At 43.1% G+C, this 71,715-nt stretch overlaps 2 protein-coding genes across 2 annotated transcripts; both read right to left on the bottom strand.

Annotated features, from left to right (window-relative positions):
- Positions 1 to 5,462: 5,462 nt before the first annotated feature.
- GCM1 (glial cells missing transcription factor 1) lies at positions 5,463 to 12,826 on the bottom strand. The gene is made up of 5 exons (XM_061460613.1): positions 12,707 to 12,826; positions 10,678 to 10,930; positions 9,626 to 9,738; positions 7,883 to 8,011; positions 5,463 to 6,146 (listed from the first exon to the last, which is right to left on the bottom strand). Exons 1-5 carry the CDS (start codon positions 12,806 to 12,808, stop codon positions 5,544 to 5,546), a joined length of 1,200 nt encoding a protein of 399 aa, XP_061316597.1. The 5' UTR covers positions 12,809 to 12,826; the 3' UTR covers positions 5,463 to 5,543.
- Positions 12,827 to 32,239: 19,413 nt separating this feature from the next.
- Positions 32,240 to 71,332, bottom strand: ELOVL5 (ELOVL fatty acid elongase 5). The gene is made up of 8 exons (XM_061460612.1): positions 71,231 to 71,332; positions 48,743 to 48,808; positions 46,665 to 46,852; positions 39,977 to 40,054; positions 39,205 to 39,376; positions 37,622 to 37,746; positions 35,604 to 35,738; positions 32,240 to 34,154 (listed from the first exon to the last, which is right to left on the bottom strand). Exons 2-8 carry the CDS (start codon positions 48,798 to 48,800, stop codon positions 34,023 to 34,025), a joined length of 888 nt encoding a protein of 295 aa, XP_061316596.1. The 5' UTR covers positions 48,801 to 48,808; positions 71,231 to 71,332; the 3' UTR covers positions 32,240 to 34,022.
- Between the last annotated feature and the right edge of the window lie 383 nt (positions 71,333 to 71,715).

Genomic DNA, 71,715 nt, shown 5'->3' with positions numbered 1-71,715 from the left:
TCAGTTCTAAGTAATGTTAAGTTTGATGGGTTTGTAGTGGAAAATAACTGCGGTGCTTGAAGGTAATTGACATAGTTTCAGACTGTCGTGGTTTAAACCAAACCAGACAACTTGTTCACTCACTTCCCCCCCTTCTTGCACTCCCCCTACTCCTGGGGGGACGGAGAAGAGAATCGAAAAGAATGCAACTCCCACGGGTTGAGATAAGAACAGTTTCGTAACTAAGGTATAACACAAATCACTACTGCTACCACCAATGATAACAATGATAAAGGAAATAACAAGGGAACAGAATACAACACCTCACCACCAGCTGACCGATAACTTGCCACCCCAGCCTGACCAAGCACTGACCGATACCTCCTCCAACCCTGCAGTCTCCCAGCCCTTCCGGCTAACTCCCAGTTACATCCTGGGCATGACGTGCTGTGGTATGGAATACCTCTTTGGTCAGTTTGGGTCAGGTGTCCTGTCTCTGCTTCCTCCCAGCTTCCCCTCCTCCCTGGCAGAGCATGAGGCTCACAGAGTCCTTGGCCAAACCAAAACATCGTTGTTATCAGCTCTGTTCCCGAGCTGAAAGTCAAAACACTGCACTGCACCAGCTACCAAGGAGGAGAAAATTGACTGCTACTGCTGAACCCAGGACACAGGCCCTCAGGACCTCAGTACAAAAGGTGTGAGAAAAGCAGAATAGAAGGACAGGACCTGGGGAAGGGGAGTAGCTGGGACTAGCAGATGTCCAGGGTGGGCACAGATAAACTAACTGATAAGTAAAAGGACAGGATGATTGCTATGTCTGTAATGTTAATTAAGCTTGTTGGGAAAAGTAAACGACCCTTAAAGATGACCATATTTTTGTATGCATGCCAGAAACTTTTTGGAAAATGATGTAATATGCTCAGTGACCATAAAAGGATGATCTGTGTAGCAATTCAGGGACACACGTTTGGAGGAGCTATCCCCCGTGTCTCCTGGCGCCGCAATAAAGAATACCTGCTTCTCAACTTGAAACTCTGTTGGCGAGTTTGTTCTGGAGTTTTCTCCAAATCAGTCCCCACGCCAGTCACTACCCTGCCACATAAGGCCTGTTCCTGTCACAGATGGGCCATGTATCTGCTGAGATTCACCACAGGGACCACATCTACATTTTGTTTGCAATAAAGTAGAACACATTAGATAGTCCCTTTCAAACTCCTTGGCCATAATTACTTAGAAAGGGCCAAATTATTACACTGAGGGGAAGCAGAGCAAAACTTCTCGGAGTACCAGCCAAATGGATTAGTAAACCTCCCAAAGGCTGTGAGAAAGAAAAAACTTTATACAGTTACTTAGGAGTATACCTCCTAAAGCTTCCTCAGCTGGAGTCCTTCCTGCCGCCAGCAGTTTGACACACTTGTTTTGTCTAAAAATATAGAGAATGCATTTAAAACCGTATTTTAGAAAATAGTCTGTAACTTTGCAGTTCATATAAAGCAGTTATAGCTTCAGTCTACCAAAGGGCAGGAGCTTTGTACAAGGGGTTGAAAGTGAAAACATCTGGCTGTGCTCAGTCTGACCTGCAACTCTTTCCACATGCAAAGGTAGAGGCCCTGAGGAATGGAAGGCCTGAAGAAATGCAGGGTATGTGTGCCCAAGGCTGGAGAGGTGTGGGTCCCATCCCTGTTCTGCCTTCTCATCTCCCCATTGGTATGACTTATACAAAAGCATTTCCCTTTCTCACAATGATAATCTGAGGGTAAATTTGCCAAAAAAATGGAGGTGTCCAGCTGCTGCCTTTTATTTATTAAGATAGCTTCTTCTGATTATATGTCTAGATTTCATCTTTAAATGCTGTATGAGTCATAAAAGCACCCATACTGTTTCTGTAAGATACAGTCTGGCTAATGTATCGTTCTGAGCAACATTGCTGTGCTTCTCTGATGGCCTCAGAAGAGCCCTTGTAGCTAAAAATACTTGTTTCAGAAAAGTGCAGAGATTACTCCTAAAGAATTACCCCTTAAGTATTAAGGCTAGTGCTTTCAGAGGTAAGACCTTGGGAAAGCATCAAGTGTGGAATCAATGCCATGTAGGGATATTTTTGTAAACGTTAGCATTAGCTAGAGCCATCTGAAACAATGATAAGCCAGAACAAAACATTTTGCTGGTGTAATTATCCGTATCCTGGCCTCCTTGCACCTCTACTGCCTTCCTGATAGTTTACTGCAGCTGTGCCTCGCAAAAAAAACATTTTCTGCAGCAGAGAAAAAGGTTACAGGGTTACCTGTGGGTGGATCCTCGCATACCAATTGGTGTTTCTTCAGCAAGCTACCCTGAATAATGTTTTTGCTCAGTATATTTTCTTAAAATTGCAGAGGATAATGCATCTAGTGCCATCTTTCACCTCTGATTCTTATCACTCAGTTGAGCACAATACCTTAGAGCTGGTTAAAAGAGGCCTGAAGCAGCAATGTGCCTATGTTTCTTTTCACATATCAAAAAAGTCATTTTTGAGAAGGTCAGAGCTGAGATTGGTGTCTTCATATTTTGAGCCAAACAGATATAAGTTTGGCACTATATCGACCCACTGTGCTGGTTGTATGGTGGAGGAAGTGGAGGAAGTTGCTGCCAGCGCAGGAGTCACTGCAAGAACGCAGAAAGGTTGAACTGACCCTGGCAGCTTATGAATCTGGAAAGCCTTTCTGCAGTTAACCCTAGAAAAATCATGAAGTCTTAGTTTCCTCCTTTTTAAAAAGGAATGTCATGTCCTCCTTGAACCTGAAATATGTTCCTTTTGGAAACTTACTGGGTGCGATGAATGTTGCATGAATGGGTACTGGGTGTCCCCCCAAACTGCGGGATGGTCCTGGGTGCAGGAGATCACAAGCTGCAAGAAGATACAGCCCTGCTATGGCAGGTAGCTGCTAAGTGGAGCTGTGCTCACAGGAATAGGTTTCCTTTTGGTTCAGACTTAAAGGCAAACAAACAAAAAGTTTCCTGCGTCTCAGGCAGGAAGGCAGGTTTGGTAGTAATTGGCTTTTAGGGAGGTCTGGTGGTAAGAGTCCTTTAGGAAACCTGTGAAAATTCTACTGAGTTTCACAGTACACATCTTCAAAGATTTGGAGAAATGGTCAATCATTGGGAAAGAAAATCAAATGTGAAGTAAAAATGGTAACAGTTGGGATTGGGACAGTGAAGCCATGTAACAGGTTATGTGACTGGCTATCAAATTGCCTTTGCTGGAAGATTTTAAAATCAGGGGAAGGGGTTGGTGGGTGTAAAGAGAACTGACGGTACTTAGGTGTGGGAACACTGTCCGAGGAGCCCCCGAGCCTCACATCTGTATGGTACCATTGCTGAAAGGTGGTGCTGGCAGTGGTGCAGTGAACAGGTAAGGAATTCAGAGGAAAGGCGAGATGAGACAGGACAGGATGAGAGGAGGCAGGGTCCATGCTCTGCTCCGTCTTTTGCTGGTGTGACCGGTTTGGCAGTTGCAGAGGAATCTTGGCTATTGGACATGAAGCCCCAGGGGAGCTGTCTGTCCCTGTAGTCCCGCAGCTCACCTCCCAAAGCACAAGCACTTATAGCTCCTGTTGATTTCCCTTTTTCTGTCTTAGAAGTGGAGGTTGTTATTACCCTTGATCAAAGTTTCCTTCTCTGACTTACTAATCCAAAGAATCACCATGAAAGTCATAAAAGTTAGCGTGAGAGGAACTCACAAACTAAATGAAAGTTTGGTGAACTGACCTTCACATAAAACAGCAGACTGTCATTTTGTGATCTACATTTAGATTTTTTCCACATAAATCACTACACATCCCCTGTTTCACAAATTGCAGTAAATATTTTGAAACACTCTACCAATATAATTTGTTCTTGTCTCATAAATGTCTCTGAACTCCACCCTCTGCAATGAGAGTCATTTCCCTAGTAACTAATATATTCTAAAGTTTTTTTAAATAGAGGGAATCTAAAAAGATGAAAACAAGCAAAAAAACCCCACAAAACAGTTGTAAGACTGAATGTGTTTGATGGACACAAGGTACACCACAGTTTGAGGTACTGTGAAGTTTTTATTGCCACTTGTCTAGTAATACTGTCCTCCCAGACTCATTCCAATAAAAGTTGTATTTTGCCTTGACCTTCAGGGTACAACTTGCTTTTGCAGGCCGGGTAGGACACAGTCAGGACCAACAGCTGGATGGACCATGGAACTGAGGCTATCTTCATTGTGGTTAAAGGAGCCAGCCATGAAATATGGCTACAGACAGAACATCCCTCAGGTCTTTCTTGCAGAGGTGGCAGCAGGGATGTCACTGCCTCCCTTTGCGGGGCAAGGCATAGCAGTCCCTAAAACAGTCCAGAGAGCAGCAGAGGCTAGTCAAGCAGGGAAGTTATGCAGATGTGAGTTATGGGAAAAGATAAAGGATACTCTGCTAAAGATCTCTGAGCTGGCCACTAACTTCAGGCAAGAAATACATATTCAGCAACTTACTTTTTTAAACAAATGTAGGGAACTGGTAGATCCTGCTGAAATATAGCTTATGGTACGGTCAGAAAAGGAGGTGATGTATGGAAAAAGATTCTGAAGGATTTGTTATAGTTTGCAATGAAAGAAATGCCAAGTGGGTGGAAAAAGCAGCAAGGCACCTTGAACATACAGTTGCATGAAACTGGGTTCAGCCCTGCAGAAAAACACTGCTAGAGCAGGTTCAGAGGAGGGCCACAAAGATGAGAGCACCTCTCCTGTGAAGACAGGCTGAGAGAGTTGGGGTTGTTCAGCCTAAAGAAGAGCAGGTTTTGGGGAGACCTTATTACAAGGGTATATGAAAGGGGCTTATAAGAAATACAAAGAAAGACTTTTTACTGAGGCTTGTAAGTGACAGGAAAAGGAGCAACAGTTTAAAACTGAAAGAGGGTAGGTTTAAATTGGACTTAAGAGGAAAAACTTTTATGAGGGTGTTGAGGACCTGGCACAGGTTCCCAGAGAAGCTGTGGCTGCCCCATTCCTGGCAGTGTTCAAGGCCAGGTTGGAGGGGGCTTCGAGCAACCTGGTCTGGTGAATAATATCCCTGCCTACAGTAGAGGGGATGGAACTAGGTGAAATACAGGTCCCCTCCAACCCAAACCATTCTGTGATGATTCTACACAATACTTTTGCAGGGCTAGTGCAGTGGAAGAACTTAATGTCACTGCCCAAAGGAGCTGGAGGAGTGCAGAGGGGCACACGGGACATTGTGGTCCTTGAGGTCATTTGTCTGCACCTTCCACAGTCCCGCAGGCTTGAACAGACTGCCTATCAAGGGGGATTGAAATGCTACCAAAACGGAATGGCAGCAAGGCAGCCTGTCAGCAGAGCTGATACCTTTTATTAGACCAATGAAATAGTGGGGGAAAATACAACATTTAAAAAAACCTGAACAAAGACAAGTCTTCAGGTATGAAAGCCCTGCAAGAGGAGCCAAAGCGGGAATCAGCACGGTAGCACTTTGACATCTGCGTTGCAACAGGGATAGAGAATTAGGCCTGTTGCCAAAAGAGGAGACGGAGAGGACATTTAAAACCAGTCACCGTAATGGGTACAGGTTAAAAAACACATCGTCATTGCAGTAGTTGAGACCCACGTGGCGCCCTCCCTCACCATCATGTCCTTCACTTCCCCTCGGAGGCACTGAGAGCTGTTGGTGGTGCTGTGCCCCACTCGCCATGGGGCAGGGACCTCCCTGAGGCACAGGGTAGGGCAGGGGAAGGAGGCAGCAGCCGTTGTAGGTCAGTGGGGATTTGTCCTCGCAGGATCCATCCCCCAGGGGACCAGTGCTATGCGTGAAGGGGCCATGTCCATCCTTCTCCATGGTTAGGGTGTGTGGGGTGCTGGGGTGGGTGCAGTGCTGGGGGGAAGGGGCTGTGCAGGGGACAGCAGGGCCGCTGCCAGGCCTCCCGGCGCTGGGGCTGCTCCTGAGGGCTGGGCTCCTGCTCCAGGCCAGCACCTCTCTGGAGCCCCCATCCTCCTCAGCTCTGGAGCATGGCAGCCACCCGGAGCAGCTGCCTAGCACCGACTCCCGCGAGCTTTTGCTTATGTGTCCCCCAAAATTATCCGGTAGCGAGGAAATGTCTGGCTTGGAAAGAAGTAAAGGCAAAGCCTCCCGCGTCGGCACTGCACCTGTCAGAGACTTGGGAAAGCATGACATGGGTTAGCAAAACAAGGGGTCTTGTGGCAACACGTAACATCCGTCCTGTATGAGACACTCATGAAAGCGTTCCATTAATACAGGTAACGAAGCAGGTGCTGTAGCAGAACCTCCATGTGGGGGAGTGCCAGTGGGCTTTAGGGGCAAACCAAACAGCAGACCACGGATCTGGGTTTGTTTGACCAGATTTTGCTCAAAGCCTGTTCTACACTGAAAGAATTGTTAGACCTCGCATTCACAGCCCTCAGCTCCTGCTGCCAGCATATATTAAATAAACACCTGAATATTAAATTATGCGAGTACACTTGACACCACGGATTCCTTTCTTTCCTATGAAGTTTGTAAAAGCTAAGTGTGATTTTTTAAACTGATTGTTCTGAGGTGATCTTTTCACTACAATAATATTATGCTTCAGATTTTCAAGACTCTGCCTGTATTTCTAACTAATAGACTTTCCTGTCTTTACATTTTTTTACCCCACAAACAGAAATTTCCTTCAGGGAGGGAGCAGCGGACAAGAATTATCCTTCTGGGTCTTTTGTTCTGGATATTTCACAACTTCTTTAATTGCCCTAATTATTGGATTATGATTTTGCAAACTTTACTTCCTTTCAGAGCACTCACTCCCTGCTGCCATTTCTGATGAGTACCTACAGGTCTCTCTTCTTTGTAATTCTACTTTTGCATCCATTTAATTATAGTGATTTTGCTGACTGCCAGAGTAGCCAAGCTCTTTTCAGCTGTCCTCCACTCACCATAAGAAGAAATTCCAACAACCTGATGTAGGACCCAGCCCACCTTCAGCTAAAGACCCACTGATGCTGTAAGGAAAACATCCTGCGTATCACTTGCTCTATTTTGGGCTCACAGTTTTCTCCTCCCTTGTCTCTTGTGAGCACATTAAAATCAAATCTTTACAGAAGACTTTTTGCAGATTCAGGGACAGAGATTTTATGTGTCAAATCAGACTCCCGAGTTAGTCGTATTGCAGCCAATCTTGGCGGAACACAAATATGATGGGTTATTTACCCCCAAAGAACCTGCTGGAGAGCCATGAAAGGGAAACCAGCTGAGATTAAATGGTATCACTCCAACTGCACAGAGTCAGACCAGCTGAACAGCAGGCTCTATAATTAGGTATTTAAGACATCTTTGGTCTGTTCCTACTCCCACATGATTCAAAGTGAAAATACTGGGAAGCTGTTGTAGGAAGGGAAGGAAGAAGACATAGAATCACAGAATCATAGAATAGTTAGGGTTGGAGGGAGGCTGTGTCCAGTGACAGGACCCAAACCTGATGCAACCTGGTCCAAAATCTGCCAGGAAACGGTCACTGACACGTGCTGTTCTCCTGACCTGTTCCAGGGCATGTTGTCTTGGAGCACAAGTTAGCACTGGCCAAATCCATGGCAGGGACCATGAGAATAGTGACATGACTGAGCTTTCCCTCCAGCCCTGCTTTGTTTAACAGTATAGATGTAATGCCATGTTGCCACCATGCCCAAAGAGGCTCCAGGCAGGATGTGCTGGCAGTGGATGACAGTGCTGAGCAGAGAAGGATGCTGAGAATAGCCCTGTTCCTTCTTGGACTGATCACAGGGAGGCAGAATGTGGAGATGTAAGCCTGATCTCACCCAGACCCAAAGCAGACAACCTCCACCATGCTTGAACCATGGATCACTAAACCCACAATTTCATTGATCAATAATAAAAGTTACCTCAAGTTCCTGTATTCTTTTTAATCTTGGACAAGATGGAGAAAAAGCTGTCTGTGCTTTTTGGGTTGATCTTCTTGCTTCTGCTTCTAATTTTGTTTCTGGACGTGGATGGTCATGAGCTCCTTTGGACTTTAGAAAGTAATTACGGTATATTAAAGTTAGAAACAACCTTGTTATTAATCTTAAGGGAATAGAATTTGTAGCACAGGCCAAACCCACACATATGGCCTGATTTAACACTTTGTATTTAATAAGGCAATGTGTGCTCACAGCCCAAAAAGCCAGCCCTGTCCTGGGCCGCATCAAAAGAAGTGTGACCAGCAGATGGAGGAAGGGGCTTGTCCGCCTGTACTCTGCTCTTGTGGGACCCCCACCTGCAGTACTGCATCCAGCTCCGGTGGCCCCAACACAAGAGGGGTGTGGACTTGCTTGAGTAAGGCCAGAGGAAGGCCATGAAGATGGTCAGAGGGCTGGAGCACCTCTGGAATGGAGACAGGCTGAAAGTGCTGGTGTTGCTTAGCCTAAAAAGAGCAGGCTCAGGGGAGACCTTAGAGCAGCTTCCAGTACCTAAAGGGGGCCTAGAAGAGAGGTGGAGAAGGACATTTTACAAGGGCATGTAGTGGCAAGTCAAGGGGGAATGGCTTTAAACTGGTAGAAGGGAAATTTAGATACGGTATTAGGAAGAAATTCTTTGCCCAAAGAAGCTGTGGCTGGCGTGTTCCTAGAAATGTTCAAGGCCAGGTTGGACGGGGCTTTGAGCAACCTGGTCTAGTGGAAAGTGTCCCTCTCCATGGCAGGGGGGTTGGAACAAGGGGACCTTTAAGGTCCCTTCCAACCCAAACCATTCTATGATTCTATGGTAAGACCTATTTAAGGTGAGCTCAAGTAACAAATGTATCCCAGATGAAGAGTGATGGGGTAGAAGTTCTCTGAAATCATAAAACCAGTGCACCATATTTATGTACAGAAAAGACTCCCACACTAGAGCCCCAGCTGAAGCCACTGGGTCTTCTGCAGCCTGGCTACAGTGTCCCTGCAGTCGTTTCCATCTTCCTCGCACTTCAAATATTTTTATCAGAACATTAATTTCCTTTAGCTTCTGCAGAGAATTAATTTTATTAACCTGCACATAAGTGAAAGACTGGAAAACAGGAGAGTTCAATGGTTATAGTACTAAACTACAACTACATCTTCCAGAAATAGTGCCCAGCATTTAAACACTTGCATACACTGTTTTCCATATATCAGTTACACATAACACAGAGATGGCATTTTCCATACACATTCCCTTGGGTAGAACCATTTCCTGCTCTAAGATAAGCTCGTGCTTATTCATGGTGCCTGAGAGAAAGGGTTGAGAGAACATGGCGTTTCTGATTTTCTGAGACTTTGTTGGTTTCTGTGTTCCTGAGGCAAAGTGATTCAAAATCAAGAGATTTTCATGGGAGCTTAAGTGAAAAATCTAATATGCTGGAGAATCATAATAGCACAGGCTAATTTAGGTTGAAAGGGAGCTCTGGAGGTCTAGCTCAACCTCCTGCTCAGGCAGGATTAAGTTCAGGGTTAGATCAGGCTTCTCGGGGACCTTGTCTCACTCAGAAAATTTTTCTCCTTACAGTCATTTGATCTTGTCATATTCAATGACCTTTATTTATTTGAACAAAACCTGTCCTTAATCAATCTTAAAAACCAGTCTTTAAAATTACAATTAACTTGCACAGCGTAAGGTAATTTTACACCAACCTGAAAAAATATGAATTGTCCTTCATGCCTCCAGAAGTTGGTAACTGGGTAACCCCCATGGCCTCGGCAGGAAAGGAGCCTCAGGGGCCCATTGCAGTTTGGACAGCATTTCCCTGGAACAAAAATAATAGGAAATATTTTCTATACCACACCAGTCAGATGAATCCTGTGTGGTACAATGGCTCATTGGTGGTGGACTGCAACTTCTGTTCTGGGGCTCAGAAACTACGCTGAGAAAAAAATATGCAAAACAATTTCAAATGTAACCAAAAATCAATATAAGCAAACTAATTATTGCCTTTATTCTGTTCCAGTAGTAAACATAATTAGCAAAAATTATTTCTATTATAGCTTTAGTATGACTTTTTCATGTATTATCATGGTCTGTTTTATTTTTTTTTAACCTGGCAGCATCCGGAATTTCATGTGTTCTTGCCTGATTTTGATAGAGGACAGCATTCTGACCTCAGTAAGTGCTTGAGCAATACTTCTCTTTAGCCAAAATGCTCATCAGATCCAGAAATCAGTATGTGCTAGCTCTACTGAGCAGTCAACAATTGTTTGGAATGGTCTCATTAAAAATGTGCTTGCAGGTTATGTTCTCTGTTTTCTTTGTGTTGCTCCAGTGACATGACTATGAAGCCTTTTTTCCAGTCATCAGAATTTATGAGCAACTTCTTTCCTGCAAGAGTTGTCTCCTGAGTTACTCTTGGGCCCATGCAATAGTGAAGCTACACTCAGTAGGAGCAGCACAGCAGGAAGCTGCCTGCACTGCTCAGTAGCCTCATTCATGGGCCAGAGAAGGCTGGAAATCAATCCCCAACCATCAGAAAAAGAGACTAAAAAAGAAAAAATCAAGAAAACAACCAAGCAAACAACTCCTGGCCCAAAAGTAAGAAATGTAAATGCATTGTTCCAAAATCAAGAGTTGCATTTGAATATAAAGAATGACATCTGAAAGGTTGGATAATCCCAAGGGTATCCTGTAGCTTGATTTTTGTGTTGTGATCACTTACGACTGCCATACAATGAACAGCCATGTTCATACTCACGCTGTTGTTTTTGCCTTGCTTTATCACATATGGCTGGTCTTAAGTAGATCTTCCTCCCATCCAAGGTTGAGCAGTTGTTGCCACAGACCACCACTCCAAGGCAGGACTTTTTTAAGATGCGAGAATTGTGGTTGTTGGTGTTTCTCATTGCCCAGCTGCTGTGGTGCCTCTGTGCATTTTTATCTTCCGAGCTATAGATATGCTTTACGTAGGAATCTGGCCATTCTTGAAACCCATCTATCTGTCTTACATCCTGTGGAGAGACCAAAGCAAGCCACGTTTTAGGCTGAGGAAAAGAAGAGCATGCGCAAGAGCCCAGCAGACCTGGTTTTCCAGCACCCAGTCAGGTGATGCTTTTTGGCAGGAGGGAACAGTGGAGAGAAGGCAGAAAATCCACAGCTCCTCATGGCTCCCTGTGAGCCCCAAAGCATCAGGAAAGCCTGGCTGGGAGGCTGTTCCAACTCACCCACGGGTGCAGCTCAGTACAGGACCTGGCTAGGAGAGAAAGGTGAGGTGCCTGACGTAAAATAGCAGATACTTTCCTTGCAGGCAGCAGTCATCACCTGACTAGCTACTGTTAGCCTTTTATAGCAGACATCCTGCTTCACCTTTCAGGCTGTTTGCAGCACTGTGACACTGAGTCATCTGTGTTGATTTGGCTCAGTTCACTGGAAAAAGGGCAAATACTGAATCAGGTGGAGGCTATGCCCACATTTAAGTGGGTGTTTAGTTCTGGACTTTGGCTCGTTTTGGCCTTTCGCTCGTTTTGGCCTTTCGCTGTGACAGCCTTCCACAGTGACTTTTCTGAAGTCCAAAACAAAGACACCTGTCATTCTGGTCAGGTTTTATTTTCACTGCTGTGGACTAAGCTACAAAACAAAAAGACAACACTGCAAGGAACAATTAAAATAAAACTCAAAGGGAAAAACCCAAACAGCAAACAAACAAGGGATCAAACACATCACCTCATTTGGTACAGTCAACACAGTAAAATGCAGTAAGCTGTAAAACACCTAACATATCTGTTATGGTTTTGAGGGAAAAAGTCTTGTAGGATTATAAAACTTGTTAGGAATGTCCTTGAAATTGCTGATCCCAGCCACTGAGAGCCATTGCAGCAGCAGGAGCATCCACTGAAAGGAGAAAAACTCCTGTGCTCCCTCTAGAGCCATCAGATAGTGTAGGGAAAGGCGTGGAGGAAGCCTCCAGGCTGAAATGCAGGTGAAGGTGACCTTGGAGTGGAGGGTAGGGGAGAAGGCAGTCTGGAACATGGAGCTTTTGCGTGAACAGCAGTGGCATAGTAGGGAAAAGGCTGGGATGAGGTAAGAAGGCAGAGTTAGGAGGTGAAAGCAGAACTGCATGCTGAAGGATCGCAGCAGGAAGAATCTGGCACAAGTGTGCTGGGTTGAGGGACATGGAGACGATGTTTGCATGCAGGGTGCTGTGGGCTTTCAGTGGAGAGCATGGTTGAAATTTTTGGATAAGAGAACTAGAAAAGGACTGAGGGATGGATGGATCACTATTCTGCCTCTCAGCAAATCTCTGCAAAAACAAAGCAAGCTTTTCCTAGGTGTTCATAGAAGGAGTGTTGCCTGCATGCTCGATCTGCAGCAAGGCTGAGCAACTGGAGTTGGAAGCAGCTATGCATGCTGTGCTAATTTCTCATAAAACACTACCCAGGGCAAAAACCAAGTCCTGGACATCTCTAATTCAGTACTTACAACAGGAGATTTTTTTTCACCCTTGCTTTCTCTGCGCCTCATCCACCAATGGATAAGAAAGGCAACGCATCTGCAGCATTGCTATTTTTCAAGTATCAGCAGGTCTTTCAGTAATACATTTAAGGAACAATGCATGGAAACATCAGTATTTGCTCAAGATTTTCTAGCTTTCCAGTAAAGCACTGTCCCATACCTCAATGTGGCAAAGAGAATAAAGGCAATGAAGCATAGATGACTGAGAAAGCACTGAAGATCAGCGGTGGAGATGACTGGTCAGAACTTCATAAATTTCTAAGACAGACACATACCTGGGGAAGTTTGATGTCATTGATATCCCAGCTTGTCATTTCTCCATGTTGGGAAGCAGAGTCCTCATGCTCCATAACAACATCATCTGCACCTTTCAGCATTTTTGAATTCCTTCCCAAAGTTAGCGAGAAAGGTTTTCCTGGCTGCTTTTGAAGTTGAGTGGCTGTCAGCGCTCTCAGGCAGTTTACAACCAGGAAGCTGTTTCCTGGAGCTAAATGATAGAGAGGCTGCTCATTAAAGATAAAAATCAGTGTTCTTCTGCCAGAAAAACTTGTTCCATTAAAAGTTTTGCAAGCTGGCAAAGCAGTGGAAAATATAGCTTAGAGATAGCCTGTGATGTTACAGAGGCACTGTTAACAGCAAGCAGATTGTGCCTTTGTCATCTGTTCTGTTTTCCTCAGTGTCTTCTGATACCATGTTTATAATCATGTAACTCTGCTTGCAGGCTCCTTGTACAACTGATCCAACTCTGGCTGAATATTTCCAGAGCCAAACTGATTGAGCAGCGTGGCTGCTAAGGGCTCTTTGAGTTGCTGCTTAACCTTTAGTTATTTCACATACCACACATAGCAAAGGTGAGCAACAAGACGGGGCTGCATGAATGAAATGAAGACTTCAGATGAAAAGGCACTCAACTATTTTAAATATTGTTGTAATCCCTGAGAGCTTACCAGTTACATGAAGGGTTGGGCTATCTGCATTTTCCTATTTCAACAGCAGCCTGAAGTAAAAAAAAAAAAAACATCAATGTGTGTTAAAAACATTTTTTTGCCTGAAATCCTGTAAAGCAGGCAGGTGCCCTCCTCTGAATTTCAGTACCTGCAGAGCTTAATACTGTATCCTCAGGGATCCCATGCATGAAAAGGTTTTGGGGTTTCTTTTCTTTTGACAAGGAGAGAAAAGGGAAATCAGAAAATTAACAGGCCAGTTTGCTCCTTATGGAAACTGGGGCAGCTTCAGTGGTTTCAGGAAGATCACTGCAATTTATTACAAGGATTTGTTAGAGACTACTAAGAAGTAAAATATACTCAATGCTATTCTATCTCATGGACCCTTTTAGGCATAATTTCTTTTATTCTTGTTTCTAGCTCTGCGCACGTGTGGCCCTTGGAAAGTGACTTAGCCTCATGTCCTCAGTTTACCCATTTACAAAATACTTGTGATCTCAATTTCACATGTTGTATTATCACCTTTAAGGCAAAAGTTTCCAGATATTTGCAGAACGCTTGAGACATTCAGCTATGTGGTGCTCTGGCAGCATAGTCAAAGCTCTACTGCCCCACTCTATGGCTCAGGCTGTGGCAGTGAGGGAGAAAGAAGGATATGGAAGATCATACCCCACTGAAGAAGACCCCATAGCAGAAACACGTGGTTGTAGGCTATTACAGAGCAGTGACCAGATCATGCTCCTTACTTGTATTGTTTTACCACCACACAAAGAAGGTGCTTTTGTCAGTGCTCCCATCAGTCTTTCTTTTTCTCTCTTCGGTCTCATCTTTCAGTGAGGTCAACCTTTAACTGATCTTAGGTGTAGTCAATGGCCCTTTACATGGGCTGAGTTGTCTGCTGCAAACAGCGTGTGCTTCACTGTCTTCCACAGCTGCTTTGCCTCCACAGCTGCTTGCCTCCCAGTGCATGATTTCCCCTGGCACTGAAAGTTCTCCCTGCTGATGGGAGCTCTCATGCCTCTCCTCTACTGCAGGTGTTGGCCTTTGCATGCCTTTTATCGTTCTTCCGTTCTCCTTTCATTACTGCAGAGTTTTGTGGTGCTGCACTGCACCAGGAGCTGAGGAACATACAAGTTTGGATGACAGCTCTGTATACCAAGGTCCTACTGGTGCTCCTTTTGAGCAATATTTCTCTGGATTGCCCTGACATTTTTTTTGTTTGTTTGTTTTTAAAACGCATTCTCTAGACTTAAAAATAACAATTTAATCCCCCAGTTCAGCCTTGCTATTTGATCAACTGTGACAGCAGGATGAAGTAATAAGATTAAACTCACAGACACAGAGCATAAACTCACTACAAATGAAGATGTCACTTGTAATGAAAAGATGGTTTGGCCTGTGTAAAAGTGCACTGGGGACGCTGCTCATTTTCTGGAGGCAAGCTTTTGTTCCCAGATGGCGCTGACATATCCTCAATTTGGTTGCCTCTATATTCAACATTATTTGAAATGCTTTATGCTTCTTTGCCGTTCAGTATCCAAAAGTGAGAGCTTCTCCCCTGTGGTCTGCCACTTTGAAAGAGAGATTGCTGTATTTTGACATGGAAGTATTTTTAAATTTTGGTGGGTTTTTTTGTGGTTTTTTTTTCCTTGGGTTTGTTTGGGTTTTTTTTTTAATTTTTTTTTCTTTTTCCTTTGTTTCTTTTGAATTCTTTTCTTGAAACTGTTCTTGCTAGCCCCCTGGCTATCAGAACTGGCTGTTGGTCTCATGTTTTTGTTCAGTTGTCATGTTTCTGAATTCTGGACTGCTTTGTGTAAGAAGTCAGTTCTATGTAGGTAGTGTAGTTCTAGATTTGCTGCTTCAGTCGCATTCATTGAACAGTTTTTAAGTTTTTTTTTTTATTTAAAAGTTTAATCTCCTACCCTCATTCCTCTTTCTAGAAGTGCTGTATGGAATGACATATTCTGCAGGGTTCTGTGATGGTCCCATCATGTAGAACAGGCATGTCTATACTGCAGGTTATAAACCAGACAGATTAGCCTGGAATTCACCTCAGAGCTCGCTCAAGCACTGATGAATGTCTTAGGCTCTTTTTTTATCTACTACAAATATGTAGTTTCATCACTTTTGCCCTCATTGGGCTAGGTCACTGCTCAGCACAGGCTCTCAGAGTGGCTTCATCAGACCACCTGGGAGTACTGCGTGTTGCCTGCACAGAATAGAGATGCACATGCATCACCATTGTAGCACCTTATTAAGGGGATATTAAAGTCCTGCTGGTGGAATGGTAATTTCTTGAACTGCTCCAACTCAACAGCTTGCAATCATCTCAGTTTTTCTCTGTGTCAATTAAATGATACTTCAGTCAGATGCAGTATTCTCATTTTTCATTGTCTATTTACTTCCCTAGCTGTTTCTAGCAGACAGATGCAGTTGTGGGCATGATTTGCCAGAGGCTCTGCCGTATCAGCTTCATGTCCACACACTTATATCACATATAGTAAATATCTCTGACAGACTTCTCAGTTCCTGTTCTTGAGGAAACTAATATTTGTCCACTTGTGGATTAGCTCCTAAGCAATATTCTCAGCTGATAGCCTGGTAGTTGTATAATTTACTATTGAACAGAATAATATGAATAATCTATTAAGACTTTTAAAAAAATATTATTACTATTTGTCCCAAGGGAGTGTTTGAGCATTAAATACTAGGCATATATCTTCTTCTGCCATGTGAAGAACATAGCTCCAACTGAAAGGTCTGGGGACTGAGCTCTTTTTAATCATCCATTTGGATTCTTGAGCGTATACAAATAGACGTTTCACTTCATTTCTCAGTAGCTCTTTATTAAAGCTGTGAGCTCTGATGCTTTGGCACTGAAGTCTAGCTTCCTATTCACTTTATTGATGTCTTTGGTTGGTTTTTTTTTTAGCTCTTATCACACCAGACATTTTGTAAAGCATGTAATGTTGTGGCTGTTCTATTTACTTCCTTTACATCATAACAGCATTAACGTTGGGATGCTGTGGTGGACTCAGGTGTGGATAAAATTTTGGTTTAACTTGTGCATCTTGCTGACTGTATAAACTATCTCTCCTAATATTTATTTATTTATTTCCACTAAGATAATAAATTCTCATGCTTTAGCTGAAGTCTCCAGCTTCTGTAGAGAAGAAAACCTAAAGTTTTAGTTGGAATGCTTTTTGTATTTCTTATGCTTTAAAATTACAACATCTTAGTGGCAGTATTATAATGTAATGTAAAAATTAGTTTACGCCTTTTCTCATTTTGCTAGTTTTCAAAGTCTAGTGCATTCACTCATGTCATCTCTTGATTGGGTATTCAGTTCTTCATCTTGCCTTTGCATCTGAGCATTTAATTTTGTTCTGCCTGGCATGAACATCACATGCATGCAAAATCTCATCTCGTGGATTGACACTTGCTTATTGAACATGGTGCTTTACTCTTCCTTGCAATGTAGTCTTCCCTTTTGTGATTTAAAGAATGTCTAATTGCTAAATGAGTTGTCTTTCATGTCCATCTGCTTCAGAACAGGAATTTGGTAGGTCACTATGATTATTATTTTCCTTGTTCCCTGTCTGTTCTTGCAATCTGCATTCTAATTTTCATGTTGTGGGGTCTGACTCTTTCTGTTATCTCTGAGAACACTCTCTGCTTTTCTCCAGGGTCAGGTGGAGTATCATATCAGCTGAATCCATCCTCAGCTGCAGGTAATTCCAAAGTAAATTTCTATCAGTTAATCATGCCCTAACTTCAGAACAGTCACTGTTTCAGGTATAATCAGCTGCTGTGGTAATCATTTATGCACTTTATGTTTCCCTTTCTACAGACTACATTGTCTCAAAGACTCAACTGTTAAGGTAGAATTATAAAGATTTAACTAATTTGATCTGCTATACATTCGAGAGGAACTTTTCATAGCCTAGGCAACTGAAAGGTACACTTCCCGGGTGAAAATTAGTTTCATTCTAGTTGCTTGCTTTGCAACAGGGCATTGGTGACTTTACTCCTGAGAAAGCATAGCTGTTTGTCCAATTGGGCTGGGGTCAGTATCCAAGGGATCAGTGGAAATTATAACCATGAGACAAGATCAGATCTTTTTCAGTTTTGGGAGTGCCAGATTACACTTGATTATCTATTTAGTTCCAGGTCCTGTATTTGTTGGTCTTAGAAGAGAGGAATACAGCTAGAAGCCAAGGCTTGGCAGCCTGGTATGGCCTCTTGAGATGGTTTCTGTCACCCTTTAGAATCTCTCAGTTCCTTCTGTGTCACTGGCCTTATCTGATCCAACCCAACAAAAGCTGCTCCAATATCCTCTATTCAAAAATTTTCTCCTTGGCCTTCACAGCAGTCCCCAGCACCTATTTCTGTACGTCCTCAGCAAAACTTGGTGAAGACCAGCTGCACTTCTGCCTTATGGGTACTGGAAACAAGTCAAACCCAGACAGGTATGTCCACCCACATGGGCAGTCCCAGCCTGTGCTGATGAGGTGGTAATAATTGACTCTGTCAAAGTTATGAACAACATGTTCTTTTCTCATTCAATATCCATCTACCACATTAGTGCATTTCTAAGCTTATCTCTTTCTCAAGATTGGCTTGAAAAACTACCTTCTTATGAGCTTTGCCTGTCCTTGCATACTCCTCATACAGGAGCAGGGTGCACAAATGAGTTTCTCAGGCTTCTAAGCTGGTGTCTGACTCCTGCAATATCCCCATGGGCAGGAGGGCACCCACAGGTTCGCTTTCTTCTGCAAAAGACATATGCATCCTCCCTGTATTTTCTCCTGGCCCTTCTTGGTCCTAGCTGTGGCAGCCACCTTGCAGACCTTGTTTCACTGGCAAAATGGACTCGTATTAGGACACCCATCCAATAAAATAAGCCAATGGTGCAAGACAACACCTTGTTTTCTAAAAATCCAGTGGACTCTGTTATAGCTAAAGTCCTCATGTACTAACAGATGAATTTCCTGAAAGTGATGACAGCATCATTGTTCCCCAAGCCCCATCCCTTGCCCTGCTTTCTTCCTCCACTCGCACTCACCTATCCCCCAGCTAACTGGAGAGCTCACAATACAGTGTCCACAATAACTGCAATACCTAAAGCTTTTCATTATTTTTTTTCCCTGAAAGAATAATAGGCAGCAAAACTAGTAGCCCAGGATGCCTGGTTTGTACATTAGCTCCGAGGCTCACCTCCCTGTTTTGTCTTGATCAAGTCATGTTTGCAGAAGGACTGACTACCCTGTCAGGCATTCATGCACCCAGCACCCCAAGCTCACTAAAAGCTGGGTATGTCTCTGTAAGGCAAATTGCCTAGGTACTGGAAGCTGTACAGCTCTATTACCAGGTTTCTCTGCCAAGGTTATTTAGTTCTGCTGGCTGTACTTTTCTGTCTTGCACTACGCCGTGACACGGAGAATTTCTTTCTGCCTTGCCGCTCAGTTTGATGGATGTCAGGCAAGCCTTGCTATAAAAGCCCATCCACACGAGCAGCTTGCTATTGTAGGTTGTTCCGAGTCTGCTCTGAACAAACCACTGCCCTCTCAGAAGATGGACCCTGCCTTTGAAACTGAATACAGCGCAGTTTTCAGCATATCTAATAACATGGTGCAGCAATTTTCTGGTAATCTGATGACATGCTCCAGTGATTGCCTGCCTATCTGCTATCATGCTGTAGCACAAACTGCAGTGTGAGTTTAATAAGTGTCACTGGGTTTCCTTACACCTTGTGCTCCCCTCAGCACAGAAGGACAAGCCTGTCTTTTGTTTTCTCTGCATTTCACTTGTCCATTTGTCCTTCATGAAGATGAATCCCAACAACTTTTTCTGCACTAAGTTACTGAGCTAAAGCCCCTGGACTTGCAGCTGTGACAGCAGCAAGGAAGAACACTGTGCAGCAAGGTCCTGGACCCACAAATCTTGTTGTTGACATTGACACAGAAAAGCAGAGACAAAGGACAGAAGGTATGGCACAGTACGCGTTGAACAAACCCAAGCTATCATTGACTGTGCTGTGACCCCAGATCATGGCACTGGTTCGCCTCTGTGGGGCCACCAGGAGCAGGAAGGCAGCAAATGCATGTTTGGGCAGAAGCCTGCAGGGACATCCACAGCCTGGGTTTGGCAGGAGCTCCTACTGACTATATAGTGTTATTTATACATCTTAACCTTATGGAAACAATGCATCTGTGGTGCTGCAAAGCTCACTCCAAAACACTGAGACCAAAATAATTTCACTGTGGTTTCTGAATTACCTTTCCTCTAGCTGCACTTTAGCTAGTTGCTTCTCCGGGGACAGTTTAATTTTGTGGCAAAAACCACCTTTCTTATTGTTGCTGATGCACAAGTGAAAATTGCTTTTAATGCTCCTTCCCCCCTCCTGAATAACTTCAAGGCTGCTAAGCAGAAGTTCTTGAAAACATGAGGAAGACAAAGTCAGGATGTTCTTGTCTGTTCCTTCCGGAGTATGTGCATGATTCCAATTCACCTTGACAGGGGCAGCCAATTGATCCGGAAAGCTCCATATTAGGAATTATATCTTCAGGAGTGCTACTGATACAGAGGTGTTCTTGTGCCCCTAACTAGCAGCAGGTTTCATACCTTCTTTGAAAGAATGCTGCCTGCATCCTGGTCAGACACGAATTCCCACTACCCTCCCCTCACCATGTAAGCTCTTACTTTTCCGCCTGGATTTGCTGAGGTTTAATCCTCTGGCTTTGCAAGTGGTGATTTCCATTTTTAGCTGCTGTTCACCCACTTCATTTTCCTGATCCTCTTCCTTATTTAAAATGTTAAATACTTTAAATATCTAAGTTTTAAATAGGTACAAGCAAGAGATGCTCTTATAAATTGCCTTGTGCATAAAGATGAGGTCTTCTAATCTTGCTGCTATGGCACATGTTTGGGGCACACAAGATTTCTAATATCTGTATTCCTTTAAAGCAGGCAAATCATTGAAATGAATCCCTAAAAGTTTCAGTACAAAAAAAGAGAAAAGCAACATCAAGAAAACAGGCAATTCTGTCTACTGGTGTCAGGACCTGGTCCTGTGGCTTTTCTGAGGGACGTGTGGGAAGTGGTGACTGGGATCAGCCTTCAGTGCATAACCATCCCAGAGGTGGAGACTGCTGCTGTTTTCAGGCAAGAGCCAAGCTCACCAAAGCCTTTTTTTTCAAGCCACAAAACTCACCTATTTGTATATAAAGGACTTGTGCAAAGGGACTTTTCAGCCATGACTATAGCAATCCCTACAACATGTATTAGTCATATAACAGTGAAAAGAAACCCAGAACAAACTCAGAAACATTAAACTACTTGGAATGCAAAGTTTAAGTGGCTACTCATTGAGGGAAAGCTGCTCTTTCACTCCCGTTCAGCAAATCCTTCAAAAGGAACAAAACCAAAGTCAAATCAGTCATCTCGTTCAGAGCAAGCATCTTCTTAGGGAGAAGAATCAAATAAGTGGCTGGATTTGGGATAAACATCTACTGTTAAGATCATACCCACTGTGTTACGCAACAAGGAGGTACAACAGGACAAGATGAGAAAGGGCTTCATGCAGGATGTACAGTATGTCCTTACACATTGGTGTGGTACATTTTCTGTCACTGTCTTTGACAACCTTTAAAAGTTCACAAGGTAAAATGACTTCCAACCACCTTTGAACTTTTCCTTGGCTAAACAGACCTGGTAAAGTACCTCTGGCTAAAATGCTATGGGGCAGTCAGCTGCCGGTTTTAGTACTCTTGCTTCCCTTTCTTCCTTGCTACTGTCTCTTTGTTAGTATGCAAACCAGAGCTTTGCTGTAGTCTACAGACAGCAGAAGACTTGGCCTGACTTTCAGCACCTGGAAAAATCAGCAGTTTCCACAAAGATGGCACAGAATGCCCCACAGTGCTGTAGATGCTCCAGCATAACTTCAGGAATTGCTGTGTCACCTGAGCTGTGCAAAGGGCAAATTTCCTTCTGAAACATGTGGGAACTGGAAACAGCTATTCCCAAGCACAAGTTTGAAAGGGACATTTATAAGGTGCTCAAGTTTTTCTGGGTCAGGCATTATCTGCTTGTTGTAAGTATTACTAGCTTCTGTTCCATGTGATGGGCCTTCATATTTAACGCAGATACATAAAATTTAAGAAATGTACCAGAGCTCTAACAGTTGTGAGTAACAAACTTTGAAAGTCACCATAACCCACTGATTGGCTGAATTGCTTCTTTCTGCCCTAAGCTGTGTGCAGTTTGTGCCCAAAATGCTCAAATGTTTTTCCAGTTTTGCCTTAGGGGGGATTTTTCCTTAGGGCAAAGTGCTCTGTAGTGACCTTGATAATTAAGAAATGGACACTGATGTTGTAAAAGAGCTCAAAAATACACTGGAAAGTAAACACTACACAACTAAATTATGCATTATACTTTTCAGTGGTTACTGAGTTCTAACTCTAAAATGACTTGGAAAAATCTCAGAAACAACTTGCCAACTATTTCCAGAGAGCTGAAATGAGCTGTGTGTGCTGAGATCATTAACAAGACCAAGAAAAGATGTATTCAGTGCACTTTCCCATCTATTAGATTACTCTGCTTCTCCAGCAGTTTCCAGAGAGAGCCTCTGGCTGCTTCTTAAGGTCACTGAATCATTTCAGTACAATAAATGATCTCTTTAGCTGGAAATGTTGGAGAGGCTCCCTGTGCCTCAGGGTTGATGTATCAGTGAGTCACTTCAATCCCTGTGCTCATGGGTGAGAATGCACCGCGCCCAACCTGCCTGCTGCCCTGTCCATTTTGTTTTCTTTGTCCTCCTTCATGTTCTTTTGCTTCTCTAACAGCATTAAACTGATAGAGATCTGTGTATTTTACAGTCTGTGGACAGAAAAACTCTCTGCACTTGTGAGTCTTTGGCTTTGCAACCTGTAGGCAATTACAGGAAGGAATCAGCAGTGCTCCTGCAGGGCCCTGACAGAAGCAGGAGACCAAAGTGTCCTGGGGCAGGAACAAAGCTGTCTCCTGCACCACTTGAAGCTTGGAGACAGCAGATGTTGACAGCACATTAAAGGTTTGACCGTTTAAGAGCAGATGACACGCATGGTTTGGCACACCATGTAATCAGTAACAGAGAGAATAGCAGGTCCCATAAGGCATGACTCTATCACAGAGGGCGGCAGCATCTCCAAGCTGTGATCCAGCAGAATATTGACAAAGAAGACCAATGTATCTTTGATAAATGCCCTTATTTCTCCCAACAGGAGATAGCAGACTGTTCCCTTGGTGAAAGAAACTCCAGACACATGACCTGTAAGTCTTCAGTAACATTTTCTCTCCTTACCCCCAAGTGTGCAAAACATTTCTCTTCCAGCATTGTTTTCTGCTTTATCTTTGTAACTTGCCTTTCTTTAAAGCTCAGTTCCCTGTTTGATGGAATCCTTGTAGTAGCCAGGTACAAGTAAGCGGCACTCCGGTACTAACACAGTAAGTAGTTTAGTAGTGCCAGCAGCAAGCCAGGCTATTGTCACTTTTTTCTTCTATGTGTTACGGCACAGGTGAGCTTTGATGTGGTCCTTGGGAGGCAAAGTGGCTTTGAATGGGGAAGTGCTTCCTTAGTGATAGGAAGCAGAGCGCAGAATAAAGAATCAAAGGAGCAAACAGAGTAAGTACGACCTGAATCTCTGGTAAAACATGGAGGTAGTTAAAAAGCGACAGGGCAAAATAAGGATTTAAGAAGTGAGGGTGAATTTTTCTAGCAGCAGGCATTAACAAATATGGATCATATACCACCTCAAAATGAATATGGGTCTGCTTGTCCAAGAAATTGAGTTCCATTTATTTGTTTACTTACTATTAAGACAGAAGAAAACTGAGTTAATTTAGCAATGACTGTGCAAAAAATGTGGAAGTCTGGGTGGTGGAGCCTGACATAAACAAAACACTTTAAACAAATGGGCATAAATCATGAGCTGTGACCCTCACATTTTCTTGATAGAATCTTTCCGGAGCTCCAGAGAAAAGGTAGAAGCTGTGCTGTGTCTGGTGGAAGATCCAGGGTAGGACCCCGAAAACTATGGAACCTCTGCCTATTTAGGCTAGTAAAAAACAAGCGCAGTTTAAGGTAATTTGAAAATTTGTAACTTAGCCCTCCTGGACTGTGCTCAACTGAAACACTTAGGAAGTTAGGAAGAGGAGGCCTAGCTCTGGAGAAGAACTCTGGTGGTCCTGGAACAGGGAAGCCCATGAAGCATGTACTCCAGAGGAAAGAGAAGGAGGGATCCTTCGGTGCCAGCCTTTGCTTTTCAGCCCTGCTTGGTTGGGATGGTGGTGGGAGAATGAGGACAAGGTTGTTCTAGTTGTCCTGTTACTGCAAAGCTCTTTTTTAAAAGTTCAGGTTTCAAACTGTTTGCTTTAAGGTGGCATTTTCTTCCTTCTTCTAGTCACTCTTAGAGTTCACATATGCAAAGAAGTTCATGTGCTATAAACTGGCTTTCCACTGCAGCAACTCCTGTGCAGGCACGCTTGGCTTGTGCTGAGTCCAAGCTACTGCACTTTTTTGGAGGAAGGAAGCTATCACAGTTGCATCCCCCTAAAAACAAGAGCTCAAATGTCTGTCTCCTCTTGCTCTCTGCATTTCTACAGTCTCAGGGTAAGTTGGGTTGGAGGGACCCTATGGAGGTCAAAGCTCAAGGCAAGGCTAACTTCAAAGTTACAGCAGGCTGGCTGCTCAGGGCCCAGGCAGTTGAAATTCAGACATCTCCAAGGATAGAGATTCCACAGCCTCTCTGGGCAGCCTGTACCAGTCTTTGGGCACAAACACAGTTTTTTCCTTATTTTTTAATTTGAATCTCATTGCCTTTGTCCTTTAATTGTATTTTTCAAACTTTTGTTGTGCCCCTCCGAGAAGAACCCACTCTTCCCCCTCTCTATCAACTCTGACAACACTATGAGGTGCCCCCCTTTACTCTGCAGCTCCCTGAATCTTGATGCTCTCTGGAAGGCTGAAACGTAGGTGCTTTCCCATCCACCATCCTCAAAAAGTGAAGACAGCTGAAAGACTTCAGCCATCTTAAGTACAAACAAACCGCTTCAAAGTATCTCAAGTTGCCTGAAAGCCCAGTGGAGTTAGGAAAAAGGTCACACCCTCCTCCCCCAACCATTAGTGGGCAGGGTATCCAGACTCACTCAAGTAGAAGTTAAACATGGGATGCTGCCTTTACTCATTCAGTTCTTACACTGCTAAAAGGCCCAGGTATGATTTGGTCTGGGATCTTCAGTTTCAAAGGATAAAAGAGTCAAGCCAGAGTGTCCTCTAAGTCTGCATCTTGAAGACATCTTCATTTCCCCACCAGATTGCATCATTTTTAGAATGTGTTCAGTCTCCTTCTGACCTGGTTTCTTCACATTATACCATGAATGATTAACATATAACCTTTCCCTCAGAAGGAACCTGCATCTCAACAGCCAGCAAAGTTATTACAGTTCTGCCAGAAAAGCACATTTCTGGTCCAATCATTGAATATATTTGTTATAATTATTCTGAGAGAAAGTTTCTGCACTGATTTTTCAGCAGCTGACAGGACAAGGCTTGCTTTACAAGTGGCTGCTTTAGCATAGCAAACATCAAGCGGACTCCTGGACACTTTAGACTCTGTGTCCTCTTTCGATTTATGTTTTAGCACTGCTTGTAAGAGAGTATTCTTGTGTTGTGTTGCTCCATAGATCACTTTGACAGAAATGGAGACATGTACTTTTTCCATAGGGAAAAAACCCTATTATATTATACATTATATTTCAACAAAATAACTGAAAAATATCAGCTAAAATAATTAGCAAGGAAATGTTGTTTTAGGACTCAGTGGTACCTGGTGTTCAGAGACAATGGACATTGTGCTCCCTGGGGAGCATTGCCTGGCACTTGCCAGGCCTCTGCTGTGAGTGCATCTGCAGGGCCAGTATTTTGGTGCAGGAGCATCACAGAGGGCAGGGAATGGAAGCTCTCCCAAGTCACAGGCCATGCTCACTCCTACAGTGGCCCTGCAGACCACAGTGCTGAGGAGAGGCCCAGGAAGGCTGGTGGCACTGAGGAGAGGAGGAGGACCAGCAGCCATTTCCCTCCCTCTCCCACTGCCCCCAGACTCCACTGTATTTCAGTTTTGCCCCAGGATGGGTCTCAGCTGGTGCTGACCTCCCACTGCCCAGGACAGAGGCCCAGTGCCAGGAGAGAGGTGTTCCCCACAGCCCACAGCTAGCCAACTGCTCTGTTTGAAAGGTGTCAAGGGTTAACATGACCGCCAAGAGGTGTGGCACTTGTTTCAACATCAGTATTGGGATGCTATTCTCCCTCTATGGATATTTTAAATGATTCTATACAGCATGAGCCATCAAGACTAGAGATAAGAATTGTAAGATGAGTTTTCAGTAAGCAAAATATTACCAGGTAATCTACTCCAGAAGGTGCTACCAGCAAATAGCACCATCAGTATATGAGGTTGAAGTCTTCCATGAGGTTAGACTTCTACAGACAAGAGAGGCAGCATGATTGCCAGCTGATTGCCAGAATTATTTCCAGCATGATGTAGCATGATTGCCAGCTGAACTGGTAATCATTTGAGCATCCTGGGAAGCAAAATTGTGCCTAGAGGGTGAATGCAGCCATTTGACATAAGGCCAAAGGAAGAAAGGAGTAAAGACAGAGAACACGTGTCTTAGTGCTACTTGAAGGAAACTTACCCTTGCATCAACCCTGAGCTGCAGCTGCTCTGCAGAGAGCAGGGACCATTTTGGGTGTTCATTAAGCACCTAAAGCTGAGACAGCCAGTAAATGCGGTGGATCAGAATACTGATCTGGTGTTATATTCATATCTATGCAGAATCTCCTTTGCTTTGCTGAAAATGAGAGCAATTCAGTTCATATTCTCCAGTTTCTCCTGTCCCTCTTCTGAAAACTGACACCAGGGCATCCTTTCTTGCCCGTAGTGTATTTGTCTTCTGCATCCTTCGAATATTTTCCGCTAACCATGTTCCCTCGTTTTTCTCCTAAATAGCCTCCTGCCTTGATCAACAGAAGGGGCCAGCAGTGGTCTTTCCAGTGCTCCAGCTGTAATCTTGAGACATCTGCAGGACCTTGATTGTCATTAACATCGATTGTCTAATTAGCATAACTAAATCCCTCTGTCCCTGACTCACCACTTGGGTTTAGAAGCTCACTCTTTCTGTACTCCCATAATTCTGTACAGTATCATGTTTGCTCACAGATGAGTCTGTCTGTTCCACAAAACTCCGAGATACCAGAGCAGGGAGGATGCTTTATTCTGTAACACAGACCACTGGCTGTCCTAGCACCACACTTCCTGATTCTCTTCCAAGGCCAGACATTTGAGTGTTTGCTCATCCACCTTAATCTAGTATATAGCATGATAAATACTGAATGCTATTAAATAACCAGCCGTTTGTATGTGCTGGACAGCTGGTGATGTTAATAGCCATTACAGGTTAAGCGTTAATGAAAAAATACGTTTGATTAGAGATTTGGGATGAGTTTAAGGGGTTTGTTCATTTTCTCTTCTTTGCTTAAATGCATTCATTCACATCTCTCTGGAAAATGCTCTGATATAGGCCTGGGCACCAGGATACAGAGATCTGCATTCTGATCATTTTAATCAAAACAGCTCCTACTTTTCCCTGAAGGGCAGACCTCCCAAGGTTATTCGTATAGTCAAGGTCAGAGGCATCGTAAAAGCCATTATGCAGGATACACTTGCTTTTAATCTCCTCTTCTTTATGACTCCTGTTTCCACACTAGGAAAAGCTCTTGATTACAAAGCCTTTGCAGTGGTGAAATAAAGGGCAGCATGCTATTTTATTCTCCTCTCTGTTATGCAAAATCAATTACTCTCTGATCATCTGTACTACTAGGAGCTACTGTGCAGATGCCTCCAATATAGGACAGGAGCTCTGTTTGCCTAATACTCACCTTTTTGTCCAGTCCTCTTCTAAACAGGGTCTAAGCATGGTCTTTGAAGAGCAGACTACAGTGCAGTTGCAAGGGAAAAGCCTCTGGCTGTGACAGCTGTGTCACAGTGTAAATATTTATATGCCATCCTCGCTTGTACTAAATGCTGCGGTATTTGTCACCGGTGTCAGCTCCACTGGTGTCAACCCTCCTGGTCCCGCCGTGCAGGCAGGCGGTCACCACCCTGTCCCCAGCTGTCACCTCGCAGGTGCCACCAGGAGAGGGCACCGGTTTATAGCGGGTGCGCGGCCCCGAGCTATGCCCCCCCATCCGCTTTTGAATACCCGCGGTGCTCCCGCTATTAGCGGGTCTCACAGCTGCCGCCTCTGCTTCTCCTCAGCCAGCTCAGCCAGGCTGACACCAGCTCTGGACTTAACCAGGCCTGACCCTTGGAGGACCTGGTTTAAAACCCCGGTGCTTGATCACGTCGTTCTTAAACCTCCTTAAAACCATCTGCATAAGACACAAAACACCCCTACAGCTGCTGCTTAGGGCTGCTCTCTCCACTTCTGAGGCCAGAAGGCAAAATTTAACAGTTGTGGTTTGGGGTTTTGTTTGTTCTGGCATTGTTTTGACAGGGTAGGATGAATGCGTTTTGGTTGAGAGATGTTTGTGTGTTATTTAGATGGTTGCTTTGGGGGCTTTTTAAAATATATTTCATACAGTAAAATATCACCCTGACTCTCAGTTTTTTTAAGTGCTCTGGGCAGCTGGCCCCACACTTTTGGAGATTACTGAGAACATTGTTATCTAGCTCCTCTCTGACCAAAGGTTAGTTATTTAACTATTAATTATCCTGATTTTCCTCTGTTGCAAAGGAACTTCTGTTATATCCTGCACACTGAAAACATGTTGACAAACCACGCAGAGTATCCATCCCCAAATCAGCTCATCTGGTTTCAGGAGTTCCCTCTCATTTCAAAATCTACTTGTACAGCTTTGTAATAGTGGGAGTATGCAGCAATTCTTCCCACTTATTTAGTGCAGAAACCAGGGTCAGACATAAAGACAACTTCTTAGCTCTTTATTTAAACTTCTGAGGACAGAAGGGTCTTTTTCATGATGATTTGCAAAAATCTGTACAAACAGCCTTGAAAGGAAACAAAGCTGGTGATAGTTAGCCAATAAGTTATGCCATCTGTATGCATGGGAGGTATTTCCTGGTCTTTTTGGCAAACTCATCACTATTCTACTGAGCAGAAGTGCATTTGCATCAAAGATGTCTCATGTCCCTAATAGCTGAGAACACCAAGAGCCCCCTTGCTCTCCCTCCCAACCACGAGTGCTGTGGGAAGCAAAGCAAATCAATAGATTAACAGAAGATCTATGAGAGAGGTAATCTTTACTGAAGGTATAGAAATGTGTTAGGAACTCAGACCTAGAAAGGCCCTGAAGCACGGAGCTCTGATTGATTTTAAAGGAAGCAAGGTACTTAGGTAGCTGCATAGGTGACACATCTTTTTCTTTCTTCCTTTTCAAAAGCTCCTATTTCTGCTATGTGAGCTGAGAGTCTGATTTCCTGCAACAGCTGGTAACATTGAATTAGTAGCAGTTAGTAAACATTTGGCTTCTAGTGGCAGACAGAACAGTTCATGAAGACATGCTTCCCACTTGCTAAATGGGATGAGACACCATATGTCTGATCAACTACACAAATAGCAGGGTACCTTCCTTTCGTATGCGTGGAAGAAATTTCACTTGGCTTCACTTTAAATACTTTTACCAGGTAATTTACCACCACACACCATTACCTCTGGTGCTAATCCCAGAGGAAATGCTGTCAATATCCACTTAGGCAAGTCTAAGGCAGTAATAGAGCAATTGTGCTATAGGTGTTGTGCATTCCCCATTATATAGCTGAGGAAGCAGCAAATGCGCAGGTGGAGACAACTCTTAGAAGATTGTTGGCATTTTTATGCCAACAGATTCAGTTCCTTTGACATTTTACCTGTTTCCAAATGAAATGCAACCAGAATGATTTTGCACTGCTTGCTGTCACACACCTGGGCACCATCCCTGTTCAGCTGCCCCTGAAGGATGTGAGCCAGCTCCCCTGACCAGGAAATTCAGGACCTTTCTGCTGACCACAGGCTTTTTCCACACCCGGTGCCACTGCGCCACCTTCCCTCAGCAAACAGAGGGTTCCTCCTCTGTCTTTAAAAGCTTTCCAAGAACAACGGGCCAGATTCTTGGGAAAGGTGTTCCTTTGACACAAATTAGACTTGCAAGAAACAAGGTGAAAAAATCCCCAACCAAAACAATTGCTTCAGCCCAGGGAGCATGTTTGCCCAGACTACGAGAGCTCTGGCTGCACCATGATGGCCGATTTCCTCTAGGCTACGCTTTCTGGTGCCGTGGCACCTCGCGGCCTCTGACGGATCTTCCTTACAATTGAGGAAGCTGCCTTCTGCCAAAACTGCTGAATTTGCCATAAGAAAGACCTCTCAAGCAGGTCGGAGCGACCTCAGATATCTGCTGGCTGCCCACCAGCTCAACAGGAGTGGAAGGGAAGTAAGATAAAAGAGCTTGTGGATTGAGATAAAGACAAGGGAGGGCACTCACCAGTAGTCTTCATGGGTGAAACAGACTTGGGGAAAAAGAAGTTAATTTATTAACAGTTGAGTTGAATGGTAAGAAACAAAGGCAAAAACTAAAACACCTTCCCCTCCCACCCCTTTCTTCCAAAGCTCAGCTTCACGCCCTCATTCCAGACCCCTCTACTTCCTCCCTTCTCCAAGTGGTGGTGGAGGGTTGTGGTCAGTCCACAGCATCTCCTCTGCTGCTCCTTCCTCCTCGTGCTCCAGTGTGCGTCCTTCCCATGGGCTGCAGCCCCTCAGGATAAACTTGCTCCAGCATGGGCTTTCCACAAGCTGCAGTTCCTTCAGGGCATGTCTACTTGCTCTACCATCTGCTCTGCTGTGGTCACAGCCAAGGCTGAGCCCACCAAGGATGGTGGTAGCATCTCTGGGATACATGTTTAAGACAGGAAAAGTTACTGCAGAGGAGAAACTGCAGCTGAAGAGAGGAGCAAGAGTATGTGAGAGAAAACGCTCTGCAGACACCAAGGTCAGCGCAGGAGGGCAGGAAGTGTTCCAGGTGCCAGACCAGAGATTCCCCCTACAGCCCATGGTGAGGCAGGCTGTCCCCTGCAGCCCGTGGTGCAGCCCGTGGCGCAGCCCATGGTGAGGCAGGCTGTCCCCTGCAGACCATGGAGGCCCATAGTGGAGCAGATCTCCACTTGCAGCCCAGGGAGAGCCCCACACCAGAGTAGGCAGATGCCTGAAGGAGGCTGTGACCCTGTGAGAAACCAGCAGTGGCGCAGGCTCCTGGTGGGAACTGATTACCTGATTGGTAATAAATTCATTATACCCAAGTCGAGTCTGTTTTGCCCATGATGGTAACTGATGAGGGATCTCCCCCTGCCCTAGTCTTGACCCACAAACCTTTCGATGTATTTTCTCTCCCCTGCCCGGCTGAGGAGGGCAGTGATAGAACAGCTTTAGTGGGCACCTGGCATCCAGTCAGGGTCAACCCCCCCAGTCCTATAGTATCTACATTGTATGTCCTTGAAACACAAGCCATACAATTCTTTTTCCTCCTTCTCCACATCCCAGCCTGACTTAAACAAAACACAGGGTTGTTTTTTTTTTTTTTATACTGGACCTTTGTTACTCATTTCCCCCCTTTCCGTTTGAGATTATTTTTGCATCTCTGACTTAAAATATGCTTCTGCTACTGCCATGTCATGGAAGCCCCATGGGATTGTAGCTTCCCCTGCTCATCCAGATATGCTCTACTGAAACTGAGAAACATATAGATCTTGTTTCGTATATCCATCTATTTAAGTGTATTGAAAGCTGAAAATGGAATTCAAGTTTGCTTTTTAAACCAGTTCTTGCAACATCCCGACGATTATAGCTAACCACCTTTGTTGGCTCAGTAATTCTTGGCAAGAAGGTGACAATGACAATATAAATTAATCTTCCATACCAACATGCAAGATCTCTAGCCCTATTTTAACCACCCCTGCACTGCTTCAAGTGCTTTTCTGAATGCATACATATAACAACAGATATTCCAGTCTCACACAAAACATACACACACAGAGATTTCTATTGACTTACACCTCAAGACAGCCACCAAATATCAAAGGTAGAGGCAATCTCCAGAACAGGTTTGGAGTTTTGTGGGGTTCATTGCCCCAGTTTTGGTGGCAGAAGTCCTATCAGAAGCTCCAGCACTTACTTAATACTGGCCTTGCAATATGTAAAACAGACAATCACAGAGATCTCCTGGATTTCTGGAATTGTCCTCTGCTTTTCCACAACCTTCTGCCAACTCAGGAATCTCAGTGCCCAAGTGACCTCAGTCCCAGGGGTGGCTGGTACATCCATGACACAGCACTTGGGATCTTCACAGTTTTATACAGTGCAACACACTAATTTAACACTCCAATTGAAGAGGGCTCAGAAACAATCACTTAAGGGCAATGGGAGATACCAGGAAATTGCAAAAATGCTTCCATTCTGGAAGGAAGTATTATTCCCATTTTACAGACAGGACATCTGAGGCAGAAAGTTCCTGTGTGCCACATTAAGCTTTGCTCCTGGTACTCATTGTCTCGGAGCTATTTGTGCTGCTCTGCATTCAGCAAGTCAGTAATCACAGTGAGAGGTTTAATCCATCACATGGAGAAGTATTTCTGCAGCCAGACAAGGGAACAGCATTTAGCAACAGCCAAAGCTTCCTGTAAGGAATTTATTACCAAGTCTCTGGTACACTGCATTTCTCTGACACAGGATGGGGTGATGCATTAAATCTGTACAAACCCAACAGAATTCAGGCAGAGATCATCAAAAGTGTTTTAATGATTAAACCATGTCAAACATTAACAATGTAGGTATATTCAGATGAGCCAAGGGTTTACTTCTAGCACATTTAGACAGCCTATTTTGAACATTATAGCTGCTGTACTGAGCTATGTAAAGACTCTGCAAACCAGTACCTAGAAATGAAGACACGTGCACAGGCTTTGATAATGTAAACGTAACAGACACTGTGTCCTTCAAAACAAGGAATGAAACCCCACAAGGCTAGTAGGAGAACTCAGTAATTCCCTAAGAGATGTGCAAAATTTTTTAAAAAGATTTAAAAAAAAATTAAACATGTTAGAACTGGCATTTATATAAATATCAAAATCCAAGTAGTTAAACTTGAGCAATGACCAGCAGTACGTCTTGCACAATTCAATGTTTCAGAGCTTAATGAATAAAATATTCATAAGCAGAACTCCACCACGGCAGATACCAGAATACCAGCAACAGATATTGGCTTTGCAACTGACTCCTCATATGTGCAAGGCAAGATTTTACAAGGAGTAACTTTAACAAGCACTCAAACCAAATCCTCAGATAACAAGCCAAAACATTACCAGTGATATACACAACTCACATTACAGAAACAGACATTCCAGCACATTTCAGTAACATTTAAAAAACATCAGACTGTTTAATTTTGCTTGTTTGGGGAAAAAAAAAAACCACCACATTTGTGTTAGGCACATTTTATAAATGAACATATGCTACATGAAGAACTGTACAAACACCAACTTAAATACAAACAATTCCATCAGAAAAGCATCTTTCTGTCTTTGTTTTTAAATACACTTCCGGTATGTCACAGTCTCAAACAGTAGCTCCTAAAACGTGGATATGGCTATGGTAGTAACACTTGAAACTCTGCCAGCTTCCATATTAAAAACCACTCTTCATTTAGCATTTAAGAATTCTCAGAAATAAGGAAAAAAAGAAAGAAAAAGAGTGAAAAGAGAAGATGGGTCCACCCTGCGTAGACTCTAAACCTTAGAGACAATATTGAAGTCTTACTGGACTGTGTGAGCGCCAATTAATTTTACATTAGTGACATTACTCGAAATAAAAAAATAAGATCTATTAAAAAGTAAAATAACTTTTCCATCTGGTTGGTGACTGTTTAGTCAGTTAAAGCCAAATATACAAAACTAAATGAGCCATTTCCAATTTCACTGTATCGCGCAGGAGATACTTAACATCGTGTATCACACAGAGAACAGTAAAATGATCAATGGATTCTTCTAAATGACTTTTTACTAAAAAGTCAGTCAACTGAAAAGTTGAAACATACCCTAATTTTTAAATCAGTAATAAGCTTTGGGCCCTGCTTTTTAATTTAAGGCATGTGTGTTTATCTACTGAAACCAGCATCGTACAAATTACCCCTACAATCACATGCATGATCTACAGTAAAAAAAATGGAGGTTTAGATTACAGTGTTTTCAAATTGTGAATTATAATTCAGCACCTATCATATTGACTAGTAAGGCAACAGCAGTGTTGGATACTATGATAATACTCCCTTCCACAGTCTATAGCAGGGTCAGTGACAGCCCAGAATTACTTTTAAACTTTAACCTACTTTTATGCTCTGTATACAGTTTCTAGGGTGTTTGCACTGGTTAAGTCCTACATAAATCAACACTATTCTAGGCAGGAATAGTTACAGTAGCTGTTAGAGTATTAGTGCACAACTCTTATTGTGCTTACAATCAGATGATTTTGTTGTTGGGGTTATCAAAATGGTTTTTCAGTTTGGTCTTCAATCCTTCCTTTGTTTCCTTTGTTTCACATTGTTCTCAAGGGAAGAAAAGCTGTTTGTGTACCCGTTCACAGTGGCTGTAGAGCCGTTCTGATACTCTTTCCTCCTCGAGGATGCCTTCTTGTTGTAAGTCTAGAATAGACGGAAAGACACATGGTTTTGCTTAAATAAATAACTTTTTCCTCACAGTCACTCTAGAAACACAAAAGTAAACTTGCATCCAGCATTATTAAAGACCTTGTGCTGGAGGTTTAGTCTAAAAAGCTCTACAATTTTTTGTGTATGAGGCTATACTATGCCTTTCATTCATCACAGCAAGAGAATTAGTTCACTTGAAAAGACAAAGGCTTGGCAGGAAGATGGCAGCATTGGTAGTGTTATGAGTAAATCAGAAACAAGGGAAATGATTTTATGAGCAGACTATGGCATAAGAATACTCAAAATGACAAGTGAGGAAGGAGATTTGATGTGCTGCAGGTGCCTACCTTGAACAAAGCCAGAACAAGAAGTGGATAAACAAGCACAGTGAGGGAAATTCAGAGACAGAAATGTGAAAGGAGTTTGCACTGACAACATGGGAAGCAAAAGCTAACAGGATCGGGGGGGTGAGGACACCAACAAAAAGTACAGTGGAAAGAACATACATTAATTCATCTCAGTCAAAGGGGCTCAGCTGCCTGACAAGAGCATGTTTCCTAAATTGTGTGCGTGAAAGAAAGTTAAAAGTATAAGTAAAACAGATGAAGAAAGTTGAATAATATTTGGAACATACTATTACGTTTAATTAGCAAGTTCACACGCAGCAAATGATACGAACCACAGGACCGACTGAAGAAGTACAAGAAGATCAGATAGGGAAGCCTGTTATCTTTCCCCTCCATGAGTCATTTTTACCAGACCCAAAATGCTCAAATCTTTCAAGAGACATTTAAAATATGTAACAGGGTTTGCCTGTTTGGGAGCAGGAGGTTGTGTTGGCTTGGTTTTCTGAAGATGGGTACATCTTTGCACAGAGCATGAATATGAACTGCTCAGAACCACAAATCCAAGTCTGGATCTATTCGGACATGAAATCAATTTTGTACAAACAACTCAACCCCCTGATTTCCCATATAGAAATACAAAACAAATGTCTGTAAAGGCGATCCAAGACCAGAATTATGCATGTTGGGAGTTGGGGAAGTTTCTCGGGATATAAAACAAGCATTTTCCCTTGTAAGAACAGTAATGAACAATTCCTTTGGGTCTCTGACAAGTTCACAGGCTGCTGTTTCATTTCAGACTGGAAAGCTGCTTCTTACATAAAGCTCTTCCTTCTCCCTTATCTGCAGTTAAAACTGCATTAGTAAAATACTTTTTTGTGCCACTCTGCTTACCGGAATTACTGATTGTTCTGAATTACACACACAAAACATCAGAAGATTTGAAACTGGAGGGCAGACAAAGTAGAGTACCTTAAGAATGTATGCCTGTTACTGGAAGATGGCAAAAGGCTATTTCAAGCGCATCTTCTTATAAGCAGCTTTCCAATGAGACAGAGCCAGCAGAATACTACAAACAGTCAATGAATATTACCTTTACCTGGATATAGAAATTTGTGAAGAGGATAATCAAAGAAATCATATAAGAAATCTGGAAATACAGCCACCCCTGAGGAAATGCACACGGCCAAACAACACCACAGCTGGTCTGGAAGATTGTCAGGACAAACTGAGTCTAGGGAGAAAAAACAAACGAAGTGAAATGGAGCACATTAATACAAGGAGGAAAAAATGCCATGAGTGACCCAAATCTTGTTAGTTATTTCCAAAACAACTCTAAAATATGTATTACTGTGTGTTTGACAAGTTTATCTTCTCTGTCTTACTAACAGTATAAACCTCAGTTAGCAGACATGTTGGTTGTGGTATTTTGCTGTTTAAGTGTTTTTATTTGATTATTATTGTTCCATTTTACAGCATTAGAGTAACTCATGTAGAATTGATTTATAAATATATTAGGTAACAAAGACCACCTTCTTCCTAGTGAGACCTCACTGGGGTTTGACTCTCCCATCCTAACAGAGTAGATCTGCATCTCACTACTTCAGTTGCAAAAGATTTGGGGTCACTGGGTCTACACACGGATCCTCTTCCATGGACCAGAACTGACTGGTATATGGCTCCAGTGGAAGGATCTTTGGAGTGAAGGCTGCATGGAAGCTGGAAGGCAGGAGGAGAGGGGTGGTTTATCTTCAATTATCTCCTCTGGAAAAAAGAGTTTGGTCTTCAGTGCTGTTGAGAGCATTAGGCAAAAATCATCCCTACATAAAAACTACCAGATTAGGGAATGTTTATTTAAAAAGGGAAAGTCTGTTGTGTTCTGCTCTGCTATTTTGCTGCCTTAACAGCTATGTATGCAGAGCAGGCAGGGAAGTGATGCAGAGCAGGCAGGGAAGTGACAGCAACTGTGACAATAGCCAGGGAGAGCAACTGAAGCACCCAGACACTTGCACTCTGTAGCACCCAAACAACCAGGATGAAGAACAGCACCTAAATCTGGAAGGAAGAGGACATAACAAAAACCCCAAACGAAAAACCAAACCACAAAGCAAGCTCCTCCCCACCCCTCCCCCCGGCAATGATCCCCACTCCTGCAATACTCAGCCATCCTTTGGAAGGAAGAGTGCTAAAAAAGTATAAATAAATAAAACTTGAGAATCAACACTCTGAACTGCTGGCAGCAAATGTTGTTAAACCCATTCACAGCTCTGACAGGGTGCTAACTGGTGGGTGGGGGTGTTGTGTTTAACAAAAAATGTCTATCTTTAGGCTTCAGTCTCCCCACCCTACAAAATGGGGAAGACAGAACACGTGCAGGTTTTCTTGTGGTGTGCTGATGTGTTACACACATTGAAACCTGGGTCTCATGCAGGATCACTAACACATGTGCCATATTGCTTAATTTTCCTGCTCTTTTCACCTCTAGTACACAGCATTTGGGCTTCATTGCTGTATACACAGGAAACAACACAAATGGATAGAAGGAGCCCAACACAGAATTACAAGAGAAAAAAATCTGCCCATTTAAAGTGCACAGACCAGAAATATTGAGCGGTTTTTAATAAACCATTTGCAACTGCATGCAAAAGTGAGACAGAAAAGCCATTGTCCTGCAGGACTAGAATGAAGGGTCTTGTTAGCTGTGGATTGTGTTGCACTCAGCTTCTGGTCTGTCATCTCAACATCAGCCTGAGCAACCAAGCAGAGAAGAGCACCCCAAGATCAAGCAGGCTTGGAAGAAAAGCTTCTCCTGCCTCCTTGGCTAGCGAGTCCCATAGACCTAGCACTGTGACTCCCAAATACATCTAGCCATACAACACAGTGAGCTGGAGAAAGGTCCCGCTGATCTCAGCACTGATTCGTGTACACCCTCAGTCCCAGCTCCCCATTGTCCTGAAAACAGAGCAAACAGAGGTGCAGAAAGCTCAATTTCAAAGGCACTTAAAGATGTAGAAGCCTTCGTTCTTCCTTCTTCTAAACCCCACCAAAATTTTCTAACTTGGTAAAGACAGGATTTCATCACAAATACAAGAGCCCGCTGAAGAGCGAATCACTCACCAGCTGCCCCTGAGTGATGTACTTCTTCCACCACAGATAAGGACGCATCGCTGGAACAGCAGACAATCCATAGTAGGAGTACATGAGGACATGGATAAAGCTATTCAGTGTGGCACCAAAGTAAGCTAAAGAAGGGAAAAGGAAAAAGAAAGTGCTTGGCTTTGAGGAATAGGCTGTTTTACAGAAGCTACAAAAATAACCAAAATGTTACTAGTTAAAACATTATTTATTTTAAAAGGAACACTAGAGATTTATTCCCCCCGATTTTTCTTCTGCTCACCCAAGACAGTGGCTGAGCTGCTTTGCAGCTGTGGGCTTTATACCAGCCTTCTGGTTTTGTTTCCTCAAATTATTCTTTTTTACATCTATATGATGGCTTCTCAAGGGAAATGAACAGGCCCAACAATCAATACCTTCACTCATTGACTTTCAGGCTTATTTCACTTCCAGGCAGGAGCCCATTTTGTCATTTATAACCAAAGCAACAGATACGTTCAGAAACTGCAAGTTAGCCATTTTATTTGTCCTTCTTTATAGTACCTTTCTCCATTAAAGGAACTTTTATCTTGACACCATACTCCATAGAACTGTGATGACGAAGCAAAACATAAAGCTTGGAAAGGAAGGATTAAAACCCATCACTAGAAATAGCACAAAAGTATTTTCAAGACCACACAAGCACAAGATGGACTTTAGGTATGTGCACTTCTGACTGCTGTATAAACAGGGTTTGACTTCCCTGGAGGAGAACAGGGTTCCAGAAGCACACTTCTTGTAAGTTCAGAATTACTCACTGCTGACAACATGAAACAAATACAAGTTTCTATGTTGTTTGGCTCGGAAAGCAGACCCAGCCTCTTGGTCTGCACTGCCCATAGTTCACATCCACTGGACTTGAAAAGGTTTTCCTTGGATTAGGGTTCAACAAAGCCAGTATCTATAAGCTGCACATCTGAACCACAAGTAAGCTACACTAATGCAGTTAGGAAACTAAATGCTAGCTAAAAGCAATGAAATCAAAGCAAGATTGCCAGAGGGTAGCAGGATTTAGACAAGAGAGACACAGAAATCTTCCACTTAAGAAGCATTTGGTCATATTCATTAGTGCTTAGGAGGCAAGATTTTATTGAAATCATTTGTTATGGCTAGTGGTATAATGAGATTAAATCAAGAAAGCAGTATCAAGCGAACTTGACAGATGCAAGGGCAAGAGTCACCATTAGCCATCTTGCAGCTGAAACAGGTTTCTGGTCCTGACTTGGAAAAGAGTACTGTTTCATTAGAGAGTCTGTGACTACCACAAAAAAGAGAAACAAGGTTGACAGGTTTCAGACCTGGTGTGCTGCAGCTGATCAATGTCACACTGCCATACAAATTCTGCAGACTACACAGGCATGCCTTTTCTACAGGCTCTGCAGGCAACTTAATTCTTGCAACTGCCTGCAACAGTTGCAATGCAGCAAAGCAGCTTACTATGGGACAGAACAAATCCTGCAGCTGAAGGAACCAGAGGTGTTTGGTTTGACCAAAAGAAATCCAACAAGGCCCTTGTTGCAGATGTTCCCCATTAACCCAGTACTTACAGTGACCACAAGGCACCCAGTTCATAACAAACCACCAAATGTTCAGCATCGTTGCATGGTGGTAGACATGCAGAACAGTGATCTGATGATTATTTTTCCTCAAAATGAAAAAGAAGGTATCCATGAACTCAATGAGTTTGGAGAAATAGTACCACCAGAGGACACGTATGATCTAGAAAGGAGGAAAGAAGTTTTAGAAACACTGCACATTGTGGGGGCTTTCAACCCTTTTGTTATCCAAGTCATTAAAATCCAGATTCTGTCTGGCACTACTTGGACTGAAGACACTGCTGAGATCTTCTGTAATGCTTCTGCCTCAGCTCTCTCTGTAGGAGATTTGGGTACAAGGCCATAGCCACAGCTGAAAACAGGATGACAGTTTTATAAGGCTGTTGCTGTGCACCTGGAAGAAACAAGTCAATATTTAACCAGAGTGGGTCTCACACTGTTCTCTAAAGGGCCGGTCTGAACAGTGACCGGAAGAAATCATCGCACCTCAGAAAGAGAAGGGGAGTCACAAGGCACGGTGGTTGAATACAGTCCTTGTTTTTTGACCTGGGAACACTTGAAAATTACTCACCAAAATACCAACCATGAATATATTGTAGATTAACTATTATGTTTGACAATGCATTGTCCTTTGTATTGTAAAAGCAGGAAAAAAAACCATACAGTTTGAACAAAATCCACATAATCAATACTGTTCTGCTCTCCACTTATGCACAAGAGGACAATTTGAAACGTTACTAACTGTAAGTCTCAATTACATTACCTTCATATCCGCTTCTCCTCCACTGTGAGTATCCTGACAGAAGAAATTGTATCCTCCTTCCCATACTCCTGTCACCAGCTGAGAAGAACAAAGAACAAAGTGTTATTTGGGGAGAAGGCTGCACCCCGCAGCACATGTAAACCTCCACAGCATCTCTGTGAAGACATCTGGTGCCAAGGGATTCATGGGCCCTTGAGTGTGGCATTATGTTGAATTCAAGCTCCAAGCAGTGATCAAATCATAGTGGAGGGTGAATTAACAAATTCTTCCAGTTGGGGTATACCAGAATAAAAACAGGAAGTAGCATCTTACTTCTACTTATCTCACACAGTGTGTGTTTTGCACAGTCATATTCCAGACAGATTCTCAAGAAATATCTTTTCTTCCTGGCTGATGATCTCATTGTCAGAGAAAGTGAATGGCCAGGGCAAAGTAAATATGTTTTTATTCTGATTATTAAATTTTTTTAAATAAAAAGTTACATTTTTAAGGAAGGTTTATACACAGAGATCTGACTACAATTTTTTCAGCCATGTAACAGGGCAAATCTTCAGCTTTGCTACCTTTAACAGCTAACAAGCGATGTTTCACCATACTGCGATTCTTCCAGATCTTAAATAATTCACTCATCCCGAGTACATTACATCCTTCCCAATACAAGTGACTTCCTTTGCAGGATACGCCATTGCCTGCCTGACTTCCTGGCATAACAAATAACACCTCAGACATGATGGTGTTACTTTTAAGGGTCATGACCAGCTATTAGTCACAAGAGGATGATGGGGAGCCGAGGGGCTGGCTGAAACCTCCACAGAAGCAGGAGGGAAGCTGGACATCTGCATCCCACCCTTTCACAGGTGGGAGACATATGGACAGATTGAGGTGGGTTGGGAGGAGATGCAACGACTCCCAACCTCAATATCAAAACAGAAGGATCACTGGATGTTGCGTATAAAGATGTTTTTCCTTGTGGGAATAGCATGAGGAGAGCAGTAACAAATTTAGATGATTCCCAAGTGAAAAGAAAACTATTCTAAAGGCAGAGACAGATACCCTGCACAAGCAAATTGTCCATTTTTGGCCTTATCTAAGCTTGTGCGGAATGAAAATAAAAGCTTTGCAAGGCTACAGTGGAAAACTCTTTGTACTATAAGTCATTTAAATGATCGCTTGATTAAAGGACTACAATAACTGCCATGATTAAACGCTGCTCAAAACTGTGAATGAGAAGCTCATTCTAAAAGGTAGATAAAGATTATCACTTCAATGATCTGCCTTTTCCTGATGTTATTTCTTTCATGCCTCATTTTGTCCCTAAATTAGCTTCTAAAATACCCAGTCAGCGTAGGTCACTATTTTTTGACCTTCTAAGATAGAATTATTGCCACTATTTAGGAAGGGGAAAAAAACCACATCTTGTTATATCATAACATATAGACCTGGAATTACCTCATGCATTAGAGATAAGTCAATACCACCCTGCCACAGTGAGCGCAGGGCAGCCACATACATCAGTGGCTGACCCAAGCAATTTCTCTATCCAAGCAGAAGGGGCATGCAGCCACAGGAGGACTTCTCTCCTGGCTGTAAGAGCAGGCAGAGCTGTGCAAAGCACACTGGTTTAAAATCAGTACCCTACTAGAGGATCAGCTACATCCTGGAGCAAGCCCTGCACCACTCTGCTCTCAGGGCACTGAGGAAAGCCTGCACGGCTCTGCGGGTGCCTGCCAGTCCCGCAGACGGAAGACCACATTGTGCTGCGATCATGTTGTTAAGAGCTTACAGATGTTTTCATACAGTTATCTTAGCTCAAGGAAGCGTTAGGATAGAAGGATAATCACAACGTTTATATTGCAATTAATCCAAATAGCATCCATCACTAATACTGCAGTCCATAAACCTCTCCCAATAATGGCTAGCGTAGTGAAACACAAATAACTTTCCCTGAAAGCAATGTAGGTTCACTACATAAAGATAACACAACCAAAGGTCAACAGCAAAGGTCTGGATGGATCCTACCTCTCTGAAGGGCAAAGATATCAGTGCAGCAACAAGTAGCTTCAGCTAAACCTGAATACTCCTTTTGTTTCCAGAAGCACATATAATAATATGCTACAAGCTGTGATATTCTCACAGCTACAGGGGTTTAAATGATAGAAGCAAAGCAACATTTGTAGGAAATGGTAACATCTTTTAATATCATATAAATACTATAGTTACAAAAATAATTTAATCCCTCCCTTTCTAGAAGGAACTAAATGGTGAAAAGCTGCTACTGCTATCCATGAACTGCTGCTGCTGCTGCCCACAACCTTGCCTGGGGCAAAATGCAACACACCGACAATCGTTTTCCAGAGCTACCCAGCTGCTCCTTTGCCTGACACCACTATTTCTTGCACCCACAATACTTTCAGCACATGCTGGAAGGCTTCAGGAAACACAGCAGCTGGCCACGAACAGTTCCCAAATGGCTGTGTTATGCTCAAGGCTGGTCATACAGCACCAGGGAGCTGCTTATGTACACCCAGAAAGCAACAGATGGAGGTGTCATAAATTGCCAGTTAGTGCATTTAAGTCATTGCTCATGCTTAATGCGGTCTGCCCCAGGACAACCAGAGTTTCTTACTTCTCCTTACAGCTTCTGTATAGCAGGTCTCAACTTGCCCAGCAACAGAGGCTCGGCAACTCCTCAGCCACCCTAAGCTTGAGACAACCTTTCCGTGCCCACTGTCCCTAGGAATCCTTCATTTCCAGGTTGGCAGGAGCCCAGGCTTGCTTAACGGCATTGCTGATGCACAACCATAGGCGTATCTTCTCTTGAGAAGTTAACCTGTCCAGAAAAGGCTGACTGTAATCACTTTCACAAGAGTATGCGATTTTCAAACTACACAAAAAGAAACAGCTCCTTCATAAGTCAATTAAAATGGTGCTCAAAGTCATTGTTAAGTTCCTGGGCTCAGGGGAAAGCCCTGCAGCTCAAGGTCGCTTTTGTGGTCAAACACCTTGTACTTCCTTCCTCTGCATTTAGTTTTTTGTCTTCAATATAGAAGAAGCTCTCATTTTGTAATTCTGTTGCTAAATGTTTTAAAATGCTGTGGCATGTGTGGCTCTTATCAACTCCAATACCAAAATAAACCAGCACACTAACACCAGTCTCACTGGGCTGTGGGAGAGGTGTTACTGGGGAGAATTTTGTTTTCTTGTGATAAAACCGAAGCCTGAGACACACTGGAGAGGGGCAGATAAGGGACACAGCACTGCATCACGCTGTGATGAATTTACAAGCTTCAAAACAGGGTTAAATTTGAGTGAAAAGAAACCAAACTTCACATCTCTGATCAAAAAAGGCAAATGCCTGCAGAGATAAGAAACTTTATCTTTACATGAACACAGTCACCTCAGGAGAGAGATAAAGGCTTTGGGACCTGTAGAGAAAGAAAGGGGAGGGAAAAGAACAGCCTTGGCAGTGAGCTGTCACCGGGGGCTCACATGCCATGGCAGCTCTTCATTGAGTCCCTTCCTTCCTAAGCAGGGTGCACCCCTTAGGAAGCTTTTCTTACGGCATGAACAGTACTTGCCTCCTCAGGAAAACCTTAGGCTCTCCTCAGGCAGATTCGGGAGGGAATTAATTTTTCAGATGAAGGAAAAGGACAGTAAAGAGATCATACAAAGTGAGCCTTCACCACTGAGCAGCTCTCTCGAACGTAAGTGCACATGGTCCACATCAATTGGCTACAGTATGAATAAAATATATTCTCAAAATAAAATAGTTCTACATCCATAAAACTGGGTACCTGGCATCTCCCTGCTTTGCCAAATTACCCAGCTGAGACTCAGGTAGAGAGGCATGCGCCCTACTCACTACAAGACAACCTCTTCTGCTCTCCTAGGCCTGCCTTGCCTTTTATATTGTCTGGAACGAGCACAGTCCACTACTCTGTTCTGCTAGTACCAGAACACAGCCCAGTTAGTAAATGCACAAACAAATAATTTACAGCAAGTACCAACCAAAACTATCTTAGGAATTCCACATAAGACATACGGTTTCTAGTGATTTTAAAATAGTATGTTATATCAGTAGATCAAATGGTGCAAATATACAATAACTAGAATTATACAAATCCTACAATGCAAATTTTCTCCCTCCCTCCCTCCCCCCCCCCATAATTGCTTACAAACATTCAGATGTAAAGGCCAGAAAACCAAGCAGGTCATTTTTCTCATCCTAGTTTGGAGGATGCCTCACTTTAACATCTTGTTTTGGTCATAAAATACTTAAACTGAGCTGTGATGCTATGAATCATGACCAGAACCACCACAGGTGTAACTCAGGAAAAACTCCAAAGCAGGTTTTCAGGTCTAACATATACAAGCTATTAAAGCAGCTTATTTTCAGACAGGCTACTAACCAAGTTCATAAGTGGTGATGTTTAATGACTTTTCCTCAGTACAGGACTGAAAAGAGTTTAATCCAGCTGAAACTCGAAGTGACAATGAGGAAGAGAACAGTGAGTTAAATCTATTTTTTGAATGCTGCTCTTCACCATTTTATCTTAAGAGCGAGTACATGTACTCTAAAGTGCTGCTGATACACAGCTACCCCTTCAAAGCCAGATTCCATGGCTTACATGATCTGAGTGCGGGTATCACCTCTTTACACAGACACGGGTAACTGTGGAGACACTACAGCTAGAGAACATACCTGGAGGAGCAGGAACCCAAAGTTTTTCCCTATCACCTGGCCCTCCAGCTCTCTCGCTGCAAACATCAAGCAGCACAGTGTTATGTCAGCACGGTTCTCTGCTAGGCACCATTTTTATGGGTCAGTTCCTTGTTGCAGAGCATTGCTCGCCCTCACATCTAGCTTGTATGTGCTGTCAAACACATTTTGTTGCAAATACCATGGGCTTAATAATCTTCATAATGCTGTGGCTTTGTGTATTCCCATTATAAGAGAGGTTTATTTACAATACTGATGAACATTTCCACGTAGATAAAATTACATTAAGAGGGATATTCCCTTTGATGTAATGTGTTTTACTCTATAGGAAGGAAAAGCCTTAATGTTCATTGTAATTTAGTCTCATTCCTTCACAAAATAAAAGCTATTCAGCAGGTTACAAGTATGAGGACTTCTTCAGTATACAATAAATAGTCCCTTCTTGGTAACCAGTTCACTGTTAGCAACAAAAAGGCATTTATAAGATCAACAGTTCAGATCTTTTCTATTGTTTAAATTTATCAGCAGGTTTTGTAACATGGCAGAATGTTACAGTAATTTTCATTTAAACAATGAGTATTATAACAGGTATTCAAGGGAAAAAGACTGGTGACCTGAGAGTTTTAGCCACACTTAGTACAACTGAAGACTGCACTTGTAAAAACCCTCAATAATGCAATTGGAGGTTAAACCAATAGATTATATAATTATAAATAATATCTCCATAAAATAGTGCATATGTTGTACATGAAGTCCTCAGCAACACTACTTTTAGACAAATTAAATAGATCTACACACAAATTTTCCTAGATTATAACATCCTGACAGGGTGGTTAGAAATCTAAGCACATCAAGAACACAATTCTTCCAAGTACCTACTGAATCCAAAACTCCTCTCCCCCCAAGAACTGAGTATCGAAGTTCTTAACAACCCAGCTCAGTAATTTTTGACTAAACAATTCACAAGAGAATTAAATTTAAATTAAATCACTTGTAATCTAAACAGTCACCTTGTAAAACACTATAGCATTAACTACAAACTTGAAGGAGAATTACAGCTTGCTCATACTTCTAAGCAAATGCCAAAAAATAATGAAACATTCATAGCTTTACCTCTAGCTTGTAATTACATGTTGAAAGTGAAATCTCCCCTTACAGAAAGGAGAAATATTTTTGGTTAAAAGCAAGCCAGAGTATTCTGTACATTAAAGCCACACACTCAGTCACTTTCTGACCACATTCTTATTTTCATTGCCGTAGTTCTTCATTTTCACTTCAATAAAAACCATACAATTCTGAGCAAAAGCAACTAAAGTGCTCTATGAGAAGTGGAAAACTTCATACTCTCTTTGTTTTGTTAAGAAAGGAAATAAGTCCACAGAAAGTCCAATTCAGTTTGAAATATATTTGCATGTTCAGATTTTAACTTCCAAGAAAAAAAGATAAATCACAATGGCATTGATGCAATTGTTTCAGCAAAACTAAGAGGACACAAAAGAAGCTATTGCAAGCCTACAGAAACAGATGTGAGGAGTGCGTGCATAATTAAACACGTTTAAGTAAAACATGTTTTGCACTTCAAATCAAGCTGTACTTTTGCATAATCCATCAGCACAATCACACTGAGCACGACTTCTAGGCAAGGAGGAGTTATTGAAGGAGTAGCCAGGTTCAAGCTGAGAGATCAGTGATGCTTTTACTTGCACACTGAGTGAGAGAAGTGCATTTAAAACACTGCTAGCCAAGGTCAGCATAGATGTTTAAGTCAAGGTTTCATACCAAACTTAGAGGTAGCATTAAAACTATGGCTTTCTTCCCTGAGAAGTGACATTGAAGAACAGTTGCAACATTTCTGCAGATGTTGCCTCAGGTTTAGGTAGACTGTCCTCAGATGAAATTTTCAACATAAATCAATATAAATGAAACAGATACTTCAAAAAAACCCTGACTCAGCCCATTTTTTCCTACCTCATAAAACATATACAGAGAAAGCAGCGTAAGTCCAAGGTTGTAGACCACTAGAATACCCCTGCACGAGAAGGGTTGCTTATTCCGCATGTACTTTGGTCCTAGCCATACGATTAGTAAGTACAAGACTGAGAAGATGAAGGTAGGTGTATAGTTCTCCAGAAGAAGCCATCCTTTTACTCTGGGGTCTGAAACAAACAAAAACATATGAACACTTAGATTTTGAAAGGGGAAGAGTTCAATGCACCAAGAAGCAGCTCTACCCAAAATGCTTCTAGAAGGAAAGCAGCAAGCCCTTTTAAGGGCCACACTGCTAACTACAGCAAACTGTCACAAACAAGATTTTAGTTATACAGTTGTTAAAGCAGAAAGAATTCTCTTCTTAAAGCAAAAATATTCTTAAATTATTACTGCTATTCCTTTTAAATACTCATTACCATTCAGAATTGTCATCCATCTTTAATACCACAAAGAGGCTTAAATTATAAAGAAAATCTTTAATGACCCTCTCCCCCTTATTCTCTCAAACCAACTTCTCACAACAGTACACGCATTTTCCTCACAGAGCCAGCAAAGCTGACAGTGCAGCAGATACCTTTGTGTTCATCAGTGGGTGATCCTGATAATTATTTCCTAATCAATACTAATACAATTAGACACTTACGTATGTGCCACTCAAAAGGATTAAGTTTTGGAGTCCTCATATGAGCAATGAAACAGAGCAGTCAGTCCGGTCTGACAAACCAGTCTGTTTGGCAGCGTGTTGACTGGTCAGGAAAAGCACATAACGCACCCCAAATGAGAGGGTTTCAGGGAAACACTAGGGACAAGTGCATGATCCTCTTGAACCACAACTGTGTTTGTCCACACCAACCACAGTATTTCACTCCTCTCACTAAAGTTGGCCCAAAGGACTGAAACCAAGTTTACCAAATTATAATTGAACAATTCAAATATTGCTGCCATTCACAGCCCTGACTTAATTTTAAAGGAGTCATATGTGGATCCTGAATATAAGAAATGAGGCCTTAAATGTAGGTTGGGAAGTAGTTAAGAAAGCTGGGGAATTGCTTGGATTTGCCACCTTTATGGTTCATTATTTTTAAGACACGGCAAATGTAGACCATATGCCAGCACATGCAGTAAGTAATATCAGAACATCCAGACTAATTTAAACTGTCTTAGTATGAAGAAGTGGGAAGGAACAAGGGCACTGAGCTACTAAAAGCAAACAGAAAACACATTTTGAAGGATCAGAGGCTTGTTCCACCTCCTGTGGACTATGTCGTGCGAGGAAGTGGCACTACCATCAGAGGTCCAGTGGGACAAAAAAAAAGAAGAGGTAGAAAAGATGCTACTGCAGCCATCAGAGGAAGAAAACACATGCCACTGAGCAGCATTGCTATGCACACTCTGTGTGGGATGCTGACATTTAATCCCCCCTGTTCAGGACAGGGTGGAACATGGCCACCCCTACCCTAGCTGGAAGCCCACTGCCCGTCTGGTCCCACTGCCTGTTTCTCACACTGATCAAGATTGTTGTCCTCCATCTGCAGACTTCTTCCCAGTGAAAAACCCACCAAAACCATTGTTTCTTAAAAAAAAAAATGGTTTCAAAGAAGCAATGCTTTAAAAAAAAAAACACTTATTTTTTCAGTGAAAAATACCTTTGCAACTATTTCTGAGGGCAAGAGTATTTTTACTCCATCAAATGCAAATCTAAAAAAAAAAATTTAATAAAGCTATTATTAAAATCTAAATTAAAAAAAAAAGGTGGTAAAGATCTCAGTGAGATAAGTCATTCACTAAGACTAGCAACATGAACTTAACTGACAGAATAGCAGCACATATGATTGTCATACCTGAAGAGTTAATAATTCTTCAGGTCAAAAGATCAGAGGGACTGAGCAGAATCATACAGTCTTTATAAAGAATCATACAGTTTGTTGCTTTGCAGATATTAAAAGAAGTAGTCACCTGTCAACATCAGGATGTTAGAAGGAAGCTGTTTCTTGCGTTCTAGTATCTGCACTTTAATATTGGGTTTATTTATGTATTTAATTTTTGTCAAATCTTACCTCTGGGTCCAAGCCAAACATCAAGGTAGCTATTGATTGTTTTATCTACAAGTTCCATTTTTCAACCTATTGAAATGAAAAAAAGAAAGTTAGCTCTTCAGCTCACAAAAATAATCATCTGAACACCATCTGCTAGGGTTAGCAAAGAAAATACTAATCTGCAAAAACTGCAGCAGACATACTGGACATTACCAGCATATATAAAGTACATAAAGCTTATTCTAATCCCGGAGAACCCCTAGTGAAGGAGCAGCATTTCACACTGAAATAGTCATGGATCTAGATACGTAGAAGCTTAAAATAACAAGTTCAGATTAACCTGAAGTTCTTTTTAACTCTGTATCTTGTAAGTGCAAATACAGGATGGCATCTTGCAAGAGATCCTTCTGCAGTGAGAAAGAGGAGGAGGAAGACAGCTGGACCTTGAGAAAGCCAGCAACATTGACATTTTCAAATAAATACTAAGAAGCTCTTTTAACAAAGATATAGCTGGGGAGGAGGAGGAGGAGAGAAGGGAAAAAAGTAAAAACTGGTTCTGCTGTCACTTTTGCAGAGAGGTGACTGATCACAGCTCTTGGTTAACAGCCATAAAACCAAGAGATCAACAGTTACTGAATGACAGAGAGGGCTGCAGAGGCAAGGGAGAAAACATGGCAGTTTGTGGCACAAGCATCACCATCTAGTTCCAGAAACTGCCTGAGGGTAAGACATCACCAGATAAGGCTTATCTAACATCAGTACAGCAGAGTGATTAAAATGTCATCTGTCAGCGCCTCATGTAGCCAGTAATTATGGTAGCACCTGGCAGATATACTGTAGTACAGAAGTTGCTGTACCTCCCTAAGGTTAAAGCAGAAAAGGAGTAGCCACACTTTCCATGAACAGGGACAGATGTCCATGAGGCTGTTCAAGAGAAGAGGAAGCAATTTTCTTCTTAAGAAAAATAACAACAAACACCCCCAAAACAAACCAAAACCCAAACGCCCCCAAATCCCTCCCCCCCAAAAGTACTAATATTAACAGCAACTTTTAGTTACCGGGAAAAAAAAACCTAAGTAACACATAAGCTATCGTCATAGCCACAGCACAAACTGAAACAATGACATGAGTTTACACGTAGTTGCTAACAACAGAAAATTTCATGTCTTTTTTTTTCCAGTTCTAGCCAGCGACATCTCTCTTCACATGTGAAAACCCTGCCTCTAGGAGATTTCTGATTTATGCAAGTAAGACTTAGATTTATTTTATTTAATTTTAAAGATCCAATTTAGATTGGATATAAGGAAGAAGTTATTTACTGTGAGGGTGGTGAAGCACTGAAATGGGTTGCCCAAGGAACCTGTAAATGCTCCATCCCTGGTGGTGCTCAAGACCAGGTTGGACAGAGCCTTGGGTGACATTGTTTAGTGTGAAGTGTCCTTGCCCACGGCAGGGGGGTTGGAACTTGATGATCTTAAGGTCCTTTCCAGCCCTAACTATTCTATAATTCTATGATTAAGATGAAGAGTAGGTCCTCTGGTTTTAGTCAGATGGAACTGACACTTCCACTTCCTTTGAGGCCAGTGAGAAAAGCCAAGCAGGATGCAAAAAATGTCCTGGTCCAAAGCGGGACTGAAGCTGCCTGGCACCCATAGAGGCTTTGACTTCCCATGGGACCAAGAAAATGCAACAGACTTGGCTGTGTCTTCTATGTAATACACATCCCTTCTACTGCAAGGCTCCAGACTTGCTCACCAAGGATTTCTGGCTGCACCCCCAACCCACCGTTTCCCATGGGGTCTCTTAGGGACACACACTGAAGAGGACTTTCCCTTCTGTGTGCATAGTCTTTGTACTGCTTTGGACTACAAACTGGCACAGAAACCTCCCTGGAATCTGATTACCAGGCACAAACAAAATAGCTTGATTAAAATAACCAGGAGTGCTAAAAGACTTCTTCAGTCCTGATTCATACCACTTTTATTTTCCGACTGAAGAAGCCTAGCCCAAATAAGCACACACTTGACAAGAAGGTGCATTTTTGGGATTACATCACCTCACCAGTTATGACACACAGAGGCTGCAAGCACTTGCATGAATGGCCATAGCCCTGGCACACCACTGTTGTAGGAATAAGGAAATTTAACTGAGGAGCTTATGCTGCGCTACCAGAAGCATGAACATCAGGAAGACTGAGAAATGAGTGTATCATTTCAAAGGAGAAGAAAGGAAGATATCCAAAGCAAGCTTGTTTCCCCTCCTCCTCCTTTTTAAAATCTGACAGCTATTAAACATTGCCAGGAAAAGCACTCCCCAGCAGATAATTCATTTTGTTGCCTGAAATCCCCACACTTAATTTGTCTCTCCTTTGATCCCGTACTGATTGACTTAGTTACACAGCACTGCACCATACAATCACCCAGCATCTGCGCCAGACTTCATCTCCCCTTTTTGCAGAGGAATACTTCAGAGGGGAGAGTCTGTTTCAAAAAAAAAAAAAAACCAAAACAAACAACAAAGGTTTCTTATACAAAAATATTGTAAGAAAAAGCTCAATTCAGAACCAACTTGCTTTATACTGCTGTTTGCTGGACACTGAAAATGCAGATATGTAAGTGAAACAACTAAAAAACGAGAAACAAACCCAGCATAGCTATAGCAAAGACAACAAGAAATGAAACTGTGTGTTCAACCCTCCCACAAAATTTGCAGAAAATCTTATTCCCCAAGAGGAGGAGGCTTTCTGCAGAGGTCTCATCTTTTTCATGCTGTGACCCCAAGACAGCTTTTTGTGCCAGCATTATCAGACAGCAGACTGTAAAAGGCACAGCAAAGGAGGAACTACTTCTGGTGTCGATTTCCAGAATCTGCAGAAAAAGAAATTGTTTCAAAAGGAACTCATTTGCGTAACAGTAAAACAGAGGGAAACAATATGCTTTTGTTCCAGAGGGGGTGATGTGAAAATGCATCAAGTCTCCTGCCAACAGCCACACAACATTAAACACTGCTTCAATGGCAGGAACTACAAAGGTTCTTTTTTAATTAGAATAGTTTCCCAATTCAGAGGAACATCGACTCCCAGAAAAATTAAATGAGTGGCCATTTGAAATCTGCATGTTTCCTAATACTGAAAGTAAGCAAATTCTGCAACTGACCACATACACAAACAGATCACTAGCAATACTCCTTTACCTAGAAGCCATCTCACAGAGAGGCACATTATTCATACAGTAGTTTGGATTGGAAGGGACCTTTAACTGGTCATCTAGTCCAATCCCGCCTGCAATGAACAGACATCTTAAAACAGACAAGGTTGTTCAGAGCCCTGTCCAACCTGACCTTGAATGTTTCCAAGGATGGGACATCTACCACCTCTCTGAGCAACCTGGTTCCATTGCCTCACCACCCTCATTGTAAAAAATGTTTTCCTTCTATGTACTCTAAATCTACCCTCTTTTAGTTTAAAGCCTCGTCCTATCACAATATGGCCGACTAAAAAGTCTGTTTCCATATTCTTTATCAGGCACCTTTAGGTACTGGAAGGCTGCAATAAGGTCCCCCTTATTAAGAGAACCTTCTCTTCTCCAGGCTGAACAACCCCAACTCTCTCAGCCTGCCTTCACAGGAGAGGTGCTCCAGCCCTCTGATCATTTTTATAGCCCTCCTCTGGACCTGCTCCAACAGGTCCATGTATCTCCTGCAGTGAGGAATCTAGAGCTGAATGCAGATTCTAGTGGGATCTCACCAGAGTGGAGGAGAGGGGCAAAATCACCTCCCCTGGCCTGCTGGCCATACTCCTTTTGATGCAACCCAGGATACGGCTGGCTTTCTGGGCTGTGAATGCCCATTGCTAGGTCATGTCCAGCTTCTCATCCACCAGCACCCCCAAGTCTTTCTCTGCAGGGCTGTATTGATACTGGGGATTGCTCCAACCCAGGTGCAGGACCTTGCACTTGGCCTTGTTAAACATGAGGTTTGTATGGTCTACTTCTTGAGCTTGTCCAGGTCCCTGCTGATGGCATCGCATCCCTCAGGTGCGTCAACCCTTCACTCAGTCTGGTGTCATCAGCAAACCTGCTGAGGGTGCACTCGATTCTGCCTTTCTACAGTGGACAGGAAAGAAATCATCCTTTCTGCTACCACATTTTACTAGTGCAGTAAGGCTCCTGAACACCAGGGCAAGCTGGATCTGAGTCTGAAAGCACCCAGGCTTAGAACCTGAAAAATGCTTTACTCCTTCAAGTTCAAGTATTTCATCCAGGAAAAGGCATATCTGATGTCTTAAACAAAACAAAGTAAGTGGGCTCCCAATTCTGCAACACAGACATAATGAAAGCTAAATTTACAACTTGCCCCAACAAGATTGAGCCACATCATTAAAATATTACTTTTCCAAAAATCCTCTGGATTTAGACAGACAGGGACATTTTGGGCATCCACAGAACATTCTGCATCCTTGATCCACTTCTGGCACTGCGAGCTGGGACATGCACTGTGCTCCAGCAGCCACCCTGTGTCTGGGCTGAAGAGGTGAGCTCTGCCCTGCCACTCAAGTCCATGCATGGATGACCCTGGTGCTCCTTCATGTGGCAATCAAAAATACAGGCCAAAGGCTACACAGAAATGTGCTTTTCTTGCAATATTTTTCTTTTTTTTTTTGTTGAAATTATTTATAAAGTTTTTTCCTACAGGTTACTAGCAGTGACAACCGGCTCTTCCAACATGAAGCACTACTCTGAGGAAAAAAGGGCTGCTAAATACTTAAGTATTTTAGCAGCTCCCACCCTTCAAAGGAAATCCTCTCCTAAGCTTTCCACAGAAAACACATTCTGGAAGTTTATGCCAAAAAGTGATTTAAAAATTCTTGGTCACATTTTAATGTTGTTTCTTGAGTTTCTTCTTGGAGTAACTTCAGTTGCAGATACTTTCAGGTACAAAGATAAAGCACAAAACCACAAAGGTTTGCTCCCTGTCCCATGCCACCCTTTTTAAGCAAACCAGACAGCAGCAACAAAACATTCTGGGCTGAAAGCTCAAAGCACTGGGAGCCTGCTTGCTTTCAGCAGGATCCTCCAGCTCTCATCCTGCTGCTCAAGAACTCCCCGGAACGACAGACCCCAGTTTTCACATGTAAGTGCCTGAACTTGAGTTCCAAAAAAATCCCCAAAATAGACATCAAAATAATCTTGCTATCTTCTGACAGGAATGTACTGCCAGGCCTGGCTGCTGAGCCTTCTTGGAAAACAGCCACTTTCTCTGGTCTTAAATTAGGACTTTGCAGCCTAATTTTAGGCATTTGATTTTGGAAATCTTGAACTGTGTTTTCTCATCGAAGCAATGTTTCCCAGTCCCTGCCACTGCCCTCCTTCAAAAGTACAAACTATCCCTTCTCCAAAAACACAACGATCATGCTGGCTTTGGCTTTTGTAAAAGTACTGGAATTGAAAACACTCAGCTGCTCAAGAACTGGAAGACAGCATCGATAATCAAAGCTGTCAACCATTTTCTGTCCACTTTCCAAAGCTGCCCAGTTTCTCCTTTCTATTCTTAAAGCCTTAACTGCCCTTTTTGAACACCTCTACACCCTCTTAGGTCCCAAACATGCTCAGCATTATCAATAAAAGAAATTTAGAATAAACCACAGTCCATATTGATCTGAAAGCTGCTTATTTTATGGGAAGCAGCTGAAGCATGATTTTGCACTTCAGTTTTGTTAAAATGCAGGAAACTATTTTTAATCTTTATTTTGCAAGTGTATCTCTAGCAAAGCGATGCGGATTTTAGGCCCACCATGCATCAATAGCAAATCCTCCAGCCTGCTGCTGATTCTGGGGACCCACAGTGCTGAGCTTTCAGTCTCACCAGCAGTGCCATCACAAGGAAGTTTAGAAAGAAATGATTTGTATAAAACACAGGGAAGTGTAAAAAATGCAGGACAAAGGAGAGAAGCCAGTCTCAAACAGTTTAACCTCAATGGTATTTCAAAGCATGCGAAAGTGCAGGGGGTACAGGAAGACTTTGGCCAGTTAACCAGGGGTATGATTTCATGCCATTACTTTTCCTGTCATTCCACTCCCTCCAAATCCTGCAGTAATGATTACTTTCCTGCATAAACCCAGTTGTGGTAATTAAAGCATTTTACAGAACAGAAACAAATAGAAGAAAGGATACTGCAAAATGGAATGACTAAATGTGTTCAATACCCAATACCTCATTAAACCAGAATCTAATCATCTACAGACAGGTGAGTTAAGACAAATCACATATCCCTGCAGTTTTATTCACATTTTCAGCAAATCTGAACTAGCTTAAATTAGGATCTGAGAGTTCTAGGATTTGGACATTCACATGCATTTCATCCCCCTCACTGTCAACAGCTCTTGCTGCACCACAAGATAACTTCAGCCAGAGGGAAAACACTGAAGGATATGGCCAGGCACTAAGAACAAGTTGAAAGCAACCATACAAATGTATTAAGAATCAGGAGGAAAATGGTACATCACGACCTCTCCATCCCAGAGGGATGCATCCAGCTACAAATAAAGATCTCTCACGCCGCAGAGCTCCCCTTAGCAGCAGCAGATCTGGCATCCCTCAGCACTACAGTAAAATGCTTTTTGCAACAGCATGCATTTTTCCAGAATAAAATGTTGGAGGGGGTACCCTGTGCCCATGCCTCAGCACTGTGATACTGGAAACTTCCTTGTCACTGGCAGCTTAGAGCATGCTGCTGTTAGAGTAATGAAGTGCAGACTGCAAAAGTATTTACAGAAATAAAATGGTGAGGAAGAAAAGGCAAAGCAAGCAGGTTTATTCAACTGCTGTGTGGTAACAGCACGCAACTATAAACGAGCAAGGACACTGCACAGACAACTCCAGGCCAGGGAGTTAAAGAACTGGTTAGTTAGTTAGTTAGTTAGTTAGTTAGTTAGTTAGTTAATTTAAAATGGGACAGAAACAGAAGAGAGGATCTGTAGCAAACTAGATGGAAACAGGGAGAATACATGCATGGCACAAGAGCTACTAGTTGACCTTTTTGGAAGGAAAGCCAAAGCACAGTATTTGCTGTATAGCTGTGCTCCAAAGCCCTCCTCCCCAGGCAGTATGTGAATGTTTATTAAAAGCTATAAACAGGTGCTTATTAATCTGAAGCTCCCTCTTTTTTCAAAGCTGTTCTGGTATTGCAGTTGGGAAAGCACCACTAGCTGTAGCTCACAATGGCAAGTTAGCCAGAAGAAGCCTGGGAAGGTAAAGAGAGAGAAGGTGAAGGAGTCAAAAGCTAAGCCCAGAGAACCATAAGGACTTCAGCTTTCATTCTGGGTCTCCTTTCTCTCATTGAAGTGACACCTTCAAGAAAGACTGAAAAACTGCTCTCCTCTCCTTTAATAAAGGGACTCTTATGATCTCTGTGCACTTCACTCAAACCAACTTTTTACTTGCACAAGAGAAAAATGAAGATTCAGACCCCAAAGTCTATTTTAATGAGTCTCCTTGGTCAAAAGGCTGCATTTTCTAACAACAGAGCTCATGACACCACAGCCAACAGGTCCAAAGGACAGAGAAGCCCAGTCTTGCATGACTGTTACTAGCAGCAGAGTTCAAGAGTACTGTGCAGCTTCAGGACAGTAAACCTCAATTTACCTTTTTTTTTTTTTTACATGCCACCATCTCATAATTAAAATTTAAAACCCAAGAAGTATGAAGAAACAGAAGAGTTACAAATGGGGCTGTCCTCTCACTTGAAACCTCATTTTCTTCAGCACCAGCAGCTGCGGCACTGAGTCTGAGCACCAAGAGAGGTTCTGGCACCAGCCTGCCCCTTCCTCCTGCTGAGGTCTGAAGCCAGAGGACATCTCAAGAATAAAACTTAAAGTACAGGGCAGATCTATAATTCTTCATTATCTTCTTTGCATTTACTAACTTGCTATCTGACCCATAAAAGCATCTGCAATTCTCTTGCACATGTGAAAGCAAGAAATGGCTGAGCACAGCTATCCAGTAAACCAGGTTTAGCTATAAAAAGGTTGTCTGGGGCTCACATGCCGACTAGATACAGTGATCCAATGAAAATCTGAGTAATTAGGGGAAGATCGTAAAAGCTGAGGGGTGACAGTCACGAAGGCAATGCTATGCCATGCAAGCTGACTACTACAGGGATAACAGTACACATAAAACCTGAATTAAGATGTCCTGCTAAGATGTGTAACTACAACCTCTGTGTTCAGATGGGTAAAATGACGCCTTTTGGGGGACTGCTTGTGTTTGGGAAACTAGATCACACTGAAAAAGCACACACAAACAAGTCACCCTTAGGCAAGTATGTTAAGTATTTATTTGAGTGCTTACTTTCATTTCCAGTGGGCATGGGGTGACCTGGAGTGATACTGGAGAAGCCAAATTCCCTGGTGGGCCCTAATGCACATTCCTCAATAAAATAGTTACATTCCTCAATAAAAGTTAATTTCTACACTTTTACCCTAAAGGAAGAAAAGATGCATCCTGACACTGCAAATGCATGGCACATCTTTCCTTGCCGTTTTGTCATCTGACCAGCTCACTATGAGAAGCCAATCTTAAAACCTTTCTATATTTCTGCTGTACTCCTGTGAGACATGAGCTAATCCTGTACGGCTGCAGCTGCACCAGTACTTGGTGCCTTCATTTTAAGATGCTAAACATCATGCCAGATTGTACAACCACACAAAGTGAACAGTACTAACAAAACAAAGTCAGTCTAGCTTCAAACAGAAGATAGTACCAAAAATGTTCCTTTTCCCACCATTCTGAGAATTAATATAAAAGAGAAAAAAAAAAAAAGATTCCAGGTACAATTGTTACGTCACGGCATCGTTCTGCTCAGGACAAAACCCTGTCAAACCCCTTGCCTTTAAAACAGCACAAAAATCATTGCCTCATCATTCAGAAAAGCAACTGCCTTTGAACATCTAAACTCCTCTCCAAATAATAAAGATGTTGATGCTATCTATGCAAAGTAAGATGTTGACATTTGTTTTCTTCCTGCCCCGAACTGACAAGGAATACTGAAAGTGAAAACTACATGTCTTGTATAGAGGCAGAAGTTGACGAGACTGGAGATTTCTAACAGATTCATCAGTCAGATCATTCCTCCCCTTTCCCTTCTGGCACAACACTTAGCACATCTGCAAATTAAGTGTTCCCAGAACTGTGTAGGCAACTGATGGTGGTTCTGTTACACAAGCTCAGGGGTGAAAAGCCTGGTGGGTCCCAAGGAGCTGAACATCCTTGCCTGCACTAGACCAATCCCAAACCAACCCCTGATGAGAACCAGCAAGTTCAGGATACAGAATCACTGCTGTAACAAGGGCCCCTGTAAAAGATGACTAACCTGTACATTTCTACCTGTACATTTTCTTAGTTTAATGTTGGTAGCACTTTCCTATCTATTACTTCACTGGAAGCCCCTGCTCCATGCACCAAGTACTGCAGTTTCTTACATTTTATTGTTTTAAGGGGAGAAAGACCAACCAGCCAATTAAAAGGAAATACTGTAATGGTAAAGCTTAGTGTGATCTTACCACTACTCTATGAATGAGTCTATAGACAACTGAAGGAAAAAAAAGGCCACACTGTCCACATGTCTGGCAACTGCCAAGCTGTTTTCTACAAGATTGTATTATAAAAAACTCAGGTTCCTGCAGAAGTCAGGCAGGGAACTCCAGCAAAATAAGTCAGTTTCCTCCAGAATTTAACCACTTTCTTCTATTAGGAAGATAAAACAAACTCCTGGTGCAGTGGAAACTCCACTGCCATTAAAACCTGTTCCAATGAAGAACACACTAGACTGAACTTCCAGCTGTAGTGCTAAGGTGCAAAAGGTTTACTGCATTCGCTTCACGCTTTCAAAAGCACTAGAGCAAAGGCAGGGTTGGTATTGTAATTTCCTATATCCTTTTTAAATATAGGGACAAACTAACACACCCATATAAGCAGCAGGAAGTAAGTATCCTCCCCGACCCTGCAGCTATCCCATCCTCTGCAGGGCAGCAGTCCCCTAGAGAAGTGGGTACCAAATTCACCTCCTCTGCCTCATCACTTGTGCAAAGTCCCTCTCAAACAACGTCTGCAGAAACTTCCGCATTCCTAAAGATAAGCTCCCTCCACATAGGCATTTTTTCTGCTCATGCCAGCTATGGTGCTGGCTTATGCCCACCAGTAACCATCACATCACTTCATCCGTGCTGGACTGCTCCATTCAGCCAGGTCCATACCTCTACCTGAGGCATGTGGGGTTACCAGGAGCAACCAAGAACAGATTTGACACTGCTGCAAGGGGTGCTTTCATTCCTTTCTTACTCTCAAGTGGAGTGAAGCAGGGAAAAACTGAGGTAGCCCCCCCCAAAAAATCAACCTAGTAAGAAGACCAGCTTTCAGGCATGTCTGCTCCACCACCCAATTTACTGCAGAAGAAGCACCAGCCCGAGGCAGGCACATGTGTGACAGTGAGGTCTTACCTGACTGCAGATGAGAAAAGCCATTGCACTGCACCCAGCAAGAAAATGGAACCACAGCAGAAAGAAAGGCAAATAAAACAGGTAGACAAAAAGACACAGAATTTTTAAAGCTGAATTCTAAAAGGCGATTAAGAGAAGGCCAAAATAAAAGGCACTGCACACACATAATTTTACATATAGAATGGTTCTAGTGAAAGTTACAGAAAAAAGAAAATGTGAAATAACAAAAGGCCATACAGGATATGTTATGCAGAGCTAACTTGCAGACACATTACTTTACTGCACTGTAAAAAGCAAACAGCAGCCTTCCTTCCCTCCCTTATTGTTCAAAATACGGAGACCAATTCTAAGACACTTTACTATGTTTCTGTCTTGAAAACTGCAGGACTAATGATGGTCTCAAGGTAGGCCAGATGTGAGAGGACTCAAGGAGAAGGGAGAGAATGCTAACCACTGAGAGACCAATGACAGATTTCTGCAAAAAAAAAGGCAACTTAAATGTTTTATTCAACCTAAATACAGCAAAATATTCCAGTAGAAACAGTGCTAATGAAAATAAATACACAGGAAAGATTAAAATAAAAAGCTAGAGACAGTGATTATGACAAAACATTTACTACGTGCTGGTCAGCTGAGAACCTTGAAGAGAGAAGGGAAGTATCCCTTTTAATTCTCAGCCTTGGAGTATGTTATACTGTAAGAAATGATTACCAACAACCTGCGATTTGAGTCAGACCTTTGAGTGTAGTAGCCTAAGACTAAATTTCAATGGGAAGTTTGATTTTCCTGATAACTACAAACATTTTTTACTTGATGCCCAAAGCTTGTAATTAAATTCATCCTATGAGAGAAACACATTGCTGGATAATTAGAAAGCGATTTCCACATGGGAAACAAAACTTTCTCCTTTACTATGCTGCTTGCAGCAAAGTGAAAACCTAACTTACAGTGTATTTTATAAGCTCTCATATTCTGTCAGGACTGAAAGACAGGAAAGAATTAAGTTGTATTTCATATGCCATACATGTAAAGCAACTCTTTGAACTCTGCACAAAAGACAAGCTTTTTAGCCTCTGTTGTAAAACTCTGTGCACGTCTATTACACAGATGGCAATATATTACAAGTTGCTCAGCAGGTAAACCCAAACTTTTACATTCTTAGTGCTCCTATTCCAAATATATTTTGCACAGAATGTGTAGGATACAGAATGACACTTCAGGCAATGAAATTGCTTATTCATGTTTAGCAGCTCTCTGAAATTTTCCCCCTCTGGAATCTCGCCACCACCACAGCTCTGTTTTTACTGCACGCTAAGAGCAAAACATGCTTTTGTGCAAGAAACTTCTTTCATGAAACAATTTTTCAAATATCAAAAGACAATTACTGTGGTTGGAGGTTATTTTTCACAGTTTTCATCTCCCTGGAATACAAGTTCCTCACACAGATGCGTCATCTCTAAAACAAACAGCACTGAAGCAGCTTTTCATGTAAATAGACCTGTTATTCTGGACCAGGGAAGCTAAATACTCAAGTTCACAGCCTCACACAGGAACTGGTACTTGGTGGAGGAAAAGAGGAAGGAAAAACAAAACAAAACCCCACAAACCACATACGAAAATACAGATCTGGTTAACATTCTGCTCTAACATTAATGACTGATGGCTTAGGTGGGGATTTGCTAGAGGTCTCAGTAGAGTAATGCTGTTATAAAGAGGGATGTGTCAGAACCAGTGGCTTATTAGGGCTCTTCCATCGATTCCACCCAAACCCCAGCCCTGCTCCTCTGTTCTGCAAAACAACTTCCCAAGGCATTGGGTGGATAAGCTTTTGAAAGACAAAGCCTTTAAAATAGATACAGAGAGAATTACGGAAATCACAAAAGGAGCAGCAAGGAAAAACAGAGTGGGGAGAAGAGTGGAAAACCCCATAACTTCATTGCCAAGCTCCGTCACACCTGCAATTGGCAACTAAGAGCCTCTGTCACTGTAGGTTCAAAGGCAGTCATCTCCTCCCAATGCTATCCATCTCTCCTTCAAAGGCAACACAGCACTAAAGGATGCAAAGCATTCACTCCAAGACGATCATCTTCATACACTGTAAAAGACTGTTAAAACCTGACAACATCTCCATGTTCTCAACAAGTGCGTCCCTCAGGACTCAAATCTGTGTTTTAACAGCTTTGTAAATGTATATTTTAAGACACAAAGTCAATCCCCGCAAACGCTTAGAAAACAGAACTGTACCACATGCAACTGACGCTTGTGCTGGTTCATTGTTTGAACTCCTGTTTTGTGAAACCAAGAAATATTCAAGCCTGCATAACTGGAAATTCATGATAGCTCTGCAATTGCTCAGCTAGACTTTAGATTTGAATATCTTATCTAAACGAGCTCTAACGAATTCAGAAGAATGAGCTGATTAGACAGATTTAAAAAAATGAGAGAAAAATGTCTGAAAACAGCATCAGTGGTCCCTTCCTGTACCTTAATGCAACCACTTAGCAGTGGTGATAGAACAAGAAATCAATATAAAGAAGTACCAAAGGATGTTATTTTTGTTCTGGAAGGCATGGGCAGACTTGCAGCCTGCTTTTTGCTTGCTTCAAAAGGAGATGACGATGGTTTTGAAAGGGCAGAAGAAAGGGTAAGAAAGTCAAGAGGTTCCAGAAATCTGCCAAGTAAAAGCGGAGGACGGAGTATATCCTCTGGAGAATTAGTTGGGAATCTGATGAAGGCTGCAAGACCAGAGGAGAGTGTTGTGGTTTAAATCCAGCTGGCAACCAAGTACCACGCAACCACTCACTCACTGCTCCAACCCCCAGTGGGATGGGGAGGAGAATCACAGAAAGATAAAGTCCATTGATTGAGATAAGAACAGTTTAATAATGGAAACAAAGTAAAATATAGCAATAACGAAGAAAACTAACAAAAAGAAAGAGAGAGGAATAAAACCTCAGAGAGACAAGTGATGCACAACACAATTGCTCACTACCTGCTGAGTGATGCCCAGCCCAACCCCAGCAATGATGAGCCTCTCACAGCCAACTGCCCCCAGTTTATATACTGGGCATGACATTCTGTAGCATGGAAGATCATACACAGAATGGTTTGGGTTGGAAGGGACCTTAAAGATCAGCTAATTTCAAGCCCCCTGCCACAGGGACCAACGTGTATAGTTTCCAGAAGGATGTGCTCTATGATCTTGCCAGGCAACGAGGTGACACTGACTGGTCTGTTGCTCCCCCAGGTCTTCCTTCCCCCCCCCCCTTCCCTTTTAAAAATGGGGGTTATATTTCCCCTTGTCCAGTCAGCGGGAACTTCACCAGACTGCCACAACTTTTCAAATGATAGATAATAGCTTGGCACCTATACACATCAGTTCCCGCAGGACCTGTGAATGCATCTTACCAGGTCTCACAGATTCGTACACTTGATGGTCTCAAACCTGATCTTCCCCTGCAGTAGGCAGTTCCTTATTCTCTCAGTTGCTGGGGCAGTGATTCTGGAGCTCTTGACAGTGAAGACCGAGGCAAAAAAGTAACTGAGTACCTCAGCCTTTGCCATGTGCCTGGTAGCCGGGTCTCCCATTTCCTTCCAGAGGGGGCCCACATTTTCCCTTGTCTTCCTTTTATCCCCACTGTACCCTCTGGATAGTTTGGATCAACTGTTCTGGCTGTGCTCCCACCTAGCTTCTCGTGCCCCTCCTCACCAGCAGAGCATGAGAGACTGAAAAGTCCTTATCAGGGTAAACACTGCTCAGCAACAGCTAAAACATCAGTGTGTTATCAGCATTATTCTCACACTAAATCAAAAACACAGCACTGTACCAGCTAATGGGAAGCAAACTAACTCTATCCCAGCTGAAAGTGGGACACAGAGCTACAGTCATTTAAATTCTCATGACAAGAGGTCCAACACCATCATTAGCTTTAAAAATAGCTTATGCCTTTGCACAATTTTTACCTATAAGCAAGTAGAGGCTGCAGCAGCAGCTCATGCATTAGTAGGGTAACAATCTACATTAAAACACAATGATCTTTCTATGACTACCTGTACTATTATTATTTTTAATCCCCATTTTTAATCAAGCAGACAAGGCTTGTCAAATGCAGTAACTCCTTACTGATGTGCTTAGTGCTGTCTCTCTCCATCTCTATGTAATATAGGTCTGCCACCCTATATTGCTCCCTCACACTTTTTTTTCCTCTAGCTCTTACACTGTGTTTTAACCTCTTGCAGAGGCTGTTTCCCAGTCCACGGCTTAGTCTGGTGGCTGGGGCCAGGCAAGCACAGCCATCTCTGCTGTAGCTGGAGCAAATGAAAGGCTGCAGAGGTAACCACTGCGTAAACTGTGCTTTCTGAATGGCACATAAGTCAGAATTGAGTAAAATATTAGAAAACCTGCCCAAATCTTTCTCAAAGGCTTTTCTGCTTAGACCTGCTAAAGAGGCAGAGAAAAACCCGCACAAAACCAGACCTGATGGACTAGCAGCTTATTTTCCATCACTGTATCGCATGCCAGTGAAAAGAGAAAGTTACAAACTGTGCTGCAAGCAAAGATACTTTCCCCATTAATGAGCCTTTATGCATGGAGTAAGTTCAGTAAGACAGTAAGACTAGTGCAAAGCTTAACAATACGCAAAAAGGGAACTGAGTGACAAAGGGAACTGAGGGACAAATACATGATGCAAGCATGACCCTAACTTAGGACAAAGAGCTGAGAGCTTGCACCAGTTCACAGGGTCTGTGACCAGCTGAGAGCACCCTCTCCATGCCAGTACTGCAGAAGAGAAACGAGCCACCAACCTAGCCACCAAACCCTAACATCTGCTATCCTGCAACCCACATAAGCATACACATAAAAATGCAAGCACAACTATCAAGGTGTTCTTCAAAGCTAAATCCCAATTCCTGTGCCTCTACCAACATTTTCCTGCAGCTACCACTTGAGGTCTTGCTCAAAAGCATGCGAGCAGCCACGTGAATGAACTGAACATGTAGATGCTTTTGGTAAGTACACATGCCATGCACCCAAACTAGCATGCTAATTGAACTTAAGCATGCAAAAAGGTTTCTCGAGTTTCTTTTTCCAAAGGGCAGGGCAATGGTAAGCACTGGAGAACATCAACCTCCTAACAGGTTAAAGGTTTAATTATTGTTATTTAAGTCAAAGGTTCTCCCTACTGTTTGGCTAGGAGATAATTCTAAAAATAACAATGCAAAACATCAGCATTTCTAAAAGCCACCCAGGAGCAGGAGGTAATCCTTCAGGAAAAGGTTAACAGAAGCTTTCTGATTAAATTATGCACATAGAATTATCACATCCAAGGGGAAGCCTATAAAGATTGGTCTGCAGTTTCCCAAGTCTACATCATTACGAATGAAACCAAACCTGAGGACACAGGACCAGCTCAAGAACTAGACCTTTACATTCAGACCCCTGTGTTGACAATTGATAAAGTAGAGGCAAATGTACAAGTAAATTTCTTTTGCTTACTTCTAAGAGCTTCAAGACCTGATTAGATCTTCCAGACCTCTACCTGAATACAGATACTGTGTTTTTACCTCAGCAGGGGCAGAGGAGCTCCTCCACCAAGCTGCGGTTTGCTCCAAGCTCACAACCATATGGCATCTAAGGGAAGAAGGTGTTTTCCTACAATCAGCACTTGCTAAGGACTCCTGAGCCTACAAAGGCACAGCAGAAATGCTGCCTTAATCTGAAATGTTTCCCAGCAAGTTTGTAACAGCATAAAGGGGCAAAAAAATAAAAAAGGAAAAAGAAAAAAGAAGTGCTTATGCACTTGATTAGCTAAACATATGGCCTAAAACCATAAGATGCTTTGAGGTGTATTTGGGTTAGTAGGCTAAACCACATTATTTGGCAAATTATTATGTGTTCGTTTTCATCCAACATCCTTAAGAACCATAAGAGCAACAGAAACATCCATCAGCATACATATGCCTTAAAAGCTGGAGCATTACCTGAAATCAAAACCACAGCCTTTTTGAAACCAAGCCTAAGTTTTACAGCAGACAGCCTAAACTTAAGTGTAGGAAGAAAGCAACAACCCTCGAGTCACAGCAGAGACAGACAGCAAGAAAAAAAAAGTTTTCCAAGGGTCACAGAGGGAGAGGAGTGCTTCCAAGGGACAACAGAAGAGGAACAGTCAGTATTCAAAATGCTGACCCAGTGTCTCAAGGGTATAGGCTCAAAGAGCAGGGCAGAACGTGAAAATGCAGGAAAAAAGGTTTATTCCATGTTTGTAACACATCTGCACAAGCAAGCTGTGTTCGTGCAACTCAGTGTATTCAGTCATCGCCCAAAGCACCTCACTTGGCAGGCAAATGTTCAGTATGAAGCTTTGACACGGAGATCAATTAAACACAAACAAGTTTAGCATAAATACAAGTTCATGGAAAGTGTTTCTATTTCTACCTGCTCAGTATACTGTTGGTCATCCACAAAGCTATCATTAATGAAGCACAACCTCTACCGCTGGTAACGCTTTAATAAGGACATGCAAAATACCCAGATGAAAAGGGATGCTGAGACCAACTCTTAATTCACAGCACCATGTTCAGCATAAGCAGCATGATTCATTTGTTCTTGGAGAAGTAACGATTACACTTAGCAGCATGCATCTGTAAAATCTCTACACCTGGTAAGAGAATTTATTAGACTGCCATTGTGCTTTCCAAATGCTTGATGCTTTGTGTTTCACGTGAGTCAACCATTTCATCGAGGAAATGAAATAACTCTCCAACGCACTGAATGCACAGGAAAGCATTTACCGACCACATACTTTGGAAAAGTTTGCTCTTGTGCTCTTATTTACCCTGTTAGATCATGTGTCCTAAATGCCAAAACACAAATAGAGAAACCAAGGCAATAAATTTTAGGAGATTAATTTCATTAAGCGGGTCTAGGGAAAGCCACTGCATAGAGTCCACAGCAACTCAGTTGTCTCCATAGCAGGATTAGAAGCGACATTTATTTGATTTGTCAATCAAAAAAAATCAATCCAGATGGTTGTTTGCAGTACCTTTATTAAACAGAAATGTAACTGCTGTCCTGCCAGACGCAGGGTACAGGCTATGGTGCCCTCAGGAACCCGGTTAAAAAACACTTCTATCAATCAGCACTTAAGAAATCCACGGATGTTAGCCTAACCAATGCCCTCTTAACCGTACTGGTGCAATACCAAATTTAAACAGTGTTAGGAAAGGCCAGAGCAAAGCAATTAAAACTGCAGATAAGTTTTTAAACACACTAACTTCCATACAATTCACTGATTATCCTTTTCATTTGTCCTTGTGTGTCATCTTCCATACAGGGAAAAAGTGTTTCCAAAGCTAGCACGCATAAACAATATTTGAGGAATCTTCTGCATTTTTAGTATCTCTTAAGAATCACAAAACAAATTAGCAACTATACTGCGTATGACAAGACAGCCACAGATTACAAGGATTACTGTCACTTTTGTAAATGTCTGGATGCACACAGAGAAGTGTGCTCTGACTAGCATGCAGTAAGCATCAATTTCTTAAGTCTGTTATAGTCAAACAGCTTTCAAAAGCATATGTTGCATCCTGGAAGAACATCATTTTGTACGTTGCAAAAACAGGAAAACAAAAGCATTACTGAGAAGAGCTGAGGCTAACAGCCCCCAAAGTATTTCTATGTTTAAGCAGTTTTATAGATCTCACCCTACACAACTAAATTCAGACATGGCAGTGAAAGGAAGTTATGAAAAATTAAGAGGATAAAATGAGCAAGTTGTTCAGTTTTATGCAGAGGAGGTTACAGCAAACAGCATCATCACCTATACATCCCTTCACAACCTATATGAGTTGCTGCCAAATCTAAGTGAAGCTTTAACAGCTTTGAACAGGCAACAGAGTTTGCTTGTGACCCATCTCAACGCAGTGTGCCACTCATGGGAGTAAAAGCAAGCCAAGAAATAATAGGTAGAGGTATTTGTGGCTCTGCTCCTCAGCAGTTAAAAAGCATTCCATCCATGCCTCTGAACTCAGAGAACGAACCCTTCCCTTCATGTCTGGAATAAAATAAACAACAAACATGCCTCCAAGAGCATGTTTGCTCCCAAATTCCTTCCAAGTCTGAAGGAATCTCTACGGCATGACCCATCCCAGGAAATGACTGTGCATGGGAGCTCTGGCTTCTTGCTGCCACAGCAGGAACCCCTGGTCAGGCAGTGAGCAGAGCACTGCCTAAGCCACCTCCTGTGCTGGTGGCAAGGTGACACCCAAAATACCACTGAGCCCACCCTTGCACCCAACTGCTGGCTTGCTTCACCACACCACTCCTGCTGTTGGGCAGCAGCAGGCAGGAGCAAGGATGAATGCTGAAGGTGACATTCTTTTAGTGCTAGCTCCAAGAGGGACAGAGAGGCAACAAGACACAGAAACATGATGCTGTTTTAACGTGAGACCACATAGAATTTCTGTTTCTCTCCCCAGTATTTGTCTTAGATGGTGTTAACTGGGAGACGTGCTTTGTCTGCGCCATGGAGCAAGGACTGCTGAGATCACTAGAAGACAGGCAGAGATGAGCACTGTAACCTTGTAAGTACCACCACCTTGCTCTGTATGGGTGTCTTTTTTCCCGACCTCAGCAGGAACAGAAGCTTTCGATGTTGCAATGTTTGCTGCCCCAAAATAAGGGAGGTAAAGGAACGAGGTCAGCTCAGTACTTGAGAGTATTTAACCAATTACCAACTGAATGTCACTTACATTCCCTTTGGGAATATGCTTCCCAAGGGGCAGATCTGGATTGCTCTCACTGCCAGCCTTTCCACTTGTGGCTGTCAGACTTGAGTGCTCCATCAGCCTGAAATCCTGTAACATTGCTAGCTCCACCATCATTCCAAAAACCTGAATCCTCAAACATATTTCAAAAATCTGCTCCCAGCAAGTCACAAAAGAATGAGCAATTACAGGTGCTGCCCAGAGACACCTAATGGATTTGGGGCATTATTTCCAATCTAGGTTTTTGTTTTGATCATTAATCTTATCGTCTCTAAGTTAATTCCTCTTGTAAACAGCATAAAATGAAGGTCAGCAGGGAAAGAGGAGATTAGACTTTAGAATTCAAAATATTTTAATTCCCAGTGCACTAAAAGCAAGGAATACAACAAGAGGGAATTCTTGCTGAGAAAGTAAAGACAACATCAACTTACTAAAAATACTGCAGTAAGTATACCCACAGACTGGTTAGACAGTACACAGAATCATGGAATGGTTTAGGTTGGAAGGGACCTTAAAGATCATCTAGTTCCAACCTCCCTGCCATGGGCAGGGACACCTTCCACTAGACCCAGTTGCCCCAAGCCCCATCCAGCCTGGCCTTGAACACTGCCAGGGATGAGGCAGCCACAGCTTCTCTGGGCAACCTGTTCCAGCGCCTCTCCATCCTCTAGTAAACAGGACAGTAAATAACTTCCTCCTAATATCTAATCTAAATCTCCCCTCTGTCAGTTTTAAGCTATTCCTCCTTGTCCTATCCCTACATGCCCTCGTAAAAAGTCTAAATAGACTAAGTATCCTTAATGATGCTATATTTATATACCAAATACGTATGAGTTTTAGTCAAAGCCACTCCATTTGATCAGCTGCTGGTATGAAAAGGTTACTAAATCACACAAAGTGCAGTTGCTTTTTAGAAAGCATAGCGAGGCAAACAGACTGAAGCCAGATCTTTTCCCAGCTTGCAAGACAAAGCTACGTTTCCTGCTAATTTCATTGCTGCTCCCTCTGGTTACATCTGAATTTGAATGCATTTAGGATTTGAATGCTAAAATACAGGAGAGTAACAATAAATTCACATAGCTACTTATGGATAAAAACCACAAAGAAGTCCCTACGGGCTTCCACCAGGCATTACATATGTAATGTGTACCTTGTAAGAAATTCAGTAAAATCCAGCAAAAGTCTGGCATGTCTTTTAGCATCCCTGACCCATTTCAACTGGCACGAGGGTAAACCCACTCTTAACTTCAGCAAACTCAGCACAGTAGTCCTTTCCACCTGCTCCTTAGTTCACGTAAAGCTGGAAAGTGATCTCCACTGAGCTGATCCCAGCTATCTCCAGGTACCGTAAGTTTCCAAGGGAAAGCCTCACTCTGTGCATGCAAGTGGAGCTCCCTCCCAGCCACAGTAAATGCCTTGGCTACTCACTGCTCTGAAAACAGACTAAGTCTACTGCACTTGAAATAACTGAATGTTTCCAAAAGAAACTCCAGGTTTTGTTGCTAAACAGCATCAGACGATCATGAGCGCACGGGCTTACTCTCCCTGACGCAGTTTCAACTTCCGTTAGCAGCAGTGAGGACAGGGTCTTTACCTCTAGCTACTGAGGTTTCTAACAGCAAAGAAAAAGTCGCACCGTTAGCCCACATCTATAAAACTTCACAGCTGCAAAACCCTCCACCCAGCCGGGGCCAGCAGCGATAACTTTAAGCCAACCGCTTATGGTGAGTCCGTGGCCGCGACAGGTCCTGGCAGAGCAACCTGGCCCAAAACTCCAGCTAAAGGCTGTGCCACCACGGGAGACGCCTGCACGCTTGCCCTCTGGTTTCAGCTGCAGGGCGTGTTTCCATTTACACAGAGCGGTTTCAGACTTCCTGACAGGAAGGAAGCATCCTAACTGCAGTTATGCCCCTGCCTTGTTTTCCCTGGCCATTGCTAGCAGCCGGCTGAGCGCTTTGCTCCCGTTTTTCCCCGTGGTACTGAATCCCAGATCACCCGAGATCACCCAGAGCACTGTGAGAATACAAATCAGCAGTTCGGGGCACTGCCGTTCAACGATGGCTGGGACACTGAGCAGGCAGCACAGCCAGATGCTAGAGGGAGAAACGCCTTTTGCTGTCTGCCAGGAGCCCTTCTTTCTGAGGAAGCCAAGGTGTTAACTATTCCTCTCCAGGTCTGGCAAACTGCCCTTTTGTCTGCAGGTTCCGAGCACGGATCGGTGCCGGAAAGCTCTCTCCAGAGTAGGATCCTTAGCTGCTGCATCCCTGGGAACCAGGAGGGGAGAGACGAGGGCAGAAAAGCAGCCAGCATAGGCAGGGAAGGAGAAAACACTTAAACTGCCCAAGACGATACTCTGCATAGCATTGCCAGCTTCTAATGCTGCGGATGCCCAAGGGGTCCCAGGAGATGGAAGAGATAAAAGCAAAGTCATAAAGTTTTTAAGAAAGTCCATGCACACACATCTGACACAGTGACACATTTCTATCACATGCTCTTCCTTTTCTACTTCTTTTTAAATGCTTGTACCCTTTAGGCATTTAGATTTTAAAAAGGCAGGGCACCTTTTAGATGCGCTATCAAGGCACTAGTTTAACGTGGCGTCCGCCCTGTCCCACAGACCAACCCGGGAATTAACCCTTCCAGCAGCTCCATTTCCAACCCGGTAACGCTGTCAGGGGCGGTGAGCAAAGAGCAGGGGCAGACGAGGCAGGGGAGACGGAGCAGCAGCAGCCACCGCCGCCTTCGTCCCGGGCCCTCCCGCTGCCACCCAGCCCCATTCCCGGGGTCCACATACGATGGGGGATAAACCGGGTCAGGGCTGCGCTGTCTGGAGCCGTAGCAGCACTCAGCCCTCTCCGGGGAGGCAGCGTACGACCGTTTCCTCGCCCTCAAACGCAGCCGGGGGGTGGGGAGACAGGACGGGTTATCCCCCTTCCAGCGCATATTATTCCTCCCGACTCCGTTCCCCGCCACGGCGGAAAGAACCGCGGTCGCGCAGGGAAGCAGTAGCCATGGCAATGCGGGATTGCATCATGCACTTAACTAACTGCACCGGGGAAAAACGCTACCGGAGACACCCCCGGCCATCCCGCCGCCCCGGCTCTCCATCCCTCCCCCAGACCAGCCGAACGGGGGACGGAGCACCGCTATTGCGCTTACTGCGCGCCCCACGGCTCCCATCCGGTACCTTCCCGCCTCCATCTCCTCCAGCTTTACCCTCCGTCCCACCCGGGGACCGCGGCCCTACCTGCGGCTGCAGCGGCGGCTCTGAGGGCGGCGGGAGGCGGGAGGGCGCCGCCCGGCTCTGTCACGCTGCGGCGCCGCGGGGCCGGGGCGGAGCGGGGCGGGGCGGTGGACGGGAGGAGGCTCCGCCCCCCGAGCTGGCCGTGGGCTGACCGTGACGTCAGAGTGGTGCGGGGGACTAACGGGCGGTGGCAGAGGGGGACGCTGTGACGTCACGGCCGCTCAGGGCCAATCGGTGAGAGGGGACGGGGCCGGAAGGGGTCGCGGGCGCGGGCTCCCAGTCGCGGCCCGAAGGGGGTCGTCGCCTGGATGCGTGGAGCGACGGTTGAGCGGCTCTTGGTTGTGTAGGGGTCGGCTATCCCTGCCCAGGCGGCGGAAGCTGGAGGCTCCGGTGAAAAACAATATGGGATCGTGTAATTAAAGACTATCTTAATGAGATGAGCCGCAGGACTAAATTAAGGGTCACAGGGATAGGTGGTTTGTCTGTTT

Source organism: Pezoporus flaviventris, unplaced genomic scaffold (assembly GCF_033815535.1).
Source record: "Pezoporus flaviventris isolate CSIRO_AGI_PZ_B2104156 unplaced genomic scaffold, CSIRO_AGI_Pfla_v1 ptg000031l, whole genome shotgun sequence".
NCBI classification, from domain to species: domain Eukaryota; kingdom Metazoa; phylum Chordata; class Aves; order Psittaciformes; family Psittacidae; genus Pezoporus; species Pezoporus flaviventris.
The sequence above is the reverse complement of the archived record's forward strand: the minus strand, read 5'-3'. Positions and strand labels throughout refer to the sequence as shown.

Excerpts from the sequence above, each read along its gene's own strand:
- GCM1 (XM_061460613.1), bottom strand. The coding sequence starts at position 12,808 with ATGCTGAAAGGTGCAGATGATGTTGTTATGGAGCATGAGGACTCTGCT. Across the intron at positions 9,739-10,677 it reads AGCAAGGCAAAAACAACAGC|GGAAATGCTGTCCAAACTGC; the intron begins GTGAGTATGAAC and ends TTTTTGTTCCAG. Across the intron at positions 8,012-9,625 it reads GACAATTCATATTTTTTCAG|TCCAAAGGAGCTCATGACCA; the intron begins GTTGGTGTAAAA and ends TACTTTCTAAAG.
- ELOVL5 (XM_061460612.1), bottom strand. The coding sequence starts at position 48,800 with ATGGAACTTGTAGATAAAACAATCAATAGCTACCTTGATGTTTGGCTT. Across the intron at positions 46,853-48,742 it reads TGTTTGGCTTGGACCCAGAG|ACCCCAGAGTAAAAGGATGG; the intron begins GTAAGATTTGAC and ends TGTTTGTTTCAG. Across the intron at positions 37,747-39,204 it reads CTGGGTGCCTTGTGGTCACT|CTTACTTTGGTGCCACACTG; the intron begins GTAAGTACTGGG and ends TCCCTTCTTTAG.